This window comes from Hakea prostrata, chromosome 8, assembly GCF_041222555.1.
Source record: "Hakea prostrata isolate BN-2017 chromosome 8, UWA_Hpros_2, whole genome shotgun sequence".
NCBI classification, from domain to species: domain Eukaryota; kingdom Viridiplantae; phylum Streptophyta; class Magnoliopsida; order Proteales; family Proteaceae; genus Hakea; species Hakea prostrata.
Window position 1 is genome coordinate 38402664 of NC_142607.1, and position 71793 is coordinate 38474456.

Below are 71793 nucleotides of genomic sequence, written 5' to 3' on the forward strand. Positions count from 1 at the left end.
GGGTGTATGGAGTGCACTTATAGCACCTATTGATGGCAAAAGAATCCAGGTGGTGCGCCATTTTGATAGGTTGATGAAGAAATGTTTCATGACTCATTTCATCAAGAAACCAGAAGAGAAGAATGCCAACCTTGAGAAAGAACAAAATAACAATTGAACTTTGATTTTCTTTTGCTTCTGCTGAAATACCCCTTTTGAGCATGTTTATTGCATTCATTCCTTATTATCTTTCCTTATTGGATTTTGGATACTTGTTTATCATTTTATTTAATTATTAAATTGCTCTTTGTTCTTGATTTAATATTATGTACATTTATTATCATTGATAGTTAAACCATGGATCTTGCGACTGTGGATCCCACGAATTGTTAGGCGGAACCGATACTGGTGGGTGGGGTGTGACAGGCCACCTTTAGCCTAGCTTCTTCAAGAAAGATCCTGGTTTAATCTATTTGCACTGTTCAAACATTTTGATGCCTTTGCTTTATTCATTTTATCCTCTCTTTTCTAAAGTTTTGCCCTAGTTTTATATAAGCAAATTAGTAGGCGAGACTCCAATTCTTTTTCATCAGGAAGGTCAGCTTCTTCTTCCTTCAACTCTACAGCTAGGTGTTTCACCTTTTCCACTTTAATTCCCATGGCTTATTTATCTTCTTCGTTCTTAACAAATTGCTCACTTGAATTAGCCAGTAATTCTTTTACAGAGTGAGCTTAACAAAGAATTCTTTACCCTCATGAACATAACATATTGTTTTTCGCAATCTTTGACACAAAATATTGTTTTTCGCAATATTCTTTGACCTAAGGTAGGGTTTAGATTCACAAAACCAAGGTTCGAATGATCGTTTCATGTCGCCGTGTCGGTGGCTGGCGAAACCACCGACTCGGCGACATTTTGCTATATGTCGACCGAAATAAAACCCTAGGTCATTGCTATTTATCGATTGTGAGTTTGAGAGACAGAGAGCTTGTTAGAAGGACGGTTAGCTTGTTGCAGCCTTGCAGGTGTGAGTTTGAGAAACAGAGAGAGAACGGCAAAGAGGAGATCGCAGAGATGAGACCGCCAGAGATGAGACCGGCGCTGCGGCAGAGAGATCATAGAGATGAGAGAGATAAGAAGATAGATTGCAGAGATGAGAGAGATAAGAAGAGAGATTCCAGAGATAAAAAAGCACAAAATTCTTCCCTCTCTCAAGGTTTCCGTCACCGTCACCGCCAAGGTTTCAGTCACCACCGTTGTTTCTCCGACACCGCCATAGTCTCCGTCACCACTGTAGTTTCTTGAAGAAACTTACTTCCCTCTCTCAAGTCTTTCGATCTGCGGTGTGGTTCAGATGTGAGAGAGAGGCACGCATAACCGACCTCGTTTTTCTCACTCACACGCATAACACACCTCGTTTTTCTCCCCCACTCATTCTCTCTCTTCGATATTTTGAATATTTTCAAATTTTAAACTTTTGATATTTTCGAAATCTATCGCGATATATTGAATTTTTTTAAATATATCGCGATATTTCAACGATTTATCGTCGATTTTTTGTAAATTTCGTATCGATGCTCTGTGTTGTGTTGGATCCTTCCGACAGGGCGATATATCGCCCCGTATCGGCGATATATCGCCGATTCTTTTTTCTATGCACAAAACTCTATTTTTTTGCTGTCATTAGATTGTTTGGGCCTTACATAGTGAAATTGATTGTTAATAGGGTGGGTTTGTAAATTGAAATGGATGAATGAGGTGACACAATTTAAACACTTGAGCCTGCTAGGGAATATCTGAGGGTGTCAATAAAACCCTGGGAGTCACCCACCAAGTGAGTAATCAGCTTGGTTCGCTTAAGTAAGGTTCCGGTATCGAAACCTTGTGGATGCAAAAATCCCCGCTAGGAGATTCACCCACTATAGCCAGGTGTGCGACCTGAATCGAACACCGGATTAGTCAGGGCAAAGCCTTGGAACCGGGGTTGGCAACCAAAAAAAAAAAAAAAACCCTGTGCCCAAACTCGCCTTGAGCCCAACTCTATTCCAGTCCTATTTTTTCAACTTGATGGGTGGGCTTGGGTTACAAAATAATGAATCCTACCAAGGTCGGGTCAGGTTTGGGTTTAGCCCACAGGCCAATGCAGCCTAGCCCAACCAGACCCTATATAATTAATTAAAGTTATACTTAAAAATTATTGAATACCAAAATTGTATAGTAATATAATGTTGTTTAGTTGGTAAAAGATTTTTCAAGAAAAATGTCATTGGTTCAATTATACTTGATAGCAATATTATTATCACTTTTGTTTCTCACTAAAAATTAGGATTAGGGTCAATCAGGGCCAATTCAGTCCTATCAGGGGTAATCAGGCATGCCAGTTGGGTTAGGTCGGGCCAGGATTGGGGATTTTGAATCCCAATAAAGTTGGATTGGATTGGGGTTGGGTTTCAATTTCAAGGCTAGCCCGGCCCAATCAAGCCCGTTGGACGAATATTCACACATGGACAAACAAAAATGAAAAAAGACAAAATTACCCTTCCAATAGTATAAGCGGCATTAATTATATCACTTTAATTAAAAGGACCACTCAAACGACATGAAATTGACTTGTTGATAAGTTGATCAAGAGGATCATTGCCATAATGTTATTTGGTTTAGGGTTACTACTATTTTACATTTTTTATTTCTTGGTTTAAAGATTCTTTCTTTAAATTTTAAAAAATTTAATATGTACTTAACATTATTATAGGAATATTTTTATCATTAAAAAAACGATCTATTAGTAAGGAATCTAGTGGATGCATGATATGATATAGAATAATAATATTAGTCTGATCAAAATAATTGTATATCAAATTAAAAAATGCTACAAAATGAAAACTTAAAGACCACACATTATTTGACGTTATCTTTAAGGATTTGAAAAACAAGATCCCTTCTTTTCTGAATTGGTTAAACAATTTCTCAATAATTTTGTTTTCTCATCTGAATGGGTTTTCAGGATAGAAACCCAATCTTCTCCAATCTTTTGCTGTTCAGATTGATTACTTGCTGGTTTTGGTCGTTAGTATCAAAGATAACTTTAATATAAAAGAAAAAGACAACTACAGAAGCCACTTAGCATCACATGTTTCCTTTTTAAATTTGTCATGTCTCCAAATAAATTTAATTTTATGTTTTATTAATTTTGAAGGATTGACTGTTTCGATACATATCAATGCCTCAGCCGATGCAGGGTCACTCAATTGTTAAGGCCACACCTCTTAACGAAGAGGTCATGCGTTCAATTCTTGCTGATGGTATCTGTAATATCTCCATCTTTTATGTATAATAAAAACTCTTCGTATATAAAAAAAAGACCAATACCTCAAATAAGAGATTAAACATTTAAATCTTTCTGAAACCACATGGAACATCTACCTTATATATATAAAGCTTATATTTGAAGATTAATTGGGTTGTGCTGAAGTTGGCATAGACAACTCAATTCTAAAATAAAAAAATAAAAAAATATTAAAAAAAATATTTCTTAAAAAATATTTGAGAAAAATCAATTGAATTGGATAGAAGAAGTTATTTCAAATGAAGAAGACATAAAGGGAGAGCACTAGTTTTTGTTTTGGTTAAAGAGAAAGCATTAGCTCACCATACATTTGCGGCTAATGTATATATGTTGGATATTTTCTATTGGATATGTATTTCTTAAGAATCTTTCAAAAAATTATATTGAAGTGGATGTAAGAAACTATTTCAAAAGGAGAACTAATAAAGAGATACTAAAAGAGTGTTAATTTGTAATACATTAGCCGCGTGTCTAACATTTCCCGTAATCTTATCTAGATGTTTCATCTTTTCAATATCAATCGTAAACAAACTAAAAGTAATCATAATGGGTGATAAAGATACCTTTATTTTAGATTACAAACTAATGAAATTGAAAATAAGGGATGAACGATGCAATGTAGAAGGCTTCTGCATAAATAGAATTTGGGAGGCAATTTTTTTAAGAAACTTCATCGAGACAAATTTATTTATTTTTGCCTTGACCTCATGAGGCTACAAATGTCCATGGTTCCTAAACTGTCATGTAAGATGATGTGAGAATTCTAACAGTGAATAAATAGTGTACAAATTGTCAAATTTTAAGCTTCATAAATCAATAATGAATTCAACTTTAGTAAAAATTTAAGGACATTCCAAACTAATTGGCTAAAATCACTTACATCACAAAATTATGTCAAATTGGCAAGGACCCCAAAAATATCTTTTGAAAGTTACAGAAAAGCACATTATGTGAGCAAATTCTGTTAAATAGTTTCATAAGTTTTAAATTACCATTAATCTATTGTGACTTTATAGCGTTGTCCTTAGTACAATATAATCCTAAATTTAATCTTCTTTATTCCTGAAGGAGTTATTTCTCTTCTTCTTCCACTCATAATTTTATATTATTAGATTAAGATTCAGAATAATACAACTAATGCATATCTATCATTTTCTCTAACCAACTAATGGTTTTAATGAAAAAGTGGAGATTGCCAGATTGATATAACTTTGGGATGTATATATTTTTTGTCTATTATCTTGGGATGTCACTGAAATCTTTTCTTAATTTTATATTTGGGATGCATTCCCATATATGCTCGTACATAATTTCTCTATGTACTCAAATTATTACTATACATTTATCCACCGTTTAACTAATCTTGTGTTTTTTTAGAACAGAAATTCATCCAAATTAAACAGCTTTCAAACACCTTGACTATATCCTTAGAAGGGTAGCCTTATGTTATATATACGGTGATGAAGTCCTAGGGGAATCAAACTCTTGACCTCATACTATGATGCATTAGTCTTTGTCAACTGAGCCAACCCCTTGAGGTTTCACTTAACAAATCTTGTTCGATGTAATCATTAAAGGGTTGCTTAGTTAGTAATGACCGGCACATCATAGTAAAGACTACATCCTGGGTTCGATGCTTCTTGTGTATATGCAGTAGTCCCTCCCTAATATAAAGCTATAAATCCTGAGAAAAACGAGAGCTAAGAATAATATTTGATGTAATGAGAAAGAAACGAGTTCTAGTTGCCCACCAATTATTGGGACCATCTGCGTCATGATTCACAAGGTTACAAGAAGTTGGAAGCTTGTGATGGAACTTATTAGGGTTTCTTTCTGGTTGATTGCTTCTAGCTCATGGCATGATCATAAAGTCATCACCATGCATGTGAACCTTGAAGGAATATCAATCATGTGAAGAAAAAAAAATTATGATAGGAGCATCGTTTTTTAATTTGTTAGGGTTTGTTTCTATTCGATTTGAAAATGACTTTTTTTTGGTGTGTAGAAATTTGAGAATGACTAGTCACCCACAATTGGTGGTTTTCAAACCGCGTTGACTTGCTGGTTCTGTTTACACCATGGATTGCGCCCAGATTGCTAACTAATTGATTGGAAATTAAGTAGCCATTCTCAGTTCATTGAAAGTGTTCTGCAAGTTGCAGTCTTAACATATTTAAGCATCAACAAAACCCTAAAAAAAGCAAAAGGATAACACTCATATGAAGCTTCTTAGCCCTACACAATGCTGTGTGGTTTAATCATTCTTTATATATTGTGTGCTCGTTTAACAAGTCTGGATAGAAATGAGTTCCCACTGAGATGGAAAAGGCGTATAGGCCCCAGAGTGTTTTCATGCTTCATGACACAATTAGGCTCTAGCTCAAGTGGAGAGAGAGAGAGAGAGAGAGAGAGAGAGAGAGAGAGAGAGAGAGAGAGAGAGAGAGAGAGAGAGAGAGAGAGAGAGAGAGAGAGAGAGAGAGAGAGAGAGAGAGAGAGAGAGAGAGAGAGAGAGAGAGAGAGAGAGAGAGAGAGAGAGAGAGAGAGAGAGAGAGAGAGAGAGAGAGAGAGAGTATTCGATCTGCCTAACTCAATAATTAGGCATAAAAGTTATACAATGAGAACCAATACCAGAAAAGAAAGTTCAATTGGTGGTTGATTACTACCACCCATTAGTGCAATTGTCAATTTAATAAAAATGGTATGCTATGAAAGAATCTTTGTTAGGGATACTCTATCATAATTAATCAAACTATTAATGTATGGTTTTGAATCTAACATAAAGATAACTTTGAATATAACTTCAAAAAACTGGATTGGATATCATAGAGATAGATAAACTTTCGCAATAGTTACAAAATGAATGGAGCTGTCCTTTGATAAATTAGTCTTGTAAGCCAATCTATAACTTTTGACAATCTTTCTAGACTTATATGTGCCAATCCTTTCCTCTTGACTCCTAACAATCCTTCTTACAATTCCCAAAACCCAATATCCATACCTACCATCACTAGCTAATAATATTATACATAACCCACTTTTGACAGCAGTTGGCTTTCAACAAAGGTTAAGTAAGCATGTCAATTCCTTTGGTTTCCACCATTTGAGTTGATTTCAGTTAGGTGCTCATTTGAACCAAAGTCAAACCCAGAACTTGGCTTGTATTTATAACTGAAACTGAAACTGAAGCTGAACCAAAAGTGACCCAAATTTATTTGATTTGATTTAGTTCTGGTCATTTGGTTTGATATTAGTTTTAGTGCTCATTTCTTAAGGACAAGTAAAAAAAAGGTAGGAAATTAGTGAGCCAATTTAGGTCATTAATTAGTACTTTACTTACAAATTTAGAAGTGTCTTGATGGGGTGGGGGGGGTGTTTGAGATCAAATATAGATTAGTGGTTTTTAAGGTACTTAACCAATTTTAGTATCACAAGATCAAGAAGAGAATTCAGAATATAAATATTATTTAGACAAACGTTAAGTGCATATATAGTTGAACATGTGAAATGATCAATAACATGATCATGTGATTTAGACCAACATGGCTCGAAAATGACCAAAACCCAATTCCTATATTTGAATTATCAAGCACAGGTGATGCATAGATTGACTAGACACATAAACATGCAATGGAGACTAAAATTGATGGAAATAACCAAAACCCTCCAACCCATTTGAAGTATGAAATGGGTGGAGTGTCATTCACGAAAGTCCCTCCAATCCACTATAAAAGGCGAAGTCAGTCATGTCAAAGGTTTCTGTATTAGTAAAGTGTTGAAGTAGGTTTTTTACAGTCTTACCTCAATAATTTTTAGAATTCAAATCACCTCTCTCTGGAGAAGTATGTACTATTCTCTCAACGCTTGTTCACCACAAAATTAATGTGAAACTCACATCTAAATAATAATAATAAAAAATTAGAGATTCAACACTCAGTGGATCCTCCAATTTTTTTATGAAAATAGTGTTGAAAGAGGTGATCCGAATTCTAATTTTTGCTGGGGCTATTTCGAAGCCTTGAAGTGCTATAATTGTGATGAACAACAACCTACAATGCTTCTCAAAACCTAAATGGAAGAAAAAGAAAAAGAAAATTGATTGGAATGGAATGGAATCCACGTAGGATGCCAGTAAGATAACTCCAATAAAAGATTCTTTAACTAAATAAAAACAGCAGATTTGAAGTGACATTGAATCTACATGTCTTTGGGTTTTAATACCATATAGCGAAATTCCCTTCAAGGTCTCAAGGTGGTGACTCCATGAAGTCAGCAAAATCAACTTTCCATTCCCTTCTACGGTTCCACAGTGTGAAAGCATATATCCAAACAATGGGTTAATTTCAGTATTTCGTGTGGGGACAAACACTTGTATTCGACAATAATATGCACTACTGGAACTGAATATGATCACTTGAAGACAAAGGGACGAAGAGTGTTCGTATAGTAAAAGGTTTGATGTTACTTGAAAGGGTTGTTGCTTAAAAATTTCCTCTTTTTCCCTCTATATATAGACCCTGGTGTGTTTGGTTTCCAGCAGCCATAGGTTTCAGCACCCACTAATATTCTTAGCCATGGCCATTAACTCCTCCTTCGTTTTCCTTCTTCTTTCTACTGTTCTTCATTTGTTTCTCTTTAGTTGTTCAAAGAAGGTTGAGGCCAATAAATTTGAAGAATCCACAGCGAATCTTCGATTCCGGAGTCATGTTGTTTCACTCAGCTCCTTCACGGCGGAAGACGTTTGTTCTAGTTCAGCCCAAGGTGAAGGTTTCTCTTATCTTTATCTTTATCTTTGTGTTTTGCATGTATGAATCAAATTCACTATCTTCAGGTTCTGGGTTTTGCTATTCTTTATGAAAAGACAATCAAGGTTTCAATCTCTCATGCATCTGGTTCTAGGAAGCTTTTCTGGAAGTATTAAGTCATTCTCTGCAAGTTGTTTATATTTATCTGATCATTTCATGGCACTTAATTTCCTCCTGCTAAAAATTTAGATGGTTTGGATCTTTTCCAAAGCTCTGCTCTTTCATGTAGGAGAGAGTCTTTTGGTTGATGTTCTTCCATTTTGTGTTCGTTTCAGAGGAAACTATAATGGATAATGGAAGATTCAACAGTAGCCCACTACTGAGGAATCTAATTAGTTATCAAATAATTCAAGAGTAGGTTCTCCCGATAGGGTTGTTGGGGTTTGACACTAAAAAAGTGGACTTCCTTTGGTTGATGCCAGCAGGGAAATTATTATTATATTTGTATGAAGTGGGTTAGTATGGTTAGGCAGGTTTTTTTTTTTCTCTTCTGTTTTTTTGTGTTAGCTAGAAACCCTTCTTTTTATTTATATCACTCATGAGAAAATTGAAATAGAGAGCAGCATGGAACCACAGGGAAGACCTAAACTTGTGTCCTTGTGCTAAAGCCATTTATTCTAAATTCTTATTCTCAATAATTGTGGAGGCTCTAAGCTACAAAACAAATTCAATATATTTTTATTTTTTCAAATAAAGTGCAAGGTATCTAAAATTAATGATTTATGTATTTATTTTCCCAAAATCTTAAGTTTCTCATTTATTTTCAAGAGAATTATCTTGTCTTTACAAACAAATATGTAAAAAATCATGAGCACCATAGGGTACCATGGTAGAGATAAGAAAGAATAATTTTAACCTAAAACATTAAAGAAAAAGAATTTATGATGAGACGAGATTCTTACAGACTCATCATATCAGCAATGATGAGAAGATTCTTGTCATTTACCTAATATGGGAAATTGTGATAGTACAAGAATCTTATCGGATGGGTATCCATGTCATCATGGTTGAAGAGAGAGATGCGAATTGGGATCTTCTATCCTGTATAGGATTTTGCTCCCCTCACACTTCTTCATTACATATTTAGAAAAAAATTCTATCTTTAGTCCAATCTTATTTGTGCTTAACACTGAGATCCCTCTTGAATGTATTGGGGCCATAGATCAGGATAGCATGGCTCAAAAGCTTTTGGTTGGAAAGTGGATGGTGGATTATTGCTATCTTATCTTTTCATGGTTGTTAGTATGTTATTTCATTTTCTTCTCTAATTGGACAGACTAGGCCCACTTAGAAGTGATAGGTGCACCAAATTGGGCCCATCTCCAACTAATTTTGAGGTTTTGAATTGGGCATGGATGTCTCAAGCTTAAAATATATAAATTGGTGATTCGAAAAAATCCAGCCCACCAATTATCACATAGTTAATCAGGTAGTTTGTATCAAATAATAGATTTTCTTCACCCTTATTCAGTCATTATTTGATGTAAAGATCACAAACAATGGAACATAATTCCTATATTATGTCATGTATATAATTTCTGAATACGAATACTAACAAGGGAGACTAAACCTCAAGGGGGTGGCTCAATTGATAAATGAAAGATCAACACCTCATAATTTGAGGTTAAGAATTTGAATCTCCATAGGGTTGGGGGCAAAGTTGCGTAATATACTTAAATTAATATAAAAAAACTATTTAGAGGGTGTAGTCGTGGTGGAGTTCGAATGGGGAGCACATATTGCTTTCATAATATTTCTTTATCACACAATAAGAATGAGACCCATATAGGACTTACTGGAGGTTTCACCTATAAATTATTTTATTAATACTCAGATGTGAGCCGCACATCTAATGTGTGGTGCAGAAGCGTTAGAGAAACAATATTTATTCCTTTGATAGGGAGGTGATCTAGGCTTGTCAACGTGTGAGTAAACTAGCTTACACGAACCTTAGAATGGTTGATAACCTTACTTCTCAGTGGAAAGGTCGTAGTTCAACCCTTGTCGTTAGCAATGTAATATCCCCATCCCCAATTTCCCTATATATAAAAAATGCATTTGTACCCAAAAAAAAAAAAAGAAAAAAAAAAAATATAAGGGAAAACCCTTATATCGACTTCCATCGGGATCATCTCCCCGTCCGGGGAGCACTTTCCGACGGCTTCCCAACCACAAAAATACAGTGGGGCCCACAGGTGAAAAAATAATTTTTCTTCCAAAAAGTGTTTTTCACCGTAGGGCCCATTGTTTTTGTGGTCGGGAAGCCGTGCGGGAGCACTTTGTGCTCTCCGTCGGGGGAACTGATCCCGACTCCCATGCTCCACCCTTCTATCTTAAACAATTATGATGATCACATTAAAATGCAATGCTTCCTTTGTTTTCAGGTTCCCAAACTTCAAGCGGGTCACTAAAGGTATCTCACAGGTATGGACCTTGCTCACCATTGAAGGAAGGGATTGCGAAAGTACCCAATATTCTGCAGATCCTCACTCATGACCAAGCCCGAGTCAAAACCATTCATTCCAAGATCTCCAACAAAGACCCAATATCGATTCTGCAGCAAAAATTCCTGCCACCTCTGGGCAATCTCTAGGGACTGGAAATTTTGTTGTCACAATTGGAATTGGAACTCCAAAGCAAAAGTATGCAGTAGTATTTGATACTGGTAGTGATCTCACTTGGATCCAATGCCAACCATGTGTTGTCCAATGCTATTCACAACAAGATCCCATCTTCAACCCTTCTGCATCTGTCACCTATTCCAATGTCTCATGTAACTCGGCTTCCTGTTCTCAACTGCAATCAGCCACAGGTAACACACAATCCTGCAGAAACACATGCATATATCTGATCCAATATGGTGATGGATCCTACTCTCAAGGCTATTTTGTAACTGATACACTATCACTATCCACCGATGTCTTTCCCAAATTCCAATTTGGGTGTGGTCAGAACAACAATGGCCTTTTTGGTAGTGCAGATGGATTGCTAGGCCTTGGCCGCGATAAACTCTCGCTGGTATCACAGACTTCACAGAAGTATGGAAAGCTTTTCTCTTATTGTCTTCCATCATCAACCAGCTCAACTGGGTTTCTTGCATTTGGTAGTCAAGTGGGTGCATCTTCTATTTCTAAGTACACTTCACTGCTAACAGATCCAAATAACCCATCATTTTATTTTCTGAGTATGACTGGTCTAAGTGTTGGAGGAAAGAGTTTGGGTATCGCAGCTTCAGTTTTTACAACCGCAAAAACCATTATAGACTCTGGAACTGTTATCACTCGGTTAGCACCAACAGCCTATTCAGCATTGAGGTCGGCATTTCGTCAAGCGATGACGAAGTACCCATCAGCACCGGCGTATTCATTATTGGATACATGCTATGACTTGAGTAAATACACCACTGTATCAGTGCCAACCATAACATTGCATTTTAGTGGTGGTACAGATTTGAATGTTGATCAGTCTGGCATTCTAGTTCAAGCAAGCTCAAATCAATATTGCTTGGCCTTTGCTGGAAACAGTAATCCTAAGATGTGCCAGATCCTTGGAAATATGCAACAGCAAACATACGAAGTGGTTTATAATCTGGTTGGAGGGAAGTTGGGATTTGGTGGTGGAGCTTGTAGCTAGTTGGTAAAAGAGAAACGGTGTTCTTATGTTGTAACAGTTTTTCTAGTGTAGTTGTTGGGGCTGTGGCTTCTGGGTTAAACCCTCGAGCTCTTCCCACATATGTTTCTTCTGCAATTATTGTACTGGGAATGAAAATCTATTATGAGGTTGTGAATGATAAATTGGATGATTCAGGGGGGTGACACTAAAAATTCCCTAAATAATTTCTTAATTTTTGGGGGGGGGGGGGGGGGGGGGGGGGAGATAATATTTACATATAGGTTTCGCCCTTGCCCCAAGGAGAGTTTAACTATTGACTTCATACTATGTAAGGTGTTGGTAATTCAGGGGGTGATATTAATTTTAGGGGTAACACAGGGCGCTGAAAATTCCCCTAAAATATTTCTTGAATTTTTTAACCATTGCTTGAGGAGATTTTAACTCTTGACCTCATACCATGTAAGGTGTTGGATTTTGCTAGCTGAGACAATGTTTTGTGGTAAGTTTAGCTCTGTTTCCTGCATAAGAAACAGGTCAAAGGGTGCAACCAACACACAACTTGGCTCAGTTTCAATTCGGCTAACCTGGGTTGGGGATGGGGACGTGTAAGAACAAAACCAAAACCATTAGCAACTTTGTTTGGTTTTAAGATGATTGCAATTTAATTCCGTTAACAGTTTACTTTGGACACTGGGTTAATTCTGCTCTAGACTGATGTTTCCAGTTTGAATCACGAAGAAATTTTACATACAAACTTCATGGTAATTACAGTTTACTTTCCTTTAAATTATATTCCCCAAAACAGTCAGTAAGCAAAACTGATATGATATGTTATGTTTTAATATAAAAAAAAATATGAATCCTTACCAAATTAATTAGTGAGAAGATAAAAGAAAAATCTCATCATCAAATCATTCATTTAAATCCCCCAACCCCCCCTCTCTCTCTCTCTCTCTCCTGTCTCTGCTTGTTTGTGGGTGGGTGTTAGTAAGTACTCGACATTAATAAGATAAATATTTGATTTCTACAGAGGATAGAACCAAAAGAATGAGAAGGATTTGAAAAATGATGATATGGCTAATCATATTGAATCCTACAAGCATAGCAAGAAGAAGCAATATGTAATCTACAGATGGGTAAAGCAACACCGTGGTCAAGGCCTTTCAACTTTCTTTTTTTTGCTTTCTTTGTACACTGAACATTTCCCTACTCCCTTATTTACCTTTCTCAAGCATGGATTAGCTTCCACCTTTCCAGCTTCCCACAAGAGACAACAATGTTGGTCAATGCTACCTCTGGATGTTATTGTTGGCATTGTTGGAGTGCATCAATATAGCCACGACTTCAGAGAATTGAGGGCGCTTTGAGGGGCAATTGTTTCAGCATTTCATCATCAAAGATCTCAGTACTTGTGGGCAATCCTTGGGAATCTCTGATTTCAGCCCACAAGCAGCAATCCCAACAGCTGCTTGCACTGGCGAATATGCTGCATAGGCTGCCTCTCCTGTCACCATCTCCCACACCACCATTCCAAAACCATAAACATTACTCATCCATGTCTCTGTCACGTTCTCAGGGTCCCCAGCTATGATCTGTATTCAAAAGCAATAAAAACCCACAGAGCCTTTGTCAATGAATTGACCCTTCTCACCAAGCAAAACCACCTTCCCTGCTGTTTTCATTAGTGGACCATTACTGAGCAGCAGCAGGAGCACTAAAGGCAGAAAACCAGTAAAACAAGTCCATATTTTGGGCTAGAAGAATTGAAGATATTAGACAACCTACAACAGTGACCAGCCTGAGGTAGTATCTTTAGAAGACTTTCTCTTCCATTATCAAGCTTGGAGCTTAGATTTCGAAAGGTTTCACGGTTTTTGTGGGATCCACTAATTAATCCCATTTGAGTGAATGTGGCACTAAAGCGACTAAGATGATTAGTTTAATGGAAATGTCTAGGCCCTTTTCAATTTTTTTTAGTTGCAATTTTGAATATAAAGAGTTAGATGTGTTAAGAAATACAAAGAACTGGATGTATGGAGAGAAAAAGAAGAGTTAAGATGGTAATAATTCTTTTAAAATATGAAGTGTTGGCTGTAACTAAAAGAAAAAAGATTTCATAGAAGACTCCCTTGGTGTTCTTTCCAGATCCCCTCTTGAGTTGAAGGAGATTCTAAAGATTTCACCAATTTTGATTGCTTCTAGCTCATGGCATGATTATAAAGTCATCACCAGAAGGAATTCCAATCATGTAAAGAAAAAAGAAGAAGCCATGATAAGAACCTCGGTTTTTAATTTATTAGGGTTTGTTTCTATTCGATTTGAGAATGGCCAGCCACCACAATCAGAGATTTCCAAACCGCGTTGACTTGCTGGTTTTGTTTTCACCATGGATTGCTCCCAGATTGCTAACTGATTGATTGGAAATTAAGTAGTCATTCTCAGTTCATTGGAAGTGTCTGCAAGTCACTCAAGATATTTAAGCATCAACAAAACCCTAAAAAAAGCAGAAGGATAACACTCATATGAAGCTTTTTAGCCCTATACAATGTGTGGCTTAATCATTCTTTATATATTGTGGTGCTCGTTTAACAAGTCTGGATAGATATGAGTTCCCACTGAGATGGACAAGGCATATAAGGCCCAGAGTGTTCATGCTTCATGACACAATACTGACTCTTCTAGCTCAAGTGGGTTGTTCAAATTTGGTCAGATAAGATATGAGGGAGGGAGAGGTTCATGAGGTGAAACTGTTCGATCTGCCTAACTCAATAATTAGGCATAAAAGTAATACAGTGAGAACCCGAACTGGAAAAGAAAGTACAATTGGTGGTTAACTTATTACTTTCACCTTGTTGCGTTTCAGATCTGACCCTGATCCCGACTAAGGTGGAGTGACTCCCGAGCGAGGTCCTGACTATGAAGATAAGACCTGCAAAAGAAGTTAGACGCAAGCCAGCTTGGATGGCGGGCAACCGCCTCTGATGGCTATGTCAGTCGGGGATTAGATTAAGGTCCTGAGCGAGTGCTGCACAGGGATTCACAAGAAAATGTTCTTGTCTTACCTAAGGATTGAGACCTCATTATATAGAGTGAGGGTTACCTTACTTTGAACCGACAGGATCCCAAGCATTTGATCACCCAACTATTTCTGGGGTAAACCTCCTATTTGTGTCGGTGTTTCCTTCCGTGTCTTAGCGCTAATGGAGCATTCCATATTCGTAAGACATGATTGAGATAGGTCCTGACCATGTAGGCGGGTGGTCACTCGAGTAAAGATCTGATCTGATCAGCCATGTGTGTATCGACCGGGATAGCTCCCGACCAAGGAGCCGGGTGTTTACCTGGGCAAATATCCGATCCAATCAGCCATGTGTGTATCTTATTTGTAACACCACCCATTAGTGAAATTGTCAATATAATAAAAATGATATGATATACAAGAATCTTTGATACGGATACTCTATCATAATTAATCAAACTATTAATGTATGGTTTTGAATCTAACATAAAGATAACTTTGAATATAACTTCAAAAATTTGGATTGGATATCATAAATAACTTTCACAATAGTTACTAATTGAATGGAACTGTCCCTTGCTAAATTAGTCTTGTAAGCCAATCTATAACTTTTGACAATCTTTCTAGACTTATATGTGCCATGACTTTTTCTTTTCTTTTCTTTTTTCTTTGGAACCCCCATCATCTGCCATAGATGCATTGGACTCTGCATAATGTTCCTTGGGAGCCTTCCTAGCCTTAGGGAGTGGGCCCCTTGGAAGTGGCTCCAAGAAAAGAATGTCTGCCATTATGCGTGCCTAGTCTATCAAAATTGATTGATGCACTCCTTCACGTGGATCCTTTCTACCATCATAGTGGGAAGCAAAGGTGCTCCTTCTCCCTGGGCCCTATCTTGAGGATAAACAGGGGAGGGAACCATTGTTTTAGGCAAAATCATAGCAGGACCTACTGGTGGCATGAGCTGACTCCATTGATTCACCATGGTTTGGAAAGAACTCATCATCTCCACCATCTTCATTTGAAGAGCTTGTGCTTGCATGGGATCATATGTTGGGGTTGACATGGTTCCCTGCAAGGGAAGTTCCACATTTGTGGTGGTTCCTTGTTCAGGAAACTGAAGTTGCACCTCACGTAGAGGCCAGTTAGAGGTATCTTTCGATGTTCCCTCTTTTTGTGTATTAGCTTTCTTCCTTTCACGTTGATGTCCCTGAGACTTGGAAGTTGGAACCATTATTATCAGAATTGTCTCTACCCATCTCTACTATTCTTAGGTAGAAGTAGAACACAAAGGAAAAATGATTGGCTTTCCCACAGATGGTGCCAAATGTTGGTCTTGAATCTGCACTGGACCTGAGTTGGTTCAAAGGCAACCTGAGCTGATCTTAAACCAGATGTCTACACATGAAATGAAACCCTAAGAGTGGCCGCCTTTGTGGACAGGAAGCCACCGCAGACGATTAGTCAGATTCCAGATAACACAAAACCTCGTAGTGAGGAATTTAGAACTCAAGGAGCATTCAATGCTAAGAGTTTTTGTAGGAGAGTAAATGTTGTTTTCTCACTTGATCTGCCTTCTATCTTTCATCCATTACATTTATACTTAGAATCCATGATACCCTCGTGGAGAAGATTCTCCTGATCCCTTAGATTGGCATACGCTCGTTGTAGAGTTCAAATTGAATATGACACTTGGCTTGTTGCAGAAGCCAAGAACTATACCTTCTTGGAGAAGCTTCAAATGTAACACACCTGGCTTCAATTATCTAGAATATATGCTCACATTATCCCTTGATTTGACATGTAATTAATGCGGAGTTATATCTTGGTGCTGACGTTAAGTTCTCAAGACAATGGAGCAGCGCATTAAATGTCGCATTTAATGCTCTAACACATCTTGTTCTTCCCCGAGAAGTAACATCTCAAAAGGTGTTTTGGGACATCCACTCTGTAATGCAGCGTTACCTATATGGTGCTTATCATAAAGCTGACCCTTTTGGAATGTCACTTTCTCCCAGCAGTTCATTACTGTCTCTTTGAGTAAACCAATACCTAGACCATTTGTACCAAACGGTTCACCTTGGTTCATTAGCCTTATTTAAACTAGGCGTAACACATCCAAACAATGGGTTACTTTCAGTATTTCGTGTGGGGACAAACACTTGTTTTCCACAATAATATGCGCTACTGGAACTGAATAAGATGGTCACTTGAAGCAAATGGACGAAAAGTCCTCGTATAGTAAAAGGGTTTTTGCTTCAAAATTTCCTATCTTTCCCTCTATATATAGACCCTCGTGTGTTTGGTTAATTTCCAGCAGCCATAGGTTTCAGAATCCAGTAATATTCTTAGCCATGGCCATTAACTACTCCTCCTTCGTTTTCCTTCTTCTTTCTAGTGTCCTTCATTTGTTTCTCTTTAGTTGTTCAAAGAAGGTTGAGGCCACTAAATTTGAAGAATCCACGGCGAATCTTCGATTCCAGAATCATGTTGTTTCACTCAGCTCCTTCACGGCAGAAGACGTTTGTTCTACTTCAACCCAAGGTGAAGGTTTCTCTTATCTTTATCTTTGTGTTTTGCATGTATGAATCAAATTCAATATCTTCAGGTTCTGGGTTTTGCTATTCTTAATGAAAAGACAATCAAGGTTTCAATCTCTCATGCATCTGGTTCGAGGAAGCTTTTCTGGAAGTATTAAACAGGCTTTCACCTTGGTTTCATTCTCTGCAAGTTGGTTATATTTATCTTATCATTTCATGGCACTTCCCTCCTGCTAAAAATTTGGATGGTTTGGATCTTTTCCAAGCTCTTCTCTTTCATGTAGGAGAGTGTCTTTTGGTTGATGTTCTTTAATTTTGTGTTCGTGTCAGAGGAAACTATATTGGAGAATGGAAGATACAACAGTAGTCCACTACTGAGAAATCTAATTAGTTATCAAATAATGCAAGAGTAAGTTCTCCGGATAGGGTAGTTGGGTTGATGTAGCAGGGAAATTATTATTATCTTTGCATGAGGTGGGTTAGTAGGGTTAGGCAGGTTTTTTGAGTCCGGATCTACAACCTGTCAGGGGAGCTGTGCTCCTCAACGGCTTTTTCACCACAAAAACATGTGAGGTTCATAGGAAAAAATAGTAAAACATAAAAATAAAAAATAAAAACATCACCAATCTTTGTGGGTCTCACAGGATTTTTGTGGTTGAAAAGCCAACGGGGAGACGGGTTGTAGATCGGGTTTTTTTCTCTTATTTTTTGTGCTAGCTAGAATGATTTTCTTTCTTTCTTTACTCATGAGAAAATTGAAATTGAGAGCAGCATGGACCCACAATAAAGAAGAGCTAAACTTGTATCCTTGTGCCAAAGCCATTTATTCTAAATTCTTATTCTCGATAATTGTGGAGGTTCTAACTTCTAAGCTACAAAACAAATCCAATATATTTTAATTTTTTTTCAAATAAAGTGGAAGGTATCTAAAATTAATGATTTATGTATTTATTTTCCCAAAATCTTGAGCTTCTCATTTATTATCAAGGGAACTATCTTGTTTTTACAAACAGATACAAAAAATTAGTTTTCATTTTAAATAATTTTTTTTTATCATGAATAACATACCGTACCATGGTTGAGATCAAGGAAGAATAATTTTAACCTAAAACATTGAAGGATAGGAATTTGTGATGAGATAAGATTCTTATCACGCCGGTCATATCATAAATGATGAGAAGATTCTAGTCATTCATGTGACATGGGAAGTTGTGATAGTACAAGAATCTCATTGCATGGGTATCCATGTTATCATGGTTGAAGAGAAAGATGCGAATTGGGATCCTCTATCCTGGTAGAGGATTCTTCTCTCACACTTTTTTATCACATATTTAAAAAAAAAAGTTTCGCCTTTAATCCATCTTGTTTGTGTTTAGAAGTGGGTCTCCCTCTTGAATATATTGTGGCGACACATCAGGATAGCACAGGCCCAAAAGCTTTTGTATGGAAAGTGGATGGTGGATTCTTGTTGTCTTATCTTTTCATGGTTATTAGCATGTTATTTCATTTTCTTATAAAATTGGACTGACTAGGCCCACTTAGAAGTGATAGGTGCACCAAATTGGGCTAGCTCCAACTAATATTTTGAGGTTTTAGATTTGGGCATGGTTGGATCTCAAGCTTAAAGTATATAAATCCAGCCCACCAATTACCACATAGTTAATCAGGTAGCTTGTATCAAATAATAGATTTTCTTCACCCTTTTTGAGTCATTATTTGATGTAAATATCTCTAACAATGGAAACTAATTCCTATAATATACCATGTATATAATTTCAGAATACGAATACTACCAAGGAAGACCTACCTCAAGGGGGTGGTTTAATTAGTAAGATATGAACACTTCATAATATGAGGTCAAGAATTTGAATCTCCTTAAGACTGGGGGCAAAGCCTTGCAATATTGCTCCCATAATGTTTCTCCACCACAAAATATAAAAAAGCTACTCTAGTCGAAGTGGAGTCTGGATGGGAGCACATATTGCTCCCATAATGTTTCTCCACCACAAAATAAGAGTATGGCTCATATAGGATTTACTGGGGGTCCCACCTCTAAATTATTTTATTAATACGCAGATGTGAGCCATACATGAGCCACACATCTAATGTGTGGTGCAGAAGAGTCAGAGGAACAATATTTGCTCCTCTAATAGGGAGGTGATCCAAACTTGTCAGTGCGCGTGTAAACTAGCCTACATGAACCTTAGATTTATTAAAAAAAATTTTTAATAAAGAAGAAGGGAAAACCCTTATATAGCTCCCCCATTCTCTCTCTCTCTCTCTCTCCCCCCTCTTTCCATCTTAAACAGTTATGATGATCACATTAAAATACAGATGCTTCCTATGTTTTCAGGATCCCAAACCTCAAGCGGGCTACTACAGGTTGCTAACAAGTATGGACCTTGCTCACCACTGAAGGAAGGGATTGCAAAAGTACCCAATTTTCTGCAGATCCTCACTCATGACCAAACCCGAGTCAAAACCATTCATTCCAAAATCTCCAACAAAGACCCATTATCAGAATCTGCAGCAAAAATCCGTGCCACCTCTGGGCAATCTCTAGGGAATGGAAACTTTGTTGTCACAATTGGAATTGGAACTCCAAAACAAAATTACGTAGTAATATTTGATACTGGTAGTGATCTCACTTGGATCCAATGCCAACCATGTGTTGTCCAATGCTATTCACAACAAGATCCCATCTTCAACCCTTCTGCATCTGTCACATATTCCAACATCTCATGTAACTCGGTAGCCTGTTCCCAACTGCAATCAGCCACAGGTAACACACAATCCTGTGGAAACACATGCATATATCTGATCCAATATGGTGACGGATCCTACACTAAAGGCTATTTTGGAACTGATACACTATCACTATCCACCGATGTCTTCCCCAAATTCCCATTTGGGTGTGGTCAGAACAACAATGGCCTTTTTGGTAGTGCAGATGGATTACTAGGCCTTGGCCGCGATAAACTCTCGCTGGTGTCACAGACTTCACAGAAGTATGGAAAGCTTTTCTCTTATTGTCTTCCATCATCAACCAGCACAACTGGGTTTCTTGCATTTGGTAGTCAAGTGGGTGCATCTTCTATTTCTAAATACACTTCACTGCTAACAGATCCAAAAACCCCATCATTTTATTTTCTAAGTATGACTGGTATAAGTGTTGGAGGAAAGAGTTTGGCTATCGCAGCCTTCGGTTTTACAACCGCAAAAACCATTATAGACTCTGGAACTACTATCACTCAGTTAGCACCAGCAGCCTATTCAGCATTGAGGTCGGCATTTCGTCAAGCGATGATGAAGTACCCATCAGCACCGCCGGGGAATTCATTATTGGATACATGCTATGACTTGAGTAAATACACCACTGTATCAATACCAACCATAGTATTGCATTTTAGTGGTGGTACAGATTTGAATGTTGATCCGTCTGGGATTCTATTTCAAGTAAGCTCAACTACATATTGCTTGGCCTTTGCTGGAAACAAGAGTCCTACATATGTGCAGATCCTTGGAAATAGTCAACAGCAAACATACGAAGTGGTTTATGATCTACCTGGAGGGAAGTTGGGATTTGGTGCTGGAGCTTGTAGCTAGTTGGTAAAAGAGAAATGGTGTTCCTATGCTGTAACAGTTTTTATAGTGTAGTTGTTGGGGCTGTGGCTTGTGGGTAAAACACTCAAGCCCTTCCTACATGTATCTCTTCTGCAATTATTGTACTGGCAATAAAATCTATTACGAGGCTCTGAATGATAAATTGGATAATTCAGGGGTTATGCTGAAAATTTCTTAAAATATTTCCTAAATGGGGGTGAGATAAAATTTACATATGAGTTTCGCCCTTGCCTCAAGGAGATTTTAACTATTGACTTCATCCTATGTAAGGTGTTGGTAATTCAGGGGGTGATTAATTTTAGGGGTAATTCCTGGCGCTAAAAATTCCCCTAAAAAATTTTTTTTTTTTTTTTTTTAGGAGGAAGGGGTAGATAATTATTTTAATATATGCGGTTTCACCCTTCTCCGAGGAATTTTTTTAACTCTTGACCTATGTAAAGCGCTGGATTTTGCTAGCTGAGCCAACCTTTTGAGTAAGTTTAGCTCTGTTTCCTGCATAAGATACAAGCCAAAGGGTCCAACCAACACACAACTCGGCTCAGTTTCAATCCGGATAAACTGGGTTGGGGATGGGTATGGGTATGTGTAAGACCAAAACCAAACCGTTAACCACTTTGTTTGGTTTTAAGATGATTGCATTTTAAATCCATTTACAGTTTACTTTGGGATACTGGGTTAATTCTACTCTAGACTGATGTTTCCAGTTTGAATCACAAAGAAATTTTACATACAAACTTCATGGTAATTAAAGTTTCCTTTCCTCTAAATTTTACATACAAAATTCATGTTTCCAGTTTGGAGCGCATCAATATAGCCAAGACTTCAGAGAATTGTGGGCGCTTTGAGGGGCAATTGTTCCAGCATTTTATCATCAAAGATCTCAGCACTTGTGAGCAATCCTTGGGAATCTCTGCTCTCAGCCCACAAGCAGCAATCCCAACAGCTGCTTGTACTGGCGAGTATGTTGCATATGCTGCCTCTCCTGTCACCATCTCCCACACCACCATTCCAAAAGTATAAACATTACTCATCCATGTCTCTGTCATGCTCTCACTACAAGAAAAAGTAGAATTAGTGACGTTTAATTAGTGGCGGTTTATCATAAACTGCCACTAATAATGTATATCTACTGGCGGTTTTCAATAAACTGCCACTAATTAAGAAAAAACACGGGCTCCCCTCAGGCGGAAGGGGGTTGAGTGGAAATCTAGGGTTTTGGTGGCGGTTTTAGAAAATCGTCGGTAAGTAATAAAATATTAGTGGCGTTTGTTCTATTAACGCCGCTAAATAGCATATAAGTAGTGGCCTTCCGGATACTACCGCGACTAAATATTAATATATTTAGCGGCGTTTATATATTATCGCCACTGAAGATAAATATTGCAGCGGTTTTATAGGAACCGCTGCAAATAACCCTAGATTTTTCCTCTCCCGCCCAATCCCGCGTCAATTTTTGACCATTTTCCGTTCGATTTTCATTTTCAGCTTCTCAACTCAGTTTGTTTTTTGTTTCAGACGACAGCTTCAGAACTCAGAGAGATCGATAGGACGAGAAATCCACTCGAAATTTTGGATCAACTTCGGCACTCGCAAGTTTACGGTGACCATACTTACCGAGGTTCTTCCCTGGACAAACCGGCGAATCGCAAGCTTACGGTGAAACACGGCTTTTCTCTCTTTTCTATGCTCTCTGCGATTTAGGGTAAGTTGGAATCGCTTTCACCACTTGTTTCATCTATTCTCAAGATTTGGATTCCAAGTCCTTAAGCTATTTTCAGTTTCGATTTTACTGATGGCTCCGAAATGTTGTTTTTGGTAGTGTTTTTTTTGCCATCCTTGTTATCGTTTTTGATAGGTAGAAAGTTTCAAGGATGCGATGAGATTAGGTTAAGTCATTAGTTGTCGTCCTTCACCACTGGTTTTACTGGAAATTTATCATGCCATGTAATCCATTCTTCTGGTTCACACCGAGCCTTGTTTCCGTCAACTGATATCTAGCTACTAGTGTTTCGATCTGGTACAGTGGTGGTACTGTTCATACAAGAAGACCATTGTCGTTTTGCTTGTTCTTCCTCTTCTAGTTACATGATAGACCCCTTTTTTCTTTTTTCGATCTGGTACAGTGGTGGAAAGGATTTGTTTATATTTGGTACTTCATGAAGGATTTGTTTATATGGTCTAACTCATAATAATAGGTTTGGGTATTGTCACATCTGTGTTTTTCCCCTGCTGATTTTCCCCCCTTAAATGTTTCTTCCAGTTCTTTGTTTCGTTGTGTAATTATTCTGCCCTGTTGCAAGTATGAGGTCTTGTATTAGTCATACTTGAAGAGGTGGTCTTGTTGATCATGAAGGTTCAGTAAATTAGTCTCTTCTAAAAAGTTACAAAACTCTTGGCATTGGTCTTATGCCTTGATTTAGTTACCTGAAGTAACAACTACTTCATCTAGTGTGTGAGGTTGAAGGCAGGGATCATTCCCGGGTTCTTGCATCGCCAGCCTCTCCCATCATTTCGCTTGCAACGAAGCTCATCCTCAGGTATAGTGCGCAACTTAGCCTCCTCATACCAATTATGTTTCGTTGCCTTCAATATACCAATTCTGTACTTCAATCCTCAGATCACCCACACCAACCATACAGTTAGTTTCTCCCATTCACGTTTCTGTTTTCAGCTATCTGTGTCTACAAAATATTTGGATTCCTAGTTAGTTTACAAGTGACCAAGGATTTTATAATTTTTTTTTCTCTTCCCATTTTTAAAGTGATACCTGGATGGAGATTTGGGTGGTGAAACATTGGTACAGTACAGATGAATGTATCGTCTTCTTTGGCAATAGCAATAGTGTGTGTGCTCTAATTTAGTTTTTGTAAATTGTCTTCAGTTTCTTTCTATTTGTATTCTTTCTATTTAGTTGTCTTTCTATGAAACCATATTATTAAGGGATGCCATCATGTAGATGGAGACTTCATGGTAGATTTCATTTTTCCTATAAAGAAAAAGGAAAAGAATGGAGGTTTCTAAAAAGAGATTAACCTTGCTCCTAGCCGTAAGGACTGCTGTCATGGTTTGGGTTTTCTTCTTCGATGACCCTTCTACTTCTCTTTATTTTCTTTGGTTCAGAGGCTTCCGCTGTTTGTTTTTCTTTTTAGTACCTGGGCTAATCTCTATTACCTTATCAGGAACTGGTTTTGCAATGACTTTTGTGGAGCTGCCTTTGCTGCTCTGGCCTTTTGAGCCCGGGGCTCATCAACAATTTACACCCATCAACAATCCCGCAGCTAGCTTCTGCAAATCAATGAATTAAATTTACGACTATTGACTTGGAAGATTTGTACTCTGATTAACCACTCGAAACATTTAACATTTTCAATTTACTCTAATCAGCCTGCACATTAGGCTGTATATATCAAGGTTGGCATCTGGTTTAATGTTGCCTCCCTTCCTCTTCCTACCAACTCTGCCAACATCTCCGCAGGTTTCAATGTTGAGAATTAGTTGATTAAATTCAGTTTCACTCATTGGTCTAAGCCTCTTCGATTAAAGATGGTCTTCTCAAAGAAGGTAGGTGTTACAACTCCATATTGTGAGCCTACCATTGGCATCTTGCAAAAAAGGCCAATGTTTCTCCCACAGACATTTATGCTATATGAAGATCTAGTTGATTTATAGAAGCTGCTGTCCTTTGTAGGACAAATTCAATAAATTGTTCTCACTTGAAATGCAAAAAGGTAAACAAGTGTAACTGCTGATGTCTCAGGTATCAGTTGCAAATTTCTCGGGGGATTTATTTTATTCTCAGAGGTACTGTGAGCAGAATTACCTTTGGCTGTAATTTGATTCTCTTGCTCTTTGTAGTTTCTGTTTGTAGAGTGATGCTTAGTATGAATGGTGTTTGATTTTATTTTCATTTTATCTAACTTTTAAGTCTAATATTATTTTAGAAATACCTATTAGAAGTTATCTGTTTCACCACATCACTATTTTTGCCATGATTGCCCCATTTTGTGCATATGCATTTATCTAAAACCATAGAATTGCTTGCAGTGGTAATTTTTGTTGCGTAGCAACAAGATGTCAAATAATTGCCTTTTGACTAAGATATTTTTGATTCATTGAACCTTTCCAATAAATGAATCTTCTCTGAGTATTTTGACAGTGTTGTGAAGGGGTTTTGAATATCAAGTCTAAAACCAAAGGTTGATAGCTTCTTAGCATATTTAAAAATTTCTCTTTACTTCTTACATATTTGAGCTACATATTGCATGTTGTATGTTTGGGTGGTTCAATTTCTATAATCGTATTCTGATGTGAGATGAGATAAATAAAAACTGATTATTAGATCAACCAAGACTGCTTCCATCCATCCACGACACTAGTCATCTGACATTCTAAAGATATATACAAAGAAAACTGAAATTTGAATTTGTTGTATTTGATCTAAGTCGGATTTTTCTTTGGGTCCTCAACAGTCAACACAGTACTTAGTCCATAAAGCTAAACATGGAATAGAACAAAAACAAAATGAATTGGACAAATTTCGCCAGCTTCATGAAAATTAAGGGTAATGTACAGGTCAGAATTTTTGGTGTTGGCATTGCCACACTCTCTATCTTCCATATTAACAATTATTGGATGAGTTACTTTTCATGTGGTTTTTATTTTTAATGGAATTATTGTTCTTGTGGATCTTTTTGGAGATAAAATATTCACGTGAAGAATCTTGCGTTCTTTTCCTTTTGTGTTCTTCTTCTTGTGGGTTTTCCTTATTTGTTTTGATGTTTATGTTAAACAAATCTATCTTCGAGATTCGCTGCTTCTTTTTTCTGCTTTATTATTTATTATTATTATGTCTTTATGTCCATTTTGATCCTCGTGTATAATGGTGTTCCCAAGGATCTGATCACCTGTTTGACCACCCTGTACCTCGTATTTGCTCTTATCTTCAGATTTGATTTAGCTTCTTGGTAAGTCTGATCAAGATTTGAAATGGGTTTCTATTATTTTTGCTATTTTTGCTATTTCATGTATGATTTGTTTTGATCACTTACCCAACTGATTTAGTTTCCTTTGTGTTCCTGTTTCATCTTTAGCTTCCATGAAGAGTTCAGGAATGCAGTGGCCTTTCTCAAACAAGGTATGATATTTGATCGAATGACGAATTCTGCATTTACAATATCTACAGTAGATACTTTTGATGCTAAGCACAAGCCCAATGCTATCATAGTTCAGGTTCGATCTGAAGGTTGCATGAATCATGTCGAAAGATTTATAAAGTTCAGAGCCTCCGTGTAGTTCGAATAGATCTAATATTGCAATTCTCTGTGGTGTGCAGAATAGATGAAATTGACAGCAGATAGTAGGTGTCGGCATAAGTCGGGTACAGAAGACATTATGTTTAGACATTATGTTGGAGGGCCCCATCCTCATATATCCCATCTCAAGAGACAAGTAAGACCATCTTTCCCTCTCTCTCTCTCTCTCTCTCTCTGTCAATTATTTCATGTAACTTCTTTCTGTAATTTAATATGAGCTATTGCTTACTGGGTCATGGAAACTTTGATTACTTTCTAGTTAATTTATTCAGAAGAAAGGGGAAGAAAACCTTACACATCATTGTATATTCTTTGTATAGTAAGAAATAATGAATGAATAAATAAATAAATGAATGTACTGTTTTCTCATCTTTCTGTGTCTGCATCTATTTCCAAGATTGTTTAATATAACCGATGGGTTACCATATGGGGTGCTGATGGATGTGGGTGCACTTAATGGTTGGACAGGTATGATCGGTTTTGGAAACCCAAACCCAAAACCAAACAAAACCATCCAAGGGTTTTTGGTCCAACAAGGACTGGAATTTGTTATAAGTTATTTTAAGTTTCTTAATTGTTTGGGTAAATTATGAAGGAATAACTTGGCAGTTTGGCTTTCTTAGCATTAGCTTACTTTGGTGGTTTCCAATTTTAGTTGGTTCCTTATTTTCTTTAGTCTTAGCATTAGCTGTCCTTTTAAATGGGCATCCAGATCCTATGCCCCCAATATTTTCTTTTACTTTCTTAGCATTAGCTTACTAGTGCTACTGATTCCATCCATGAAGAACAAAGTGATACACTAGCTAACGCATTAAAAAAAACAGTTCACTTATCAGAATCATGAATAAATTCTATACAACATTACAGTTTATTAGGCTAAGTACGGTTCCACTCCAATTTTGAAAACAATACCCTTTGAAAAATGTGATGCCATTATGTCTTGAGGAAGGCCAAACCTTAAAAATTCAAGATTCCAACCGAAGCCTTAAAAACTAGACTAAACAGTAAAAAACCGACTTAGATAATAAAGCTTCTCACAACTGAAAAAACAAGTCAAAATTCTAGTAAATGAAAATGTACAGATGATTCTTTGATGGAGAACCCCTCACTACGAGTAAGCTTTTGACCACCATTGTATGTGATATGAAGTGGTGTTGGTGTTGGTGGATGAATCTGAGAGAAGCCTCTCTGTTGGTAAAGAAGAAGCTGCCATGGACATGTTTAATATCCTGGACTGGTGTGAAGGATGAGCTAGGAGAAGAATGATGAGGAGCAGCCCAAGAAAGAGCATGAGCAGAGTTTGTGATCTGTGAGAGCTTCCTTCGCTTGATGTTGTAGTTGCTGCCATGCAATCAGGAACACTTAGAAACCACCCCCCCCAAAGAGCCCAGAAGACTTCAATATCCATTAACCAGTTGGAACACCAGGGCTATGAAGGAAAGAAAGAATACTCTCAACCAAAGAGGGAAGTGTGATATATGTTTAGTTAGTATCCTCTCCCAACCTCTGTAATTCTTTTTCTCAATTGTGAAATTTGTTTATATCATATAACTTGACTTTCATGGGAACAAAAAAGGAAGTGTGATATATGTTTAGTTAGTATTCTCTCCCAACCTCTGTAATTCTTTTTTTCAATTGTGAATTTTGTCTATATCATATAACTTGACTTTCATGGGAACAAAAAAGAAATAAAAGGAGAGCTACCTTGAGATTATCTTCTCAATTCTGTGTATATTGCAGGTGAGGTTGTACCTTCTTTAGAATTCCTAATGGCAGTCACTGATGCCCAGAGTCCACTTCGTGGAGTGACAACTTGTGGGTCTCTGCTGCAGCAGTTGCAGGCAATCCTCTTAAACTTTTGTACCTTGCAAATTTTCTTTCAACTGGATTTGCCTTACATTTAGCATCCTGAATTGGTTTTCTTTGGACATGTAGCAATGCGTATGAAACTGAAGAAATCACAAATTGTTATTCTGTTTGCATTGCAACAAATATGGGAAGAGATTGCTGGGAATTTGAAACTCAGTGAACAGGGTGGGGCTCCTGCAGTTGATGAAGCAGACCTGTGTCCTTGAAGAAGTTTGATGAATTTAATGCTCAACTCCAAGAACTTCAGAAGTTAAGTTTTGGTACTGAAGAGAAAGAGTGGCTGCTTATCCTTGCAGAGAGAGAGAAGACAAGAGTGGTTGGACAAGAAATGATATAAACAAACTTCCTTTTTAACTTCTGCAAGGCTAAGCAGCCACTCTTTTAATGACGAATTCTGAATTTAATGCAGCTTCGAAATGTGATTGGATTATTCTTTTCTGTGTCATTTTTTTCCTTCTTCTCTTATTGGTGTTTAGATTAACATGTAACATCAAGTATAGTACCACATGTAGTTTTTGTTGACTTGATTAATATGTATTGTATTTATTTTTCTTAAATTGTGTTCTTTGAATCTGTTAGCTTTTTTGAATTTTCTTTCTATTCATGGATTTGTACTGTTTTTCAGGAATAAATGTAATATAATAGCAAATATAGGGGTTTTTTTTTTAAAAAAAATTAACGTAATTGGTGGCGGTAACAAAAAACCGCCACTAATGGGCAGGAAATCACAAGGGATTTCATACTAATTGTAAACACAATTAGTGGCGGTTTTTCGAAAACCGCCACTAAATAGGACATAATTCGTGGCAGTTATCTAACTTACCGTCACTAAATATGACATAATAGTGGCTGTTAGAGGAATGACCGTCACTAAATATTGACATTTAGTGGCGGTTTCTTAGCTTACCGTCACTAAATAGTGACTTTTAGTGGCGGTTTCTTAGCTTACCGTCACTAAATAGTGACTTTTAGTGGCGGTTTTATACATTACCGCCACTAAAGCAAACTTAATTCCTCCCATCACCGTCCTGTATATTTAGTTAGCGGCGGTAATTACCGCCACAGCATATGCATAATAATAGTGGCGGTTATATAGAAACGCCACTAATTGAAAGTTACATGCGTGGTTTCCGCCACGGATTTATGGCGGTTTATAAAACCGCCACGAATAAAATGGTGGCGGTTTTTTCTACTTTTAGTGGCGGAAAAAACCGCCACGAAAACCCTTTTTTTTGTAGTGTCTCAGGGTCCCCAGCTATGATCTGCATTTTTTTTTTTTATAATAAAGCGAAAAATATATTACTTAATAAAGCATAACATCACTGCTATTTTTTGTAAATGTAGCGTTAGATCCTTCTATGATACTAGTGCTGCCACTATTTGTTGTAGTATTCAAAGCTAGAGACTGGAAACAATGTAAAAGTGTTGGGGATTTAAAGTTACAAAAAGACGCTCCACAAGCATAAGTTAGAATGTTCATAAAGGCTGGTATCAATGTCATTGGCCATGCCATTGTATGAGGATTTGCTAACCCTTACAACGCCTCAACTTGGTTGCACCAAATCTGTTGGATTTCTAAGTTTGTAGATTTCGCCCACTTGAATCCCTTTGTAATCGCAAAAAGTACTGTATTTAGACCATTGCCTTTGTTCATCTGTCCAGTATCAAGGTACTGTATCTAGACCATTGCCTTTGTTCATCTGTCCAGTATCAAGAAAAAAAACTTGTTTGTTAAAAAAAAACCACACAGCCCTTGTCAATGAATTGACGCTATGATCTGCATTCAAAAGCAATAAAAACCCACACAGCCCTTGTCAATGAATTGACCCTTGTCACCAAACAAAACCACCTTCCCTGCTGTTTCCATTAGTGGACCATTACTGAGCAGCATCAGGAACACTAAAGCCTAAAGGCACAAAAAAGTAAAACAAGACCATATTTTGGGCTAGAAAAATTGAAGATATTAGACAACCTACAACAGTGACCATCCCGAGGTAGTATCTTTAGAAGACATTCTCTTCCATTATCAAGCTTGGAGCTAAAATTTCAAAAGGTATACACGGTTTTTGTGGGATCCACTAATTAATCCCATTTGAATGAATGTGGCACTAAAGCGACTGAGATGACTAGTTTAATGGAAATGTCAAGGCATGCTAAGATAAAGCAAAACAGAAAAAATTAAAAGGTGTACTGCAAAGATGGATCTGATTTATTGGATCTAATCAATACTAAGCCATATACACAGCTTGACCTTGCTTCAAACAGTTCCATGACACGAAAGTAACAATGAGGATTCACTGGATCTTATTAATACTGTGCCATATACAGCTGCAGTAATTATGTTTTTGTGTTTTCAATCAAATCAAGCATCATGTAGCAATTAAAGAATCATCAAACATAGGATTCTCATCCAGCCAAAGATCGATTAAGCATCAACAGTGAGCTAGTTAGAGCTCCACGTTGGTAGAACATATTTTTGACCAGTACACCAAAAGGTTCAGAGCTCATGAAGCATTCTAAGTCAAGCTTTGCTCGTCAGGCATACTAACTGTCCTAATCTAATGCAGATGCTAAATAAAGCAAAGTTACAATAGGTTAAAATGAAGAAAGGAATAGGAACCAACCTCAGGAGCTAGCTAGCGGTATCCATCATTTTCATACTCTGTTACCTATCCATTGTCCTTGCAAGCAGTGACAGTGCCCATGTCACCAACACAAGCATGAACTTGTCTATCCAATAGGATTCTCTGGGAATTGAGATCTCTGTATGCAACATTATAGTCATTCATGAACTTCATCCCTTCTGCACCATCAATTGCAATCCTTAGTATATCAATAGTCTGAAGTTTCCTATTCTTCTGTATGATCTCCTGAACTGATCCCCCTTCCATCATCTTGGTCACAACACATAACCCATGAGTTTCTTCAATGCAGATGCCATGGAACTGTGATATGTTTCTATGCCCACAAATCATCAGCTGCAGGAGGTCTCTTCGGAACTCGAACTTGTTCGTAAAAAAGTGAAGAACCCTTCACACCCTTAGCTTCTCAATGGTTAAGTTCTCAAGACAATGGAGTTAGCACATTAAATGTCTCTGACACATCTGTTCTTCCCTGAGAAGTAACATTTTAAAAGGTGTTTTGGGACATCCATTCTGTAATGTGGTGTTACCTACTTATCGTAAAGCAGGCCCCTTCGAAGGTCACTTTTTGGAAAGAACCCGCGGTTCATTATTGTTTCTCTGAGTAACCACTACCTAAACCATTTGTACCAAGTGGTTCACCCTGTTCGTTAGCCATATTTAAACTAGGCGTTACACATCCAAACAGTGGGTTAATTTCAGTATTTCGTGTGGGGACAAACACTTGTTTTCCACAATAATAAGATGATCACTTGAAGACAAATGGACCAAGACTTGTTCGTATAGTAAAAGGATTGCTGTTACTTGAAAGGGTTGTTGCTTCGAAATTTCCTATCTTTCCCTCTATATATAGTCCCTAGTGTGTTTGGTTTCCAGCAGCCATAGGTTTTAGAACCCAGTAATATTCTTAGCTATGGCCATTAACTACACCCCCTTCGTTTTCCTTCTTCTTTCTACTGTTCTTCATTTGTTTCTCTTTAGTTGTTCAAAGAAGGTTGAGGCCAATAAATTTGAAGTATCCACGGCGAATCTTCGATTCCGGAGTCATGTTGTTTCACTCAGCTCCTTCACGGCAGAAAACGTTTGTTCTAGTTCAGCCCAAGGTGAAGGTTTCTCTTATCTTTATCTTTGTGTTCTGCATGTATGAATCCAATTCAGTATCTTCAGGTTCTGGGTTTTGCTATTCTTAATTAAAAGACAATCAAGGTTTCAATCTCTCATGCATCTGGTTCTAGGAAGTTTTCTGGAAGTATTAAACAGTCTTCCACCTTGGTTTCATCTCTGCAAGTTGATTATATTTATCTCATCATTTAATGGCACTTTCCTCCTGCTTAAAATTTGAATGGTTTGGAACTTTTCCAAAGCTCTTCTCTTTCATGTAGGAGAGAGTCTTTTGGTTGATGTTCTTTCATTTTGTGTTCGTTTCAGAGGAAACTATAATGGATAATGGAAGATTCAACGGTAGCCCACTACTGAGGAATCTAATTAGTAATCAAACAATTCAAGAGTAAGTTCTCCCGATAGGGTAGTTGGGGTATGTCACTAAAAACGGTGGACTTCGTTTGGTTGATGCTAGCAGGGAAATTATTTTTTTTTATTCTTTTTTGTGGCAGCTTGAAAGAGATTTTTTTTCCTTCTTCACTCATGAGAAAATTGAAATAGAGAGCAGCATGGAACCACAAGGAAGAGCTAAACTTGTGTTATGCTCCCAAACCCAATTATTCTAAATTCTTATTCTCAATAATTCAATATACTTTTTATTTTTTCATATAAAGTGAAAGGTATCCAAAATTAATGATTTATGCATTTATTTTTCCGAAATCTTCAGCTACTCATTTATTGTGAAGAGAACTATCTTGTTTTTACAAACAAATATGCAAAAAAATTAGTTTTTATTTTAAAGAATTCTTTTATCATGATCAGCATACCGTAACATGGTTGAGATCAACAAGGAATAATTTTAACCTAAAACATTAAAGGATAGGAATTTGTGAAGAGACAAGATTCTTATCAATGGTTATATGAGAAATGATGAGAAGATTCTTGTCATGCCTGTAACATGGGAAGTTGTGATAGTACTAGAGTCTCATCACATAGGTATCTATGTCATCATGGTTGAAGAGGGAGATGCAAGTTGGGATATAAGACTTGACCTCATACTAAATTCAAGAGTGTGGCTCATATAAGATTTACTAGGGGTCCCACCTCTAAATTATTTTATTTGTACTCAGATGTGAGCCACACATCTAATGTGTGGTGCAGAGTTATTTATTCCTTTAATAGGGAGGTGATTAGACTTGTCAGTTCATGGGTAAACTAGCTTACATGAACCCTAAATTTATTTTAAAAAAATAGAAAAAAAAAAAGATGAAAAAGAAGAAGTTAAAGAAGAGGGGAAACCCTTATATAGACTCCCCCTCTTCCATCTTAAAGAATTATGACGATCACATTAAAATACAGATGCTTCCTATGTTTTCAGGTTCCCAAACCTCAAGCGGGCAACTACAGGTTGCTTACAAGTTTGGACCTTGCTCACCATTGAAGGAAGGGATTGCAAAAGTACCCAATATTCTGCAGATCCTCACTCATGACCAAACCCGAGTCAAAACCATTCATTCCAAAATCTCAAACAAAGACCCAATATCAGATTTTGCAGCAAAACTTCCTGCCACCTCTGGGGTATCTCTAGGGAATGGAAACTTTGTTGTCACAATTGGAATTGGAACTCCAAAACAGAACTACACTGTGATATTTGATACTGGTAGTGATCTAACTTGGATCCAATGCCGACCATGTGATGTCCAATGCTATCCACAACGAAGTCCCTTCTTCAACCCTTCTACATCTGTCACATATTCCAACATCTCATGTAAGTCGGCTGTCTGTTCCCAACTGCAATCAGCCACAGGTAACACACAATCCTGCAGGGACACATGCAGGTATTTGATCCAATATGGGGACAAATCCTACACTCAAGGCTATTTAGTAACTGATACACTATCACTATCCACCGATGTCTTTCCCAAATTCCAATTTGGGTGTGGTCAGAACAACAATGGCGTTTTTGGTCTTGCAGATGGATTACTGGGCCTTGGCCGTGATAAAATCTCGCTGGTATCACAGACTTCACAGAAGTATGGAAAGCTTTTCTCTTATTGTCTTCCATCATCAACTAGCACAATTGGGTTTCTTGCATTTGGTAGTCAAGTGGGTGCATCTTCTATTTCTAAATACACTTCACTGCTAACAGATCCAAATAACCCATCATTTTATTTTCTAAGTATGACTGGTATAAGTGTCGAAGGAAAGAGTTTGGCTATCGCAGCTTCAGTTTTTACAACCGCGAAAACCATTATAGACTCTGGAACTACTATCACTCAGTTAGCACCAGCAGCCTATTCAACATTGAGGTCGGCATTTCGTCAAGCGATGATGAAGTACCCATCAGCACCGGGGAATTCATTATCGGATACATGCTATGACTTGAGTAAATACACCACTGTATCAATACCAACCATAGTATTGCATTTTAGTGGTGGTACAGATTTGAATGTTGATCCGTCTGGGATTCTATTTCAAGTAAGCTCAACTACATATTGCTTGGCCTTTGCTGGAAACAGTAATCCCACAGATGTGCAGATCCTTGGAAATAGGCAACAACAAACATACGAAGTGGTTTATAATCTGGCTGGAGGGAAGTTGGGATTTGGTGGTGGAGCTTGTAGCTAGTTGGTAAAAGAGAACGATGTTCTTATGCTGTAACAGTCTTTCTAGTGTATTTGTTGGGGCTGTGGGTTGTGGGTAGAACACTCAAGCCCTTCCTACATGTATCTCTTCTGCAATTATTGTACTGGCAATAAAATCTATTATGAGGCTCTGAATGATAAATTGGATAATTCAGGGGGTTGTGCTGAAAATTTCCTAAAATATTTCCTAAATGGGGGGTGGGATAATATTTACATATGAGTTTCGCCCTTGCCCCAAGGAGATTTTAACTATTGACTTCATCCTATGTAAGGTGTTGGTAATTCAGGGGGTGATTAATTTTAAGGGTATCTCCCGGCTCTAAAAATTCCTCTAAGAAATTTCTTTTTTTTTTTTTTGGGAGGAAGAAGTAGATAATTATTTTAATATATGCGGTTTCACCCTTCCTCGAGGAAATTTTTTAACTCTTGACCTATGTAAAGCGTTTGATTTTGCTAGCTGAGCCAACCTTTTGTGTAAGTTTAGCTCTGTTTCCTGCATAAGATACAAGCCAAAGGGTCCAACCAACAAAAACAGTGATCTGTAGTACTCTTTTTTTTTTTAAATCTGTAGTTGTTTTAAACTGGGACAGCTCAAAGATCACTTATTCATATCTCTAGGTAATATAAAAAGTAGAAATGGGGTGTCGTATAGATGCCAAAGAATCAATAAATAGAGCATTGAATCATGAAAATCATGATACAAAACAAACTTGTATGGTTCATTTGTATCATGTTATCCACAGGAAAACCAATGATCTTCAAGTAATACATTGTATTGTAACTATATGACTTAGCAGACTATGAACAGATCCATAAATAGACCTACAAAACAAAATGGGGGTAAAGGATCATAAATGCATACAACAAATTCTGGTTTAGTTCATGAATGCCAGCCTCTTCCCATCTCTAATGAAATTACTATCAAGAAGGTGATATATAACCATATAACATTACCTACCCAGCCTAATCAAGAGACATCAAAAGAAAAATATAAACATCGAAAGACAGATTGTCAAGTAGAAAATAACAAAGGCTAGAACTACATTGTTCAACTAAACAGGGGTTCGGGGTAAACTAGATCCATTGCCACCAAGAACATGGTCCTCAAGCATTATGAGCTTCTCTTCATAGTTGTAATCCAAGAACTCCTGTGCATCGGCCTTGTTGTTCAGTAAATACCTTTTTGCAACCATTCTCCGAAGGATATCAAGGGCAGGAAGCGCCTCAAGTGCTAGTGTGAACCTTTTCGAGATGTCTAGGCGATATTCTATATCAACAAACTTGTCAAACACATTAGCAAGCTGCTTCAAAGGACTTGCTACCTTGTCAGCATGAGTCTTGTCCTTCCTACTTGAAGACCCTAAGAGAGCATTTGATGCTGCCCTAGTATGACTTATAGACCTTTGATCAAAAGGGGTTGGTTGAGAAGTTGCATCATCATCAGCCCCTAATGTCATATCCACCAAGTTTATATCCTCCGTGTGTACATCAGCTGGTGTGCTGCATCATGACCAGTAAACCAACACCTCTCTATGGACTTGAAGGACTGGGTGGTCCTTCCGATACTTCTCTTGTGCTTCTGCACAAATGTAATACTGACATGTTGGTTGCTATAAATGTATTTTCAAAACCATTTGAATGCAAATGAAGAAAAAGTTATTGATTAAATAATAAAATGTTCATACCTGAAATCCAGCCCATAGGTGTTCTGGTCCATCGAAGCATGAATTTCGATCATTCCATCCCAGGACACTACACTTGATTAGGTCCATTAGAGCTTTCATTCTCAACCTCCACAACCGGTAGTGGTTTTTTATTTGGTGTAGCTCATATGTAGTGTGTAGAGCATTGTTTATCCTGTCTGCAATTTCAGTAAAGTGGACTGACCTAAGGCCGTTATCCCCACCTTTGCCGCACCTGTGATGGGTCACCAAGGTCTCTAAAAAATAGTTGGACTGGGGTCTTGACCACATGGCATTATCATTTTTTCTGGCTTGTGACTCTTGAGCATTTGACACTACCGTCTAATAACAAAATGCAATTGTACATTATTGAACCAAAAGAAGCATAATAAAAGAAAATGATCATTTTATGATCAAGTACACAAATAGTATGTACATATTACTGAGATGAAGTTTTTATTTTCATAACAAAATAAAATGATCATTTTATCATGTTATTTACCATATTTCAGAGATCTACCTATCAAGCAGAAATACATCAGATGGGTTCAAGAAGAAGAAAGAAGAGGACAGCTGAAGTGAAAAGAATGTGCAATGCATGAGGCCTAAAGAGAAACAAAGTATAAAGGCATTCCTGAACTAGAAGGGATGAAAAAGACTCTGGCAACCAACAAGAAACCAATTTTGGGCAGTCAACACATCTGATGCACAACCAGAATTCTGCTTTTGAAGAGATAAGAGAATTGCAAATGCTATGAAAATATTGAGTTCAGCAAGATAATCACCTAAGAATTTCATTCAAACACCAACAAAACCTTCACCTACAACCTACCCTGGCGCACTCTACTCTGACTCTGCGAGTCTTCCTTGCAACAGCCCTTTACAAAATTCTTATTACTCTCAATTCCTTGCCTGCTCTCCCTATATTCCCCCTCACCAAATGTATTCCCTATTTCACACCCCCCCCCCCCCCCCCCCCCCCCCATGCCTTTTCTCCACTTGCCTCTATATTCTTAGTCTAAACCAGATCTGAGACTGGGTTAATCAATCTGGCTCTTACCAGTGCATTTCTCACTTAAAATCACCCTTTGACCTTATGCAGATGTTCAGTATGTCAGGGAGATTACCAAGCTGAGGACAAGCTGCAACAAATACATGCTCGTGGCCACACTTACAATTGACTATAAAATCGACTTTTTTATTCTTATCCTAACAAAATGCAATTCAACATATTTGAACCAAGAGAAGAAGCATAATAAAACAAAATGATCATTTTATGAGTATCGTGTACAGCCAAAAAAATGTCAGCATTCAGTGAAATGAAAGATCAACATCCAACAGGGCAGTTTGATTCAGAAAAATAAATAAACAAGGCATGTATGAATAGAAGAAACAGGAAGACCTTAGGGAAACAGTTACAAAAACATAAAACAAAAAATTGAGGGCAATGAAGAAACTCATCAGTGTTTCTTCACCCATATCTTCTCTCCTCAATTTTTTTCTCAGTGAGTCAATTCCAAGACTAGTTTCAGTTACCCAATTGTCCATCACATTGCAAAAGAACAGCAAGTGCATTACACAACAAAAACAACTAAAGAACAGCAGGTGCATTACGCAACAAAAACAACTAAAGAACAGCAGGTGCAGAACAGCAGATGCATTACACAAAAAAACAACAGCAGGTGCATTAACAAATATACATCTACCCATTTCATGTAGAGTTTGAAGAAACATTAAACAACAGCAGCTGAAGAGCATCAAAAGAAACGTCGATAAGGGAACTATGCCATGCATGATTTGGCTTTCACATTCTTCAATAAGATATATCATTTAAGAAAGTTCGTTCAAATTAACTCCTCCATCCAAGGCATCCCACATTGTTTGCACAAGGTCATCACGAAAATGTTCTGCATTGAAAGCAACATCATCATGAACTTGATGATTGCCAATAAGAGAGTCTTCATCAGATTCTTCATCGCTCTCTGGATCCTCACTTGAGCTTGAATCTTCATCATCATTAGATTCGCCATTTCCAACCCATTGAAGTTCGTCTTCATAAGTGTTTTGAGTAAGAATAAAATTATGCAGAAGAACACAAGCTATAGCAATCTTCATTTGTGTTTTGAAAGGGTATTCTACTTGGACTTTCAAAATCTTAAAACACCTCTTCAACAAACTGAAAGTACGTTCAATGAAATTTCTCACAGAAGAATGCCTCAAGTTAAAACAGTTATTTCGGATTTTTGGGTGATTATGACAGTTCCTCCACTCTTTCAAATGGTATTGAGTACATCGATACGGTCTTAAGAAGCCCCTTCTATTAGGGAAACCAGCATCAACAAAAAAGAATTTCCCTTCAAGTACCTTTAGTCAACTTTCTCCATTCCTATGTATGGCATCATCCAAACTCTTGAGTCCAAGGTTGAACCTTCACAACCAGCTAGCATATAAGCATGGCATCATCCAAACTCTTTGAGTCCAAGGTTGAACCTTCACAACCAGCTAGCATATAAGTGAACTTGTAATCATGATCACACTCAGCCAAGATATTTTGAGTCATGTCTCCCTTCCTATCCCGAAACCTTTTTTGTTCGTCCACCCCTACCATTGCAGACACAAGATATCCATCTTATGGCACCAATGCAATTCTTGAAGAAAAGATAATATTTAGCTTGCTACTCCCTCATGCATGGAGGCTTTAATAGTATTGGATACAATTTTATTATTGCATTCAAAGCAAAATTAAAGTTTTGACTCACAGTCTCACCAGAATGACTAAATTGATGACCAAGGTCACAATTCGAATGGTTCAACCCAAGTACTCTCAAACATGAGACCCTTATCCCTCACCAATTTACACTACTCGAAGAATGCCTTTCTATTCGGCCTAATTTACTCTTGACAAATATGATCAGATACCCAATAATTATGTGCGTCTCTAGTTGGCCGTGAAGAGTCGTGCCCCAATATGGAGCTCTAGTTGGGAACAACAATCTTTTAATTTTTTTTCCATTGCTAGGGCAACACCAATAATCACAAATATCACGGCTTTTGTCCGCCTCTATCTCCTTAACTCCTCCCTCTGTCTCCTAAGTTGTTCATCATTGTTCTCGTAATCCATTTTAGTAGTGTTCTACAATTAATTTCAATCAATTAGAATTATGTAGTATTTATATCATAATACCACAAAGTTGTAAACTTGTAATCATATAATAAAAGTGATAAGGTTAAACAGTTATTACAAATAAGACAAGATAACAAAGGAAAATGTTTCATTGCAACCCTAATTGATTACATAGTCTATATGCCATGGATTTAGTACAATATTAAGCATATCTTCTATCCTAAATCAAATTACATATTACAACTTCCTAACGAGACCATGGCATCACTACTAAGATTAGAAGAAGTACAACCACAATGACAACCATAGCATTTTGTTGAAATTCTAGCTTATTCTCTACTTTTTTCAATCTTTTCTTCAAAGCTTTCAACTCTTCCTTCTTTACATCTTCTTCCAGTCTTGTATGTATAACATAAGCAGGATTGGATGTGCTTGCTTCTTCTAGTGGTTCACACCACTTAAAGAAGCCACATCCCCCAGGAGAGGCTTCATAGCATTGATATAGCCGATTCTAATGTTGGAATGACGCCCCCGCAATCCTTACTAGGGCCCGCCTTCCACATTTGCAAATTGTCTCGCTAAACTTCAAATACAATCCTAAATGATCGTTGACACTACCAATAGACATCTTGTAATTGTACAAAAATAGGATGGGGTTGACAACTATTGAGAGATGTCAATAGCTTTAGACTCATAACTCCTAAAAGCAATAGTTAGGTCGATAGACTTGAGGGTACATAGCACCTCTTACTGTTATGTACTTTTAAATATAATCCAGAAAACTCAGTTGGAATCTAGCTCAACCAAGATCACAGATGGGGTTGAGAACTATTGAGAGATGTCAATAGCTTCAACAATCATACACATAGAAAAAAATTCGAGGGAAACTCAAGTTTTGACCAGGTGAAAATGGAAAACCTAGATGGGAAACTGGGAAATTTCGAGGAAACTTAGGAATTTTTCGTGCAAGTTTCAATATAAAGTTTTGATTGGTTTTAGGGAGTATTCTAGGGTAGGACTCTGCATTTAAGCTAATTAGAGTATAAAGAACACATTGCCTGTATTTTGCTACAAAAATCAATGTAGATTGTCATTCAATGTACATAACATCAATGTAGAGTTGTCAAAGAAGTACACTATAAACTTAACTACATAACATTCAATATATAATTTCTAACTTCATAACATCAAATACAAAGTAATTGACAATAAAAGGAAAGTACAACTTAGTGCCAAGAGTGGATCCACCCTATGAGCTGAGTAGTGACATGCCTGTAACATCCTCTCCTCCAACCAACGAACATAGACATCCCATAATATTTTATGCCTATGGCTGTCAAGGTAATCGACAACTGTAACTTTATAAGTCTGGTCATCAACATGCCTAAGATAACCAATCTGAGGGAATATGAAATTTGGATAGGAAAGTCCTAGTGGAGGGGGTATCTGTTGTGGCATTTGGGGAGACACGAAAGAAACAAAAAAATTGAAAATTTGGGAAAACTACAAAACTTGCAGGAAAAAGTCTCAGGTTTTCACGAAATTTCCCATGTTTCCCACAAAATTTGGGGAAATTTTTTCCTCATGAACTAGCTGGTCCAGCTGAGTTGAACCAGGTTTCGATAAGTTTGGACGAAATTTTGATTGTTTCGATCGAAACTTCGGATTTTTTTTCAGTTCTCAAGTTTTTCGTTTCGAGGTTTCCAAAATGGAAAATTTCGGTGGAAATTTTGCAAGTTTCGACCGAATTTTGTTCTATGATCATAAGTCAGCAAGAAGAAGAAGCAAGAGAGAAAATGAAACTTACATTGCCAATAAATTAGTGCTCATGATTACATAAAGTATCAAGCTTTGTTACCTAAATAGAACAAAAATTAAACTTATAACAAGAAAAATATAACATAAATGAATACGACAAAACAGACCGGGAATTGTTTGGAATCAACCAGGAAGACTTGAAAAAATGAAAGAGAACATTTTCTTAAAAGAAGAGAGTCCATTTGACAAAATCAATCACAATAAATAAATAAGTAAAGGACTAGAGATGGGCATTTCCCTATATTTTAACTTCTTTCTTACTCAGGACATTTTTTATTGTAATTTTCAAATGCTTTTCATGGGACATTCAAAGAATTGGGATACGCATCATGCCTAAAGGCTTATGCAGGGTCAGTCGCATGTCTCCAAAAATTTAAAATGCCTCACCTAAGGCCTCCCCTTTCAGAGCTAAATTCAGTTAAAAACCATCGATAGTTTACAAATTATTTCAGTTTCAACAATGGTTGAAGCAAAACTGGGTGGCCTCTGTCAGAATGCAGGGTTTCTACTTAAAAGTTATGGTCTTGAATAAGTTTAAATACAAACATATAAAGCATCACCAAAGTTGAAACACGATAAATTTGACCTATCTTGTGTGTTTCACGTAGTTTAACCAATTAGAGGTGGAAAACTCCAATAACAAATCCATACTTCATATTTTTCCAAAACCACATTCATTTCTTGGTGGGAAAATGGGTCAAGACTACTACAACACATTATTTACAGCACTGATTTGTTGAATCTGAGCAAGATTTGGGTTAAAATTAGAAGCAAACCCATTTTTCCTAAACATTTCAAGCCTTACGGAGCTCTAAATAGTATTGATGTAGAAATTGAGGAATAGTTGAGTAGGGTGTTACTTAGGTTGTACACTTTTACTTGACCATTAGTCACATTTGTACAAATACAGTGAGACTAGCAAACATTGACATTGTGTAATATTAAAAGATTTTTCTTCATTCCTATTGCATATATGTAAATACTTAATGAGGGTTTCCCTAAATTCTTTTGTCAAAATATGACCAAACAAAACATGCAGAGTTTCGGCTAAATTATGGTCAAAACCGAAACCTCAAAGTTTTTAAAAACCAGTCATTCACACAATTATTGCAAATTCTTGCATCAAACCATCCCTTAATATCTTCTTTTCATCAACCAAAAAACCTTGTTTTCTTTATTGATACATGCTAGAAATAAGAGCTTAAGCCCTTGCACTCTACCCGAATTTCTTAGGACCAAGACCTTAATCGTCTCCCAACCCCCACAAAAAGACAGAAGGAGAAAGTGCTCTACTCATGAAAAATAAAATCCAAAATAAATGAACAAAAATAAAGTAATGGCAGTGTATATTGTCTATTCTCATTTAATCAGCAAGAAGATGAAGAAAGATAGCAAGGTTACAAAACGCACAAAGAAGAAGAAGATGAAGAAGCATAGATTTTATCTGTGATTTGCTCCAAGAAAATGTGCTCCAACAAAAATCTCGTTATTTTGCTCCAAAACCCCACCGTGAGAAGAGGATATCAATGGAAGTAGAAGAAAAACCAAGTAGAAATGAAAACCAAAATCTACCATCGACCAAAACAGTTGCTAATGTATTTTCACAACCAAATAGGTATAAATCTCGCATTCATGAATCAAAAGATTTGAAATCTCTGGATTCATGTAACCAAATAGGTCCTTATAGGTTTTGAGAAGAGTCTTTGGACTTTATTGTTGACATTACATCTGGGGACCATTCATACTTGGCACTTTTGAAGACCGGGGGTATTATGGCAGTAGTTGGTGTCCTAGGTGAGATATAATTGTAATCTTGTAAATGTTTGTACTACAACTTTGGCTGAGTTAATATTAAGAGTTGTAAGTAAGTTCAAGTTAGTTAGAGATACCAAGTTTTAAATAGACATTCTTGGAATTTAGGTTTCATCATATTAGTAATAACTTGATAAATATAATTTTTGCATTTGTCTTTCTTAAATTATTGTTCTTAGAATATTTTATCCTTCTTGGAATTTTTGTATCCATGTATTTGTGTTATGCGAATGAAAAGTATAATCATATACCATAACAAAAGCAAATATGTGGATTTATAATAAAAAATAAAAAATAGAAACACCACCACCTAACTGGTGGCAGTTTTCAACTAATACCACTAATTATGTCTAAGTTTAACGGTCAAGTGTATAGGGGTGGTTTTTTGCCTAATTAGTGGCAGAAAAAGAAAAAAAGGGCCACTAGTAGGCTTTTTTTTTTTTTTTTGGTAAACAGGACTTCATTCAGATACTAAAGAAAGTACAGACAAAATTGCATGAACACACAAGGTTCGAACTGAACCAATGAGTGGAAAGTGACCAAATTGTTGTACACGCAAATAGACAGGGTCATCCAGGCTAAGGGTTGGGTCAAGCCCAAAGAACCCTTAGAACAAAGACTGTAACCACTACAGTAGCAAAGAAATACAACAAGCCTCAAGGGCGGACATACAACACGCCTCATAGGGCGGACATTCAACATCCTCATAGGGGGACATACAACTCGCTTCAAGGGCGGACACAAAACTCGAGCGGTTGTGGCGATGGTAGCATCAAAAATGCGGAGAAGGTTCAGACCTGCCATCCGACTCTGCCTTAGAGGCGTACCTGTCAAGCTCGCCGCAGAAGAATGTGTACCCAAATCGGAGTTGTTCTCAGTGTGTGCACCAAAGAAACGCTACAACCAGGCCCTTTTTTGTAGTTAACTAAAAGGTGTTGCATCACATCATGCATCTTTCAACATTCTTAAATAAAATTAATCCACCATGCAGGCTCTAGCACCATATCATGCATCTTAGCATCTCCATCTATATTGTAATCTTTAATAAGGGGAAAAAAGGGGGGATGTTGAATATATCATTTAGCCATCAATAAAATCCTAAATTTAACTTCCAAAGAATTATATATACCGTCTTTAATACTTCAAGATTTGAAGTCCACAAGCTATATCCATACAACATGCATCTTAGCATCTACATCTATATTTAAACTTTAATAAGGGGGAAAAGGGGGATGTTGAATATGCCATTTAGCCATCAATAAATTTCAAAATTTTAACTTCCAAAGAAAAGAAAAAATATACACACACACAACATGCTTCTGCATGACATTTGATTTAAGTAAAGGTATCTCTTGCCCAACCCTCTCATTCCGTATGCTACAACAGTTTTCGAAACATCAGCCGCTGGTCCTCACTTGATATGCTTTCCATCTCTATCATGGAAGTTGGAAAATGTGTTAGTTAAACCAAATGGGTTGATCAGAATATCAAAAGCCTACTAGATGCATAGTCATCAGTATTAGTAACACAGAAACAGCAATGCATGAAATCCTAACAGCAAGTTACAAAGAAGTTCAAATTGATAACCCCATACTTCTATTAAATTAGATTTTATAAAAGGAAATTATCAAATCACCACAGAAAAAAAGTGTAATAGGTCTTAATTGCAATATACTAAATATTATAAAAGAAAATGTGCAGAATCTCACTTGCACTTCATCAAAGAAAGGAAAAGAAAAGAGAGAGAGAGGTCAAGTACTTCGACCGAATCACGTGACATTCAACAATCAGAAACATAGATACACATTGGCTGGCATCTGGAACTGGAGACCTGAAGCATCGTTCTCTCGATGGTTGAGTTGATTATAGACAATCAAAGAGCGAACCAACGCACTCTGCTCAATGGTTGAGTCCATACAAAAAAGAAATTCTGTATAAGATCAGCTTATTATGACCATTCAAATCATAAATTTAGAGATTCCTTGGAGCTACAGGTCACCAGATCCTCATTAAAATCATCACTTCTTGCTTGGGTTCCCGCTATTTAAGATTTAGATGACAATGTCATTAGCAAATGAAGGAAACACTAACATAAAAGGATGTTGTTCTACCAATTTCCATTGACTGTGTTCAATATCAAAATCACAATACAGACTTGGAGTTGTTCTTCAAATCAACCTAAACTACAAGTTTACATCTACTAACATTTGATTAAAGGAGATACAAGAGTTATAATATTGTATAAGAAAATAGGGTAAAGTTGAATTCTGTAGCGAATAAGTCAGTCCTGAAACCATAGTTTCAAAAGCCACAGCCAGAGTCACTAGACCAGGTTGCAAATTTGTGGCCTGTAACTGCTTCTTCAACAGCGAACTGTTCACTCATATAAGTTCCATAGTTAACTTGGATCCTTCATATGATTCCTTATTCATTGGAGGTTTTGCTACGATCCTTCTTGGGATTAGGTCAGTTTTGGTTCTAGTCTTACAATATCAATTATAAGGAAATCTTCTATCTCCTCATTTATATGCAACTCCATAAATTTAAATTTAAAAACATAGCATCACAGAATATGAGGTGAAAAGTCAGAAACACCGAGACAACTCAGTTTTGCAGGAAAAAGAGAAGAGATATGGATGGAGTTGAGATAGTCATTTGTTTCAACCAATATCGACCAGTGTTCAAATAGTTAAACCATATTTAGCAGGTTCCAGTGTCTCGAACCATAAAAAATACAATGCTTTGGAAAAAATTAGTTCCCTTGACTGGTCTGCATCTCACATTGATAGTCAGGAAAGCAAATACCGTAAAACAAGATGAACCAATTCCTACCCAAAAAAAGAGTACTACAACATGAAACGATGATCATGTAAGTACGATGTGTTAAAATAAACCCACGATCTAAGTCATTTCGATCAAATCAAAACAGCAGTCAAGTGACTGAAACGACAGTCAAATACATATATAATAATGGTAATCGGAAGATAAAAATGCAACGGCTGCTAAAGAGACGAGTTCCTCAAACCGTCAAATAAACAGGGAGAAAGAAGAAGGTATCGAAGATGAAGAAAATAATAGTCGATCTTGAAGGGAGAAAAATGGAGTCGACGATGAAGAAAACTTACTGTAAGAAATTGATGTTGCATAACTCTGTCTCTCGCAGAAGGGAAGTTTGGTTTCAGCCCTCTCCTCGCAGCTCTCTCTTCTCCAAGCTATCTCTCATCGCAGATCTCTCTTGCTGGACAAGACACGAAACTGAGCCCAAAAGACCAATGTCTCACTAGCACAAGAGGAAGGAAGACGAACCAGCAGGGATTTACCAAAGTCGCACCGACAAACGAGGAAGAAGGAAAGCTAAAACAAAATTCGAAACTCCCGCGTCGACCCGACGAATTTGCCCTTATTATTAATTTTTTTTAATTTAATCTTTTTTATTTTTACATTTTAAGGGGTTAAAGTTTATTAATTTACAAAATCAGACCCTCATTCATTACCGGATTCCCAAAACCCTGGTTCTACCAATTCTAAATCTTTATTTTCCAAATCCTAGTTGAAGATTAGGAAATGAAAATTAATGGGTGAAACGAAATCTCCAACTAGGATTCGCATCCCTTGAAAGACCTCTTCCAGCTTCTAGTTTGCAACCATGTCTTTGAGTTCATCATATTGGAGAAAGTCAATATCACCTTGCATCATTTCACAGGGCATTTAGTAGGAATCAGCTTCTGCATTTGTGCATTTGGCCTTGAGCACGCGCACGTAGAGGTATGGCATACGATCGATGAGATCGTACGAGCTACGTACGAGCTACGGTTGCGATCTTTGTTGAGTGAATAGATCTCCAGATTGTTTATGCTAGAATTTTGTTGTTTTCTTACTACCGTTTTTTATTTTTGCTGCTTCGCGATATCGGTTTGAGCGATCGAAGGAGTCTCTACGAGCTTTGACGGAGGAGGTGAAATGACTTTGTCTAAGAACTTACAATTACGTTTATATCGTAGAAGTAGATATTCTCTAGAGTGATGGATAATCCTTTGTTTAATCACTATTCTTAGGACAAAAACCTGCGTCTCAGATTCTGCTTATCATACAGGCTTAAGCTAAAATTAAATTGTAAATGAGGGTCTCGGGTCTCTAATGAAATTTCAACTAGGTGGAAGAACTGAAGAGGATTTAGGTTTGAATGAATACCTGAAACGGAGGACTTGTGAAGAGCAAATAACATCAGCAGCAGTAGAAATCGTAAGTACCTTAATTCCATCTTTTGGGCTCTCTTCTCTCTCTGAGCCCAAAACGCAAACACCTCTTGCTCACAAGTTGGAGATTACGTTTCACCCATTAATTTTCATTTCCTAATCTTCAACTAGGATATGGAAAATAAGGATTTAGAATTGGTAGAACCAGGGATTTGGGAATTGGGTAATGAAGGAGGGTCTGATTTTGTAAATTAATAAACTTTAACCCCTTAAAATGTAAAAATAAAAAAAATTTAAATTAAAAAAAGAAAAAAGAAAAACAATAAGGGAAAATTCGTCATCGAAGTGATAATTTGTCCTTAAATTGATTTTTTCTATAGTACAAGGGAGGCAGATGCAAAGCCTCAGTTTTTTTGAATTAAAAATGACATAGACCAAATCTCAGGGGGTCCAGATGAAAATTAACCTAATATTATTGACGAAAACAAACTGTTCGTCCGAAAGGTCACGAATATTAACACCATGTTTCAAGGCAGGGAAAGTATAGGAAAATTATAAGGGAAATGTGTTTGAATCCAATCCAAGACATTATGGTCTGCCACCCTTAGCCCAAACACAGCCCATTAAGGTTCGGTTCGGGTTGGTTCGGGCCATAATGGGCCCGTGCGGTTCGGTTTTAATGGTTTGGGCAACAAATTGACACTCCTAGGAGCCAACAAGTGAAAAATAATAAAATAAAAAATTTTAAAAACTGAAACGCATCACCTTGTGGGGCCCCCTGTATTCTGTGGTAAAAAACTGTCGGGAGAGCACAGATGAGGGGAGACGATCCGTACTCCATGTTGAATGCCAATTAAGCTAATGGGATGTTTAAAGGTTCCCCTGATATCGTCACTTGTCATACTATTTTTTGGTGAATCAGATGTTCTCTCTATATTCTCCTTAATGTGGAATGCCTAGTTTTTTGTGTAGATATAATTTTATTTGATCCAATTTAGTTAGGTGGGAAGGGATCACCAACTGCTGCTACTTGACTAGTTGGTCCTTGGACCACAACCCAAATCTTGTCATGAGGCGCCCATGGAACAAATTTTGCCAACCATCTTACTTTCAAATATCAAACCATCACTCTTATTTTCTTTTCAGGAGTAAAGCGAGTTTATCTAAACTTAAATCCACGAGGAACGACACATCAATAATTGTCAATAAAAAATTGACCAGTTAATAAATTTTCTTCTTCATATTATTATTTTTTCTTATGGGGGAGAGGGGGTGGGGAGTATCAAAGAAAGAAACACCATGCTTTAAAGCTTACGTTGCAAGAGGGTTTGCAGCATTGTTTGTTTCTTTGAGAGTGTGTTGGACTTCCTTTTTACCAAGAGAAAGAAGATACCGATATTCACTAAAACAGAATAGTAAAATACTAAGCATGTGTAAGACTTCTTTTATGTTTAAGGTTGAGCGGTCACGCATTGGACAGTCAAGATCTTTGTTTCACATGGCAATGTCTTTGTTGTCGATCAGATTGGTGAACCGCTAAGCACTGTGGAGGATCCAAGTCCTTAAAACCATATATTACATTTTCCTTCTTAATTCTATTTCTTCCTAACTTTATTCTATTTCTTCCGAACGAAAAGGGCAACCAATCCATATTTGGATGTCGATTTTCAGCCGCAAAATTATAATCTACAACAATAGTAAGTTGAAGGGGATTCTCTCTCCCAATTATTGGGTTGAAATAATTTTGCCAAAATTAGGATGAAAATTCATGGTATAAATTTCAAATCACCCCACAAGCATTACAACTTGAATCAAGTCTACCAGATATCCATTGGAGTTGGGATCGCTTGAGCCTCTTGTCCCAAAGAAGGTCCAAGGTTTCTACTTGATCCCAGCTCATTAGTTTTGCTCACATTTTTTATTTATTTTTATTTGGCGAGGGGAAATTAATAATGGGCTCAAGCACGGATCTTATGTTAATTTGTTTATTATGCTTCCTTTTATGGGAGGGTGAAGCTAGAACCGTTGAGTTTCGGCTTCTCAAATCAAATGATAAAAAACAATCAGCAGCATCGAAACCAAATGGTACGTCACCATCATCAGCACCGGAATCACAAGCTACGTCACCATCATCAAGATCGGGACTAGGGGGTACAGTGTTTGATGTCACCAAGCATGGAGCAGTCTCTGACGGGAAAACGGATAATAGTAAGGCATTCCTTGCTGCATGGGCTGCTGCTTGTAAATCTTCGGCGCAATCTACCCTTTTGGTCCCAAAAGGAGACTTCTTGGTTGGTACAGTCGCATTTGTCGGTCCGTGCAGCAAATCTCCTCATGTTGAGATAAGTGGTAAATTAATAGCTCCGCCAGCCTCAGGATCTGATGGTGCATGGATTACATTCAGAGGTTTGAGCGGGTTGAATATCAATGGGGCCGGTGGATCTCTGAATGGTCAAGGAGAAAAGTCTTGGGCCACAAGTTGTGTTCACAGTTCCAATTCAAATTGCAAAATGGCCCAAACTGTGAGTTATTGGAATTTTACATGAGAACAATTGGAAACTTGATATTTATTTCCCTTTGTCTTTCGCTTTTGTTGCAGAGCTTGCAATTGTCATCGATTACCGGTGGATCATTAAGCGGAATAACTAGTATCAATAGTAAGGCATTTCACATGGTTGTCAGTCAATGCAGTGACTTTACCATCCGTGATGTCAAGATTCAAGCCCCCGATACGAGTCGAAATACTGATGGTGTGCACATTGGTGATTCGTCCGGCATCATCGTTACTGACAGTGAGATTGGAACCGGCGATGATTGCGTGTCCATTGGAGCGGGAACTTCCAACATTGCCGTCACCAATGTGAAATGTGGACCGGGTCATGGCATCAGGTATATTACAAGATAATCATGCTTAAATACTTACGTAGAACTCCATGCTGATTTGTGCAGATGATCTAAAATAATACAGGGGTGCCAAGGAAAACCCCAACTACCCCAAGCCTGCCTGAGAGCAAACAGGGTTGGATCGGGCCTGTACTTGACGTTAGGTGTGGGCTGGGTTTCATATATACTAAAATACGGGCTCAAGTAGGGTCCTATGGGCAATGTATTTTCCATGACTTAATGGGCACATGATAACCAAGGTGAGTTAGGGCCAAAATTTTGTTGGGAAAACCTACTACACTTGGGCCGGGCAGGGTTAAATGCAAGGTTGGCCCTACCAGCGGTGTGATGGGCTTGGGTTTAGATAGGGGCTCCTAGGGTTGTCTCAGTTGACTTTAACCATGTTCTTTTTTGCTTTCTTTTGTAGCTTGGGAAGCCTCGGGAGGTATCCAGGTGAAAAGGCAGTGAACGGTTTGAAGGTGACCGGTTGTACCTTGACTGGTACTGATAATGGTGTTCGGATCAAAACATGGCCAGCATCAGAAGCTAACACAGTTTCTAATGTTATATTCGAGGATATTACCATGACAGATGTAAAAAACCCCATCATCGTCACCCAACAATATTGTGACAAGGCACAATGCGACTCTAAGGTAAGTTCAATAAAAGCCCCCCAAAAAAAGAAAAAAAATAACACTTCACACCTGTAGGATAGTACTACCCAATCTAAACTAATATAGACTCTTTGACAATCTCTCTCCTAAGTCTTAACACAATTGCACCTTATCATAACTGCCCTCATTTCATCAAATCAATACATTGACGCTCCCCACCAAATAAGACTATCAAGTCTGGCCGTGGGTGAGTTCTCATTGGCTAGGTTGGTGTAAGTATTCTTACACAACCATCCCTTTTTGTGTTTGGTGGGAGAGAGGTAGGTCAATCAGTTTGCAAGAAGGGATCTTGATCACTCTACCTCATGTTTTTAGTTGAAGATTGATTATGTAATTACATTGTCTCCATGATTACTAATGGTATATGTCGACATTACCAATGCAACAGCCTTCACGTGTGAAGTTGTCAGACATTCATTTTAGAAACATCAAGGGTACGACCCCCACAAAGGAAGCAGTCAGCATCTCATGTAGTGAAGCTGTACCTTGTGAAGGAGTAGAGCTCGCTGGTATTAGTTTGAAATCTACAGCAGGTGATGTGACTTCTATTTGTAAGAATGCAAAAGGTGTTGCTTCTGGTGTTCAAAGTCCAACCTCGTGCTTCAAAGTCTAATTCAATTGTTCCTCCTGCACAAATGTCTTTGATTGCTTGTGTATCCTTTCAAAGAGCGATTCCTTGAGTAGGCAGATTTGGGTGTGCTAGTTCAACTGGCCCCAACAAAGCTGCAACTATGAAAGGAGAAAAGCATATGAGACCTTTGTATAAACATGTGTTGCTACTGGGATTGACTTGAGTCAAGGGTTAATATAATGACATTTTTTATTCCCTTTGTGAGTGTTCAAACTTTGACGGTGGGTTTATTTGGTTGCAACGAAAATTGAAGGAAACCGAAGGAAAATTTTCATACTAAAAAAAATAAACTTGTCTAACAAGTTATAATCATCACACTAAGAGACAACATGACTAATTCAAAACCATTTAAAATTTGATCATTGAGTTTCACTCAGTCTCATTGCTTTTGATAATCAGCTTTGGAAAGGCAAATTCACATGATTTGACTTTTTAAAAGTCACGAGGTTCAACTAGCAGCGGGGCTCCGGCCCCCCGCGCCGGGCGGCCATGTTCGTTTTCCATTGGGAGACATGGAGCTACCAAAACCGCATGGGAGTAAACTTGGGACCACCTAATCCACGGGTTAACCCTAACCTTTTCTACCGGGATACCTAAACATTTTGTTAATAAATCTCTTGGAGGAAACATTGGGTTAAAAAAAAAAAAAAAAAAGACCAAGACAAGCCTGAAGGGGATGTTAAGTTCAAAGTTTTTGGACGTGTGGGTAAAAATTGTATATCTTCCGCCAGGGGGTGTAGCCAAGATTTAACATCAGAAGAGCCAAGCACCGATATTTTCACACAACACAGAGTTTTCTACCCGTTATCTTTATGGTTAAAAATTTTCTCCAATGGGGGCTACTTGATATTTCACACATGAAAGAGGGTTAGTGGAAAATTTCAAAATTTCGAGAAGGAAATAGAAGAAATTTTAAAAAGTTGTGAGGGGCAGAGAGGAGAAAAAGAAATTTCATAAGTTGGGGCTTGTTCATGGTGTTATTTAACCCACTAATGTTTTAGAAACCACAAGGGCCATTCCGTTAATGAATGTAGAAGATCACTAGTAAGGTTCAAATAAATTTAAAATAAAATCGAAATTTTAAAATGGTTCTAATACCCATATCTTATGCTCAAACGATTTTTATGATCTCAACACATGTGTTCGAATAAATCTAACAATTGTGAACGATCATTTAGGGCTAAAATTTATAAATACAAGTTTTTCTTTTATGTTATTTTGCTAATTTATAAAATGAGACCCCAGGCTCTACCCGATTCTAAATCCTTTTTTTTCGAACCTAAGTTGGAGATCTGCCAAGGATGCAAGCATTCGGTCTCAATCCACCTTGAAATGTCTAACTATGCGTGTCAAGAGATGCCTGTACCCGAGGTTCACCACAACGGGATTCTCTACCCGGAAAATCATGGCCTGCTAGATGATGTATGCAAGGTCAATGGGGTACCCTACATACAGGGCGAAGGTGACAAATTCCTGCATCGTGGAGATCTCATCATGATACCCACCCTTGGGCATTATGTTACAGCTCACTATATGAGGAATAAGCCTAGGAGAAGGAAGCATGCTCCTACCCTGGCGCACATGATCACATTCATAGTTGCATAACGTAGTAAAAAATGAGAAATTTCTCATTATAGTGGATGGACTCATTCTTGCTCTCAAGTGGAATCTATCTCAGCTCGCTGGGTACATATGGCACTCCCAAAATATCAGCTAATGTCTCAGTACTAAAGTAGATGAATGTACCTCTCACCCAAGACTGAATGGACAGCACGGTAACCCCTCCGATGATTGGAATTTTAATTTAAATCAAATCGCTGTAAAAGTAGCGGATAAGCTCGGGGTAAGGTGGCTCATCAAGGTTCAACATGCCACTCCACCCTAACGCTCTAAACCTCTCCTTGATCCAGAATGGAGCCACGAGGTGAGGCTCAACGAATCATCCGTACTTGACGGGTCTGCCGCAAAAGTAGTGGTTGTAGAGGAACTTCGCCTCCGCGGTGCTGAATAGGTCAGGATGTTGTACTCCTTCCTGCGCCCTTGACTAGCACCATACCACCCATCTGAGCACGCCCTCCACCACAATGAGCCATCTAAATTTTAAGAAAAAATCATAAAGAAATAAGAAAAGTGAATAGGGAAATGAATAGTGATTTGTGGGAAATTCGACAGATGGAGCGAATAAGATGTAGATTTGAGTCAAAATGCATGGGAAAGTAAAGAGGATGTTGTGAATGAGGTAAATCTACTAAAATATCCAAAGTCCCACGGGTGAAAGTGCAGAAAGATTTCCAATCTAGCGTAGATCTAAGCGAAATCATAAAGAAAGGGTATGGAGAGGAAGCTTACCTATGATTTCGTGGATAAAATGTTGTTGAATCTTGCGTTCACGTGTCGCATTGAGCAAGAATAGCCTTAGAAATTTAGTAGAACCTCACTCTAGAGCAAGAGGAGTCAAGAAGAGCAAGAAAATGAGCTAGGAGAGAGAGGGGCGGTCACATTTATGTGCTCACCGCCCCTTTCTCGCTGGCCGGTCGGACAACGTTCGATCGATGCCTTTATGGCCAATCGATTGGACCGACTTGACTCGGTCTAGGTTTTCACTTTTTCGGTCACCCGAACTATCTGTCCCAGGTCCCCTCCTCTTTTAATTTTTGGACTCTAGAAAAATGGGTCGACCTAGCGGTCGACTAGGTCCTACCAGCTGATCGATCGTCCAATCTTTGGCGCTTCCAGTTGCAAAGGAGTTTGGTGAACAAAGGACCCAACCCTAATGTGAACCAAAATCAATGAAGGTTTAGTAGGCCCACACCTTACCTCACACCTCAGTTTGAACAATGGTGCCCCAGTGCGCCCGGTTGGGGTTACACAGCCTTCAGGACCCATTTATGCAAATATAGTCCTATCAATGGTCCTAGTCCAGTAGCTCCGCCAGCAGGTAGCTCAAGGACAAGGAGAAGTCATTTGTTTCATCTGCGAGAAGCTCGGTCATATGGCTCGTACTTGTCCACAGAAAGGGAACCATCCTACTACAACTTTTAAGCTGACTCAATATCCTCATGCGGAAAAAGTGTTCAGTTTTATAGGGATAGAGATAGACTAGACTCATGAGGTAGTGACAGGTACACTTTCTATTACTTTAGTTCCTGCATTTGTATTGTTTCACATTGGAGCATCACACTCATTCATTACATCATCATTTGTGAGGCGTACCTCCTTACTACCTAGGAAATTGAGTCATGAGTTGGTGGTTAGTACACCTACTCAGTCTATAGTAAAACTTGATGAAGTGGTCAGACCTTGTCCTATGATTGTGAAAGGAAAAGACCTGAATGCCCATCTTGTGAAGTTGGACATGAAAGATTTTGATGCAATCTTAGACATGGACTGGTTGACAGCTCACAAGGCAGTCATCTTGTGTTTCAAGAAGAAAGTTCAACTTCATCCCGTTGGTGCCCCTGTCTTTGAACTGCAAGGTGATTTGGGAAAGCACAGTGAGAATATTATAGTAGAAGCACTTCAAGTCATGGAGTTAGTTGGGGGTTTAAAGTATGTTCTTACGTAGAAGACAAGAAAGAAGAGAAGTCCATCGAATACCTTGAGGTAGTGAAGAACTTCAAGGATGTCTTTCCCACTAAACTACTCTGAATACCCCCAAAAAGAGAACTAGAGTTTGCTATTGAATTGATAGCAGAAGCTGCTCTTGTATCTAAAGCTCCTTATAGAATGGCACCCATGGAGTTAAAAGAGCTAAAAGACCAGCTGAATGAGCTACTAGGAAAGGGTTTCATCCAACCTAGTGGGTCTCCTTGGGGAGCACCAGTGCTATTTGTGAAGAAGAAAGATGGGAGCATGAGGCTCTGCATCGACTATAGAGAGTTAAACAAGCTCACCATAAAAAGTGGGTATCCTTTACTGAGAATCGGTGACTTGTTTGACCAACTAAAGGTAGCCTAGGTATTCTCCAAGATTGATTTAAGGTCAGGATATCATCAATTAAGAGTGAAAGCAAGCAACACGTGCAAAACAACTTTTAGGACTCAGTATGGTCATTACAAATTCAAGGTGATGCCATTCGATCTCACTAATACACCCGCCTCTTTCATGGACTTGATGAACCGAATATTTCACAATGTCTTGGATGAATTTGTGTTAGTTTTCATCAATGACATCTTGATATATTCTAAGGATGAGAAGGAGCAGGCAGAACACTTAAGGTTCGCTTTGCAAAGATTGAGAGAAAGAGGTTGTTTGCAAAATTTTCAAAGTGTGAGTTTTGGCTATCACAAGTGGTGCATTTGGGTCATGTTGTGTTTCTTGAAGAAAAAGAGTAGACCTAGATAAAGTCAAGGTAGTGGCAAATTGGGAACAACCCTAGACGGTCATTGAGATTCGAAGCTTCTTGGGACTTGCAGGTTACTATAGGAGATTCACTAAAAACTTCTCCAAATTATATGCCCCAATGACGAGGTTGACAAGAAAGGGTGTGAAGTTTGTATGGAGTGAATCTTGTGAGAAGAACTTCCAAGAGTTGAAGAAGAGGTTGACCAATGCACCCGTCTTAACTGTGCCCAATAACTCTAAAGGCTTGACAGTTTACACTAATGCATCAAAGATCGCCCTTGTTGTGTTTTGATGCAACATAGAAAAGTGGTTACTCATGCATCGAGACAAATCAAGGAATATGAGCACAATTATCCCACTTATGACCTTGAGTTGGTGGCATTGGTTGTTGCCTTGAAGATATGGCACCACTATTTTTATGGAGAGAAGATAGCCATATGCATCGACCATAAAAGCTTGAAGTACTTCTTCACCTAGAAGGAGTTGAACATGAGACAACGTCAATGGTTGGAGTTAGTGAAGGACTACAATTGTGACATCTGATACCATCCAGGTAAAGCAAATGTAGCAGCCGATGCTTTGAGTAGGAAGAGCACCCAAAAGTGATTGACCCTAATGCATTCAGCAAGCCTTTGTTGAAATCCATTTGGAGTTGGAGTTAGAGATTGTGTCGGGAGGTTCCAATGCTATTCTTGCCGCTTTGACAGCGATGCCTACTCTCTAAGGGATAGGATCATCACTTTGTAGCCTTTGGATCCAATTTTGAAGGAGAAGAAAGAAGAAGATTTCTTCAGATATTAGGAGGTAATTGATTTCTCCTTATCAACTGATAATGCCTTGATGTACAGAGGAAGATTGTGTGTGCCATAAGGCCTCTTGTTGCTACCCTGGCGTTCCACCAGATCTTCGAAAGGCATGGGCCTTGGTGGTTGCATTGCTCAGATATCGGATAAACGTTGCAATCTTCTCTCTCTGGTTTGAACTGGTAATGGAAAGAGAAATCAATGTGAAACCCCCCTGATTTCTATCCCTCTAACCCATGGTTTCAGGACCGTGAACCCAGAACTCAAGTAGGCGACAACTGTGGGCCATTCAAGTAGAGCGCGAAGATTCAAAAGTTGACCCCATGGTAGTGTATGACCCAAATGATGACTCGGCCACTTTAAGAGGAGAGAGGAAGTCAATCATGAAGATATTAAAAAGAGATTTTGGCACATCCGGAAACCAATGAAGGAAGATCCAAATGCCGAGGTAAATGTACACAAACGAAGCCTTTGAAAGACCTTTCAAACAAACCAAAAATCACCGGAATTGGACCCCATTTAAGGGGGCAACAAAGGGTTGGTCGACCAGGTTGGGTTGACCGCCCCTTGCCCAATTCGGGGCAGTTTCGGGAAAATGGGTTTAAGAACCCTATTTTATTCCTCTACTCATCACAAAACGTATTTCTTATTGCTAGAGTGAGGCTGAAGGTTTGGTAGAAGAGAAAACCAAGGAAAATTGTGGATTCTTTCCACGTGGCATCGCATTGAGGCTTGATTCATTGTGGTAATGCCTAGAAAGGTGAGTGTTCTTGAAAATTCCTTTATTTAACATAGTTTTAATGGTTTATATCATCATTGAATGCTAGGTTTTGGTAGTTGGGATTATTGGATTGCAATGAATGCTTCTTTTTACTTTTCTTTATGTCTCCCAATGTTTTTGAGGGATAATTATATGAATCATTGCATTCAAAATCGTTTTGAACCTCTTAGAGACGCCCACAGGCATTTGCAAGAGCCAAATTTGGGGTTTTTTCATTTGAGGCCTAGTTGGGATGAATTGTGGGCATTTTAAGGATTCTTTTACTGTTAATTAGAAGACCCCAAAGTCCCGCTTCAATCCGATTTCAAATTGGAGCCAAAATATGAATTTTTGCTTAAAACTAAGTTGATGGTGCGTTGACTGGCCATTCCCTGTAAGCCTATGCAACCGGCCATTCAACCAGCCATATTCGGGAAGTGTGTTTTGGCCCTCTTTTGAACCCCAATTGGTTCCCAATTGTTACTTACTCAATCTCTTATGCAACTAGAGTTATTTTGAGTCTAATTACACACTCTTGGATGAGCATTGTGGGATTTTGTAGAGCTTGACTAACTTGAAAGGTGATGAGTATACTTAACCATATATTGTATGATTGATGGTGTTATTTAACTTTCATCATTTGATTTCTTGTATTATTTTGATATCTTATATCTTGTGATATATTGTGTGTGACTTTGCGCGAATGAAAGGTAAGATAAAGTATGTTTATTTCTATTTTCAAATCTTGTGAATGATGATATGAGAATGTGTGGGATTGATTTCGAGACATAGTTCTCTTGTATCTATTTGCCAACTAAGGTTGTGGGTTCGCCCATTTATCCTAGTGACCTTATATGAATATGCATTTAGACCTAAATACATGGATGCTAGGTGCCTAGAAGTGTTTGGCTAGATAACCTCGTGAGTGCTACTACCCTTCCGGTAGGGGTATTGAAACCCGATAGCCCGTGATGTCAGTGGATAAGTCATGTGAGCATCAAGTAGATCTACTGCCATCATGAGATGGTAGGGTTGCATATAATAGACAAGGGCTTATGGGAGCTCAAGACCGGTAACCAACCCATGAGAGGACATGAGAGCATCATGTCCATGATATGTGGATAACCATAGGGTTGAGAAATGAAATCAATAGATGCCTCCAGTTGAGGAATGATATCCGGACCATATGTAGTGAGAGAGTGGTGACTTATACCCCTAGCCATGAATTGATGTAACTTGACCCGACAACCGCGGAGAACCCAATAGAAATCTCTTGTTGAGGGGGAGTGAATGAGACCGCCCAGAGGAGACTGGTGTACAACTTAAAGTGTGTTTACCATAGCTATTTCATAATAGAGTTAGGAGTATAACATCATAGTCATTCATTAGTTATATTATCATTATTAATCTCATACGTGTGATGTGGGAATTTGTGAATAAATGCATGATATGTTGTTGAGTTGATCTCACTGATTTTTGTTGAACTCATTTATTTTATATCTATGTTATTTTAGATTATACTATAGGTTATGAGGACTCCATTCAAATGGAGGATCCATCGCCGATTGATGAGCACATTTATGTGTGACATCTTAGGGCATAAAGCATGCATTTTACACACTTAGAGTGGAGCTACCTTGGGTTTTATGTTGTTTTTGCAGATTTTAGGTCTTTTCAATATTTAAGTAAATATTTGGAGTTTTGGGTATGAATCATGCAATTTTACACGTCAAGAGGTCCATTCAAATTCTCATATGCGAAAATGGGCCTGATTTGGAGCATGATGGGCTAGAGATGTGATTATGGGCCAACTCCGAAATATTTAAAAGAAGGCAAATTTGATCTACGGCTAAGATTATAAATTATCAATCAAATCTACAGAGATATTATTGGGAGAGTCCAAATGGAGAAAAGAGTCCTTGCATACCTCAATATCTTATTTCCTATTTGTGATTTGATTAAAGAAAGAAAAAGAGGAAAAAGAATTATATTCAGATAAGGAAGAAGGAAAAATCCCGTTTTTGAATGTCTCTGTTCAATTTCGATCATGCCCTTCATCGAACGGTCATCCGGTGTTTGATCGAGTTGCTTTTTGGAGGAGAGCTTCACGACTTCTTGATCCTCAAATCCAACGGTGGAATTATGCATTTGATCTCTCTATGTCAGTCCGATTAGTACGTCAAAACCCAAATTGGTTGAGTCAGATAGGAACCTTGAGTTTGATTCAAATTCTGTCAAGATTCATATCCCATGTAAACTCTATAAAAGGAGAGCATACTCCATCAATGGAGGTGTGTTTTAGAGCTTAGTAGAAGCACTCTTTCTTCTCTCTTTAATTTATTTAGGCTTTCTCTAGTTTTCTTTGCTTGCATTTGTGAGATTTAAATTTCTAGATTGAATATTTATGTTTAATTTTTCTATGTAATGCAATTCAAGTTCAAGTTTCAAGTTTTAAAATTCGTTTTTCTCTGGGTCTAGCAATTGTAGATCTAGATCATTCTAGATCTAGATCTATTTGTTAGGGTTGGTTGAGATTCGAATCGTTTGTTCAATTCGCAAGTAAGTAACCTTCTTCAATAATCTTCTCTCTTCCCTTCATTCCTGCTTCTATCTACCCCTCCATATTCTTAATTTATGATTTACTTTTAGCATTTATTTATTGTTCTCCCTTCCCTTGGGTCCTTGATCAGAGATGCCTACAGTCGTGCCTCTCTTTGATTAAGGTTTCCCTTTCCTTTTATTACTATGTTATTTACTTTTTGCAATTTACTTTCAGCATTTATTTATTGTTCTCCCTTCCCCTGGGTCCTTGATCAGAGATGCCTATAGTCGTGCCTCTCTTTGGTTAAGGTTTCCCTTTCCTTTTACTAGAAAAAGACTACGTGCAAATGCACGTGGTGTAGTGTTGTTTTGTTGGGGTTGTGATTATTATGTTGGTGTTGAATGTTAAATTTTGTTCTTTGTGTTTAACAAGCATCTTCTTGTTTAAACATTACAAAGTATGAGCCATTTTAAAGTTTGAAATGTTGTTGAACCAGTAACGTGTAAATCATGTGAAACTACAATCGTTTAATATTGGAACGGAATGGCTTCGTAATTCTCAAAGAATAATTTCCAATGCAATCTGAAATTGTTAGGATTTATATGAGTAATTGAAAATGAAAATCTGAATATTTGATAGGATTTTATTAGTTGTATTCTATTAATTTGTTAGTCCCTTCTGCGTTCCTTATTTATTTCCTGTTGTAGAAGAAGGAAATAAAGCCGGGAAGCGCCAACCAACGTAAGCCTGTCGTTGATCTCTTTGTTCTGTATTAGTAACCTTGGGCCAAAGGGACATGGAAGAGCAGAGGGAGCTGGTGGTGATCCATGAGATGGGGCATTGAAAATGAATAGTGGAATAGGGCTAAGATTCATGAGTTCAGCAGCTTCAATAATTGAAGAGGGCAAGAAAGGGGGGTGAGGCGACAACATGAGCAACATCTGATCCAGCCTATTAAGTGAATAAGTTTGATTTGGATACAATCGTTAGGCCTATAACAACATGTTTCCTATTTTCAAACCTCAACCCAGTTCCGCCATACCATACGCATATCTATGAACCTCGAGCATACCTATGATTTAATGAACTTCGTATTAATCAAAGATTCAGTGTATCCTATATTAATAAATGTGGTGGTAGTCATACTATTAGAATAATAATAGTAGGAAAAAGAATTCAGATAAGAAAACTTGACATAGAATACATAACATGGCATTGAATAACATAAGGTACATTTATTGGAATTAAATTTCTTTACATCTTACAGGGATGGATTTAATTAATTGCTTATTCAGTATATATGGAAGCTTGTAATTCACTTTAGGTAGGTTAGGGTGGCCCAAAATTGTTCCTCTTCCATGATAACGGGTAGGTAATCCTAAAGAAGCACATGAAGCTCTCTTTGCAACCAGGGAGACATACTTTGTAAAAAAACCTTTTACAAGATTTTTATAACTTCTATTTGTACTAACTTTTCTCCATAGAGATTTTAGAGCGGCCTTCTCAGTTGGTGTAGGTAACACAGATCTAAGTGTCATATATTTTTGTATATCACTTAGTAAGCCACCTTCCCATACTATATGTTGCAAATTTTCATTAAATTTTATAATAAAATTTGCAAAACAAACTAAATCATCTGCTTTTTTATCTGGAATCATCTTTAGATGGAGCAAATTATCAATCATTCCATTAACCATTAGACGTTGCTGTTGAGTCCTAATGGCCTTGGGTACCCTGATACATCTTGGCATGTTTCTTTGTAAAAGATATCGAAAGATTAATGTGATTGTCCCTTTTGTATAATCATGAAGAGTAAATTTGACAAAATAATACTAATTTAGTAGAAGTTGGGGTATAACAATCATGTTTTAATCACAATGAAGAGATGATACCCATGTTCATCATTTCGAAATAGCATTATTACAAACCACTTCTGCAGTGTATATCATTATAGAACAGTATGCAATGATGAAAAAGTGTAACATATTAGTAATTGATCATTATATGTTTGAATAAATGACACATGAATGAGACTATCAGAATTAATTAAATTGTAGGGACAATTGTTCGAAGGCTATCATAGTAATGAACGTAAATTAGTTGTAGTAACAGAGGAATTGTTAATCAGGCCGAAGATGTATTTTTCATAATATAATGTATATGAATGATAAAATTTATTATTTGAACATAATTTATCCTGCACCAATTAAATTGGTTTGTTTGCAATGTTTTTAAGAATTGTCTTATTTCGTAATAGAATTGTAGTGTTGTTTGATTGTTTGTGTTCAGTTTAACATCAGCTCTTTGTTTAGTGGTTTTATTTATAGATACATTGTGAAGAAGACGCAATTGTTCGTACAGTTAATTTTTAATGTTGTTGCTTCGTTTGGTTAATTTATTTTCTTTTCTTTGTAGTTTGAAAAGTAGATGAATGAAGTTTGAGTGGTGGGTGCAGGAAGGGAAAGTTAGTGGATGGAGAGAAGAGAGAACCAGGTAAGAACTAGGTAAGGAAGCGAATTGAAGAGATGAAGATGATGGAGATGATTTAATAACCATGTAAGAAATGGATGCAGTGGGAGAAGAGATATTATAAGCATTATGATTGTGACGTCCATCTCATTAAAACAAGGGGAAGTTTGTCTCTGGGCTTGGTAGCTGTTGTTAGCTCAGTGTTCTGCAGTGCACAATCATGGTTGGCTTACATTTGATGGAGATGATGAAGTCGATCTCATAAGAGATTCAGTTGTCTTTGATAAATATTATATTCTTGTATTACGGTTTACAGGTTAGGGTGTGTGAATTAAATGTATTAATTACTAAAGGTATGCCTCCGCTATAGATGGAGTTGTTAGATGGTCATAGGGAACATTTTTAAAATCTTTCTAAATTCCAATTTACATTTTTAAAGTTGATCAGTTATGCTATAAATATGGAATCAAAATTAACTATTCATTTACCATATGTTGATTATGGATTTGTAGATCCTATTGGAAGCATTTGGATTTGAACCCCCAAAAGTTCCACTTTGTGTTTTGTAAAATTTAATAATCCTAACATTTCTTTTGATGTTTAGCTAATGACATTGCAATTAAGAAAATGTGAAGTTGCAAAAAGAAGGTTTATTACTCATAAACACATCCAAAATGGTTTTGGAATATTGGTTATTGATAAATAACTTATTCAATGGGCTAATCTGCGTAAGACACAATAACCACAGAGGAAGGAAGAATGTAGGTTACAGATACCTTTTACATTTGAGATCGGCAGTTTAGGCATTTTAGAGATGGTTTTCCACCGTTTTGCAAAGTAAATCTGCCAGTCATGCTATAATGATAGCTGTTGGAGTAGTTGGGTGAAGTTCCATTTTAGTGATAATTGTTATTTGTGTTGTTCTCCATGTCTGCTGGTTAGTGGTCTCCGAGAAGTAACGGTTGTTGTCGTGGTTCCCTGCATCCAAATCGAAGATGTGTTGGTTAAGTTTTCTGCTTGTTAATATTGTTCTCTAGAACTTGTTACATTTGGGTTTGGGGGTTGTTGTTTGAATAAGAAACTTACTGAACTGGTAGTAAGACCTCTTTGTAAACCACGTTCTTCGTGCAACGTTTGTCCTCCTTTCTTCCAGTTGATTTATTTAGTAAGACCTTTGTTGTTGTCATGGAGATACCTCTTGAGAGTGCAACATATAGTTGTCCATGTGAGAATACTGGTTGGGGTAGATAAATCCCTACGTATGGAATTGTCTGTCCTTGGGATTTGTTTATAGTCATTGCAAAACATAGCCTTACAGGAAATTGTTCTCTTCGTAAATGGAATGGGTACCCTTCATTTTCAGCCAGGCATAATGGTATTCTTGGTAGGGGCACAAGAGTGCTTGTAAATCGGCCCGTTGTAATCTCAGCTAGTATTAAATTAGGCCTGAAGTCTCGGCAGATTAATCTTGTGCTGTTGCATTCCCCATGTGCTGGATCCAGATTGCGGAGCAGCATTATTGGGCAGTTTCTCTTGAGGACCAATTTATGTGGAGGAAGGCCATTAGGAGCTAGTGAGTTTAGGAACTCTTGTGGGTATTGTGTTTCTGCATCATCCGCCGCTGTGTCAAAGCTGTAGTATATTATTGCATCACCTGGGAATTGGTGAATAAGTTTCTCATTTATCCAATCGACCAATTCATTTTTGTTTGCTAAGATTGCTCGATTCTTAATGTATGTGATTGACTGTGCATCATGTTGCAATGACGGGAACATTACTTTTATTAGCTCATCTTCACCTAAGGCTTCTTCTGAATGTTGTACCAGCATCTCATTTGGTATGTTAATTAGGCCATCTGAATTACTTCCTTCCCCATTTCCCACCCTCAATAGGAAGTTGCTAAAGTTTGGGTCTGTTCTTGCTCTCATGTTAGTTTGAAGTTGTATCTTCATCATCTTGTGCCACAAATATGACTTCACTAAGCTTGCATCCACTTGTTCTGCTTTGGTAGCCCGAGGTACTACTGGTAGTACTTGTCGAAAATCCCCTCCGAAAACAATTGTTTTCCCTTCAAAAGTGTCTTTGCTGCCCAAAATGTCTTGAAATGTCCGCTCTACTGCTTCTATTGCCTGTCGCTTAGCCATTGGTGCTTCATCCCAAATAATTAGCTTTGGTTGACGAATCAACTCTGTTGTGCTGCTTTGTCTAGAGAAGCTACACATATTTGTACCATTGATATTTATGGGTATTTTAAATCTTGAGTGTGTTGTTCTACCCCCTGGCATTATAGCAGCAGCTACTCCTGATGTCACAGTTGCTAGAGCAATTTGTCCCTTTGATCTTATGGTTGCTAGTAGAGCTCTATATAAGTAAGATTTCCCTGTGCCTCCTGGACCATCGATGAAGAAGATGGCATGCTTATTGTGTTCCACATGCTGTAGAATTAATGTATAAGCTACCTTTTGTTCATAGTTTAGTTTTTGGGGAGCTTCATAGTCTTCTACTGGTATTTGTATAGCATATTCATCTCTGATTTCCTTTTCCTTGTCTTCGGTAGCTTGTTCTTTGAACAATGGGAGGTCATAGTCTTTAATGTTTTTGCCCATGTTTGTAGGTGGTTGCATATATCTTTGTACGCTAGCATGATGTGGTTAGGCAAGACATTCTGATTCTTATAGTCCTCAAACATAGCTTCTATGTTTACATCCCATAACCTCCTGACATTTGCTGGTTCACAGTACACAAGTATCAGTGCATAAAGCTTTCGAATTACTCTTGGCATCTGGAAATGTGTTGCTTCTTTAAGACATTCCGATATTGCATCATCACTTTTAAGAAGACCTCTTCTTTGGGCTGCCTCTTTAAAGCTATGATATTCTATGCCGTTGATGCATAGGAGGTCTTGGAATGAGGTGGGGCCTTTGATGTGATTTAGGAGTAGCCTTAGATAGAATCGTTCGTCTTCTATAGGATTGGCTGAATTGATACGACCAATTGATTCTTGTAGCTTCCTTGGTGACCAACATTTGCCTTGTTTGTTCCACACATAGTGCTTGGGTATGTCTTTGTAGAGAAGCTGCCTTGCTACTTCAGAGATTTTATTAAGGTTGAAGAACTCCGTAAGCATTGTTTTGGTAGTGTTATCTGACTGAATAACATTATGTAGGTTATTGTTTCCCCAGTAACATACCATTTGTTTATTTGGTAAATGTAACTGCAAGTTCATAACATGAGGATACATCTCATTTAAGTTGAACTCAAAGATTCACCATATTGCTTCTTGTGCAAAGACCCATCTTCCATCTCTGAATTGGCTGATTTCATCCACTTGGTTGTCCCCGTTCTCATTTATCATTGTGAATGTTATCCTATCATGACCCTTATACACATATTTGTAGAGATATTTCACTGCCTTCAGTCCAGAGCAAATTTCCACGTTGATGTGACAATCATATCTTGTAAGAAGGTATGGAATATAGGGGACTACCCACCTATTATTCAACATTTTCCTGCGTACCCTCTCTTGTGTCCCAGTATTTCTTCTCCTGTATATGGGGTATAAGTCTTGTCCTTGGATTGTGTGCTCTGTGAATGGACAGGGATACTGATTTTGGCATACTTTAGTTTCTCATACATGCATTCCTGTTGTTTAGAACTCCACATGGGTCGTGCATCATGTGTTTGATGACTTTATTGTATAAGTCTGGGTACCTATCTTTTTCTGGTATCTCTGCCGACACAATTGTATCAAATTGATCGAAACTTGTGAGCTTGTAATCCTTCTGTAGGATCACTAATATGTGTGCATGTGGTAGACCCCTTTTCTTGAACTCTATAACATGAACATGTGCTGCGACTTTCCCCAACACTGATTTCTTGAAGACTTGATCTTTGAAGTCTTGTAGCTTGGCTCGATAACCCTTGCTTGTAAGATCGGGCTGGTCTTGTGGAAGTTGTCCTTGGTGCAATTCTTCTAATATTTCTTTCCATTCAGGGTTGCATGTCATAGTAATGAAGAGATCCGGCTTTCCAAACTGTTGTACTAAGGCCATCGCGTCGAAATACCTTTTCCGCATATCTCTTGGGCCTCCAATAAAAGATGTTGGTAGGACAATTCTTTTCCCTACTTGTTCTCCTCTTGTCTCTCCGGCTAAAATGCTATCTACCATTCCTTGGTAAAGTTCAGCACGAATATTTGTTTGTCTTGAACGGTAGTAATCCAATCTTGTTGCTTCTATTTTTATGTACATGTCAATGACGAATTGATGCAGTAGACGCCCTGTATGTAGAAGAATTGAATGGTTTGCATCATTGATCTATAGCTTTTGGCAATAGTAAGGTCTTGGTGATACCATGTTTCTTCTATTCACATTAAATCTTGCATTTCAGAATAGAAAGCTATTAATCTGTATCTCTTAAGTTGGTGTCATTTTGGCACTCCTCCCTTATAATTCATACCTTCGTTGTCATCATTTTCGCTATTGAATAATGCTTTTTTTGTACTTATCTCATTTTCTACTGCATAGGTTTGACAAATTTTCTTGATTTTTCTATGCCAACCTACTTCTCCATTTGGGAATAGCAATGGGTATTCTAAGGCGTCATAACAACCATAGTAATGTCACACTTGATGTGTCTTCCCTGACTAGCCATGGATAATGATGTCGCATTTCTGATGTGTGTTTGGGTTGTTCCCTTCTTCCCATATTGCTCTTGGTCCATTGTTGGTGCATTGTATACTCTCTGGTCCATTTGTACGTCGCTTCTGATCATTATCTCATGGCTCTCCAATGACGGTACGTCCTTGAGGCTTCTAAAAAACTTGCTATAAGGGTTGGTATGAAGTATCCACATTAGCTTTTGTACCATTGGCTCCTTGAGATGGGATGATTCTATAATTTTCATTCTGTTGTCCAATTCATGATCGGTGTCATAAAAGTACAACTGCAAGTAACGTGGCCTGTTGTCGCTATGAATGGCAATTGGGGGCAGCTCATGGTACACTTGCCCTTGGGCTCTGAATGTGTAAACGCCTTGTTTTGCATTTGCCAGTTGCTTGTCAAGACGTACCCCAAAGGATGTGAATGAAAATATGCTATTATATGCTCGTATGTATCTTCTTTAGTTGGGGATGTGAATAGCTAGTATAGCTCGTCTGGAACTCTTGTTGGTGGTAGAATCACAGTCCCATTTGAGCATCAGAATGAAGGTGGCTCATGTTCTAATTTTTGGGACCCACAATATGTGCATTTTTCAACTCTTTGTAACACATGTAACTTTGAGCATTGAGGTTCCATATCTGTAGTGTAATAGAAAGTTTGTTAATATGTTGGTTTCATTTATGAGTATTTTGTTCGGAATGTATATAACACATTTCATATAGTTCTTGGTCTTACTATCTTCTAGTATAGGTTGTTGTGTGGTTTTCCCCAGGTTTATTTGCACTCTAATGGTTTTCGTCATCTCGGCTTTGAGCAACCACTTTTCCCTGTGCTTCACAGTTCCTGAGTGTTGATCTGTTTTTAATAACTGAGTTAATTACTTATTTGTTTCCTACATTAAAAAGTTGTTATTCAAATATACAATTGTATGATTGGTTCAACCTTCATTTGTATGTGGTTGATCAATGATTTGCAAACCTTGCCCTCTCTGTTGTAATTCTTGCCTCCTTCGCCTTTTGTTTTAGTTTACCCTTTGTTTTTGGGCTGTTGTCAGCGGAGTCCTGGTGGGCATTTTTGGTTTGGTCTATTATTCTACTCCTGTGTGAAGAATGAGTGCTTTATTCATGTGTGCAGAATGAGTAGCAACATTTAGTTATACAGGTAGCAGTGCAGAATGAGTATTTTATTCACATATGCAGAAAGAGTAGTTGCATTTATTTATACAGGTTGTGCAGAGTGTGTGGTTTATTGATGTGTACAACAAGAGTAGAAGTCTTTATTTCTATCTGTATTGATATTATAAACTGTGAGTTGTTGGTTGTTACTTGTAGTGTGTTGTTGGCTTCCGTTTTTTGTAATTGCATTACTAAAGCAAGTCTCTTAAATTCCAGTGTGTTTTGTTTGTTTTTGACTTCTGTTGTTGTTTTGGTCGCTGGGATTGTGAGATGTTGTACCTGTAATGAATTTATCAAAATTGTATTTTAATGAATTCATGGATGAACAGATTATAGATGTAATTGCAAAGTGAGATGTAAAGTGTGTGTTCATTTGGCCTTCAACATACATAGGAAGAAGTTTGTTTGTGTGTTACCTTCTGAGACGTTGGTTTGGTGCTGTTTTCGTTTTTTGCTTTTGAATTTTTTGCTTTCTTTGAGTTTTTGTCTCTGCGGATGTGGGTGCATCAGTGACATTCGGTGTTGTTATTCCTAGTTTGATAGGCATGTGTCTGGTCTTCATTTGTAGAGGTGCCGTTATGGAGGGTCGTTTCTTTATGTATGTTTATGGTGGTCTTGATTGAATGAACGGTTGTTCATGGGTTCAGTGTCTGGTTTTTTTGGATTTTTTATATTTTAGTTATTGTCATTGTTAGTGTTTTAACCTGATTGTATGATGTTTGCTTTTAATTATATTAAGTAATGGTGGTTTTTAGATAATTGGAAGTGAGTGTTGCAAATCGTAATGGCCGCTTTCACGTTTTGGGCCTTCAATGTTGCATGTTTGTTTAATGGCGGTTTACATGTAGTCGGAAGTGACAGTTGCTAGTTTTGGAGTGGTTTTTTTGAATTTCTAACTTAATCTTTAGTCTTTGAAGATGTGTTATTTTATTCTTTAGTGGTATTCCGTGTATTTTTTCTAATTATTTAGGGTTGCAAGGTTCCCTTTCTTGTTTCTTTTCCTTTGTCTTATTCTAATTTTGTTGTACCGTGGGCTAAAGAGCTATGATAGTGATAGTGTGAGATTACTTGAGTTGCGTGTTTTTTATTTCTTTTGTTTGTTAGTTATTCTTGAACCGGGTATGAGTTGTTTCCTTTTCCACTCTGTATTCTTTGTTGATTTAGGGTTTTTTGCATGTTTGTTTCCAGTGGTGGGCTCTTGGTCTTCGAATGAGTCAGGCTATTCGGTGATTCAAGGTGTAGGTCACACGCAAAGGATCTTTGCTCACTCTTTCCGGTGCCGGCGCTAGGTTTTTTTTTTTTTTTTTTTTTTTTAATATCTTTTTGAATCCGCAATGGTAAGCACCCGTGATTGTAAGCCAGCTGAGGAGGGAAAGACATGAATTTAGCAGTTGTTGCAAACGTGGAAAGCTGCTTGCTAAGAAGCCGTGTTGGGGCACGCTTGGTTGCTTGTGACGATAGTGGTGTGTTGTAATCTCGGCCTGATTCTCTTCTTCAACGTTTGTGTTTTAAACAAGGTAAGCCCAAGGTAAGGTTAATTCGTGTTTCAGTAATACATCCAATATGTTGTGAGTTTGTTAGTATTTTTGGGGTTTTTAACAGCTCACTTTTGGTGTGAGTTTGTTAGTATTTTTCCACCCAGTCTTCTTTGTTGATTTAGGGGTTTTTTTGCATCTTTCTTACCGGCGGTAGGCTCTTAATCTTCGAATGAGTCAGCCTATCCGGTGGTTCAGGGCCTAGGTCAAGCGCAATGGAACTTTCTCAATTAATTGGACAAACCATTAGGCGATCCTTCAAACCCATGAGTGAGGCTTAACCAGAACTCTCATGTGAATTGAACACCCTTTATCCTTTAGAAAGTTTAAAAGCATAGATATCTGAACACGCTTTACAACCTCTATCACATAGTTTCTCCCGTCAACTCATCTATGTATTTCAGGTACCTTGGTTCCTTGCTTCACTTCTTCTAGAAATTTCTTCTGAACTTCCTTATGGCTTTTCCTTAAGTTCCCATAGTGACTGAATCGAATCCACAAGTCACTTGCATAGAATTTCTTTCACTGTCAGATGCTTTTCACATTGACTTTGCTACATATGTGCCGCTTGTTTACAACAATTGCTCTCTTTGTTTATCAACCATTAGAAATTGGCTTGATGTAATTCTATTTTTGTATTGGACTGTCAATTTTTTACAATAACCAGAACTTCTCTTGTTCTCATGTGAATTTAATACCAGAGGAAGCTCGAATAGGACTTCATCAATACATGTTCAATGTTCAACTTTAGTATTAATAGACTGTATTACATTCACTTGAGCTCTTATTCTGTCTCTTCCCACTATTTGTACATGTGAGTTTGAGATGAACATGGAACAACGGTAGATAAGAACGGCAAAGCACGTTACAATGTTAAGGCAGCTAAGGGTTGTTTCATGCTAGCCATGAATGAAATTGATAAACTACAGCCAGATTTTTCAATGATTCTAATTAATAGCTCCATATTTTCAATTCTTTGATTCCACCATCTTGGACAAGTAGGATGCTTGTGAAGGACATTAGGTAACTTTTCAGAAATTGGAGCTACAATGTTAGAGTCACACCCAATTGCAAGAAATAAACTTGGTGGGTAGATTATCGAGCAACAATTAAATGAAGCATGAGCAAATTTCTTCCCTGGAGGTAACGATGGAGAATTATCTGCACCAAGTCTAGTACAAATACGACCCAAAAAAACTACTACTTGAAGTGAGATCAATTTTAATAGCTGACTATTGGAGTTGGAATCACTTTCTACACCTGGGTTACTCATTTATATTAATTCTACATTTCTTTGTTGCAAGTGGAGAAGATAAGTCATTCTTATATATTTTATCTTCCATTGTGTTGTTGCCAATAGAGAAGATAAGAGCTGCTTTTTCTGCGTTTGCATTTTTCCCCCCTCCTCCTCTCTCTGTTATTTGAATGGTATAAATTTGAAGTTTGATGATGAAGTAGATATTATTCCCACTTGGAGGATTGTGTTAGTTGCTGAATATTGAAGCATGAGCATATTTCTTTCCTGGAGGTAGCGATGGAGAATTATCCCCATACAATCAATCATACTGGTCTCTTCTTTTGGAATTTCTCTTCTATCTTAAATTTATTGTTGATTGTCTCATTTGAATTGGTGGACTAACATGAAATGTAATTCATCTTAATACATTACTCGAGTGCCTTGTCTTTAGTTGCACTGTTTATTTTCCGTTCACCTACACTATATATAGACGTATCTCATGTAAACAATGCGATAGGCTCAGCTATGCAGGGGCATATTTATAGGTTGACTCAAACTAATTGAGACCTCGGTCCATTTGGTTTTCTTATTCAATTGGATTTTGGTTATTTATTTTGGTTTATATCAGTCAGGTTCATCTCCTAATATTTTAGTTAGGGTAGACTCTCATTCCTTTTTATTTTAGAAATAAATTCCCTATTGATTGCGCTTGGTAATCAAGGATTGGGTCTTTGATCCTACAGTTTTTTATGAAATAGCCTTTTTTTTATGGGCGTACACTATGGGCAATTAGGTTGCATAAAAAGTTCTTTATGAATTCCTAGACATAACCCTTAGCCCCAGATGTAATCCAACCCTCAAGTCTGTCTAGTTTCTGGACAGGACAGCCCATTTCCCTTTATTGGAATTCAACCTAAGGTGTAGTCCCAAGTTCCATAGTTAGACCATAAGTTCCAGA

General features: G+C 37.6%; 5 protein-coding genes, 1 long non-coding RNA gene and 1 pseudogene across 13 annotated transcripts; 5 read left to right on the forward strand and 2 right to left on the reverse strand.

Annotated features, from left to right (window-relative positions):
* Positions 1 to 7779: 7779 nt before the first annotated feature.
* LOC149007781 (aspartyl protease family protein At5g10770-like) lies at positions 7780 to 11951 on the forward strand (annotated as a pseudogene). Its single transcript, XR_016175170.1, has 2 exons — positions 7780 to 8084; positions 10513 to 11951. The product of XR_016175170.1 is annotated as an aspartyl protease family protein At5g10770-like (transcript).
* Positions 11952 to 17054: 5103 nt separating this feature from the next.
* On the forward strand, positions 17055 to 21090 carry LOC149007782 (aspartyl protease family protein At5g10770-like). Its single transcript, XM_089165202.1, has 2 exons — positions 17055 to 17300; positions 19650 to 21090. Exons 1-2 carry the CDS (start codon positions 17111 to 17113, stop codon positions 20900 to 20902), a joined length of 1443 nt encoding a protein of 480 aa, XP_089021328.1. The 5' UTR covers positions 17055 to 17110; the 3' UTR covers positions 20903 to 21090.
* Positions 21091 to 21776: 686 nt separating this feature from the next.
* LOC149007783 (uncharacterized) lies at positions 21777 to 28777 on the forward strand. 7 transcript variants are annotated; one of them, XR_016175019.1, is made up of 6 exons: positions 22233 to 22622; positions 24678 to 24721; positions 26011 to 26054; positions 26253 to 26368; positions 27973 to 28073; positions 28168 to 28776. It is a non-coding gene; the product is annotated as an uncharacterized LOC149007783 (long non-coding RNA). The 7 variants fall into 7 exon arrangements; XR_016175014.1 differs by adding an exon at positions 21777 to 21934 and having other exon boundaries at positions 22436 to 26054; positions 28168 to 28777; XR_016175015.1 differs by having other exon boundaries at positions 22233 to 23457; positions 24100 to 26054; positions 28168 to 28777.
* Positions 28778 to 31641: 2864 nt separating this feature from the next.
* LOC149007784 (aspartyl protease family protein At5g10770-like) lies at positions 31642 to 34526 on the forward strand. Its single transcript, XM_089166224.1, has 2 exons — positions 31642 to 31846; positions 33223 to 34526. Exons 1-2 carry the CDS (start codon positions 31657 to 31659, stop codon positions 34470 to 34472), a joined length of 1440 nt encoding a protein of 479 aa, XP_089022350.1. The 5' UTR covers positions 31642 to 31656; the 3' UTR covers positions 34473 to 34526.
* A 14547-nt stretch (positions 34527 to 49073) lies between these two features.
* Positions 49074 to 51291, forward strand: LOC149007785 (exopolygalacturonase-like). Its single transcript, XM_089167155.1, has 4 exons — positions 49074 to 49643; positions 49721 to 50010; positions 50432 to 50657; positions 51067 to 51291. The coding sequence occupies exons 1-4, from the start codon at positions 49074 to 49076 to the stop codon at positions 51289 to 51291; spliced, it is 1311 nt and encodes a 436-aa protein (XP_089023281.1).
* A 12018-nt stretch (positions 51292 to 63309) lies between these two features.
* On the reverse strand, positions 63310 to 64833 carry LOC149007786 (uncharacterized). Its single transcript, XM_089167156.1, has one exon. The coding sequence runs from the start codon at positions 64831 to 64833 to the stop codon at positions 63310 to 63312; it is 1524 nt and encodes a 507-aa protein (XP_089023282.1).
* Positions 64834 to 65492: 659 nt separating this feature from the next.
* LOC149007787 (uncharacterized) lies at positions 65493 to 66279 on the reverse strand. Its single transcript, XM_089167157.1, has 2 exons — positions 65939 to 66279; positions 65493 to 65682 (listed from the first exon to the last, which is right to left on the reverse strand). Exons 1-2 carry the CDS (start codon positions 66277 to 66279, stop codon positions 65493 to 65495), a joined length of 531 nt encoding a protein of 176 aa, XP_089023283.1.
* Between the last annotated feature and the right edge of the window lie 5514 nt (positions 66280 to 71793).

Coding starts and splice junctions, on each gene's coding strand:
- LOC149007785 (XM_089167155.1), top strand. CDS start 49,074: ATGGGCTCAAGCACGGATCTTATGTTAATTTGTTTATTATGCTTCCTT. Junction 49,644..49,720: donor ATTGCAAAATGGCCCAAACT/GTGAGTTATTGG, acceptor CTTTTGTTGCAG/AGCTTGCAATTGTCATCGAT. Junction 50,011..50,431: donor GGACCGGGTCATGGCATCAG/GTATATTACAAG, acceptor TTTCTTTTGTAG/CTTGGGAAGCCTCGGGAGGT.
- LOC149007782 (XM_089165202.1), top strand. CDS start 17,111: ATGGCCATTAACTACTCCTCCTTCGTTTTCCTTCTTCTTTCTAGTGTC. Junction 17,301..19,649: donor TTGTTCTACTTCAACCCAAG/GTGAAGGTTTCT, acceptor CTATGTTTTCAG/GATCCCAAACCTCAAGCGGG.
- LOC149007786 (XM_089167156.1), bottom strand. CDS start 64,833: ATGGGCAAAAACATTAAAGACTATGACCTCCCATTGTTCAAAGAACAA.
- LOC149007784 (XM_089166224.1), top strand. CDS start 31,657: ATGGCCATTAACTACACCCCCTTCGTTTTCCTTCTTCTTTCTACTGTT. Junction 31,847..33,222: donor TTGTTCTAGTTCAGCCCAAG/GTGAAGGTTTCT, acceptor CTATGTTTTCAG/GTTCCCAAACCTCAAGCGGG.
- LOC149007787 (XM_089167157.1), bottom strand. CDS start 66,279: ATGGCCTTAGTACAACAGTTTGGAAAGCCGGATCTCTTCATTACTATG. Junction 65,683..65,938: donor GAGATACCAGAAAAAGATAG/GTACCCAGACTT, acceptor CCTTCTTACAAG/ATATGATTGTCACATCAACG.